The sequence below is a fragment of the Lolium perenne genome, chromosome 7 (assembly GCF_019359855.2).
Source record: "Lolium perenne isolate Kyuss_39 chromosome 7, Kyuss_2.0, whole genome shotgun sequence".
Taxonomy (NCBI): domain Eukaryota; kingdom Viridiplantae; phylum Streptophyta; class Magnoliopsida; order Poales; family Poaceae; genus Lolium; species Lolium perenne.
In genome coordinates this window covers 303,648,600-303,720,688 of record NC_067250.2, presented here as the reverse complement: position 1 = coordinate 303,720,688, position 72,089 = coordinate 303,648,600, and the positions used below count along the sequence as shown (strand labels likewise).

The window sequence follows — 72,089 nt, the reverse complement described above, 5'->3', positions numbered from 1 at the left end:
CGCCACAAGCTCCGCACGCTCCGCACCGACAGAGGCGGAGAATTCACCTCCCACGCCCTCGCCGCCCACTTCGCCGACACTGGAGTGAAGCGCCACCTGACGGCGCCATACTCACCGCAGCAGAATGGCGTCGTTGAGCGGCGGAACCAGACGGTGGTCGGGATGGCACGGTGCATGCTCAAAGCGAAGGGCATGCAAAGCTGTTTTTGGGGGGAGGCAGTGACCACGGCGGTGTATGTGCTCAACCGAGCGCACACGCGCAGCATCGACGGCAAAACCCCCTATGAAGCATGGTACGGGAAGAGGCTGGCGGTCGAGCATCTGCGCGTCTTCGGTTGCGTCGCCCACGTCAAGTCAGCACGTCCGTTCCTGCGCAAGCTGGACGACAGAAGCACCCCGATGGTCTTCATCGGCTATGAGCCCGGCTCCAAGGCGTACAGGGTCTACGACCTAGCGACGCGACGCATCCATGTCTCCCGCGACGTCGTCTTCGATGAAGCGGCGGCCTGGGACTGGGAGAAGGACGTACCTGCGGCAGAAAGGAGCGAGGAGCTGGTGGTTGAGTACACCACACTGGCGGTGCCGACAGCGGCTGGACGCACACCCTGTACGACACCAGGGCCCTCGGCTTCCTCGGGATTGGAGGCCGCCACACCGTTCGTCAGCGCCTCGCCAACGCCGCACGAAGCAGCGACACCTCCAACTCCGGACCAGGACGACGCACACGTCGTGCAGTTCGCCACGCCTCCCACACCACCAGATGCAGCTCTGTTCGACGAGGACGACGACCCTGACGAGCTGCACAGGTATCGGCGCGTCGCTGACCTGTACGGTTAGGACGCCGAGGCCCCAAACTTGGCCGAGCGTCTGTTCCTGTCTTCTACGGAGGAACCTGCGAGCGTGGAGGAGGCACGTAGGGAGGCGTGCTGGAACAGGGCCATGATCGAGGAGATGAACTCGATCGAAGAAAACTCCACCTGGGACCTTGTTGATCTCCCCCGTGGACACAGGCCAATCGGCCTCAAATGGGTGTACAAGGTGAAACGCGACGAGCTGGGCGCCATCGTCAAGCACAAGGCCCGGCTCGTCGCAAAAGGCTACGTCCAGCGCGCAGGAGTTGACTTCGAGGAGGTTTTCGCGCCAGTTGCGCAGCTGGATTCCGTACGCCTCATGCTCGCCATCGCCGCGCAGGAGATGTGGGAGGTACATCACCTCGACGTCAAATCGGTGTTCCTCAACGGCGAGCTGGCCGAGGAGGTCTACGTCAGGCAACCTCCTGGCTTCGTCAGGAATGGGGAGGAGAGCAAGGTGCTGCGCCTGAAGAAGGCACTGTATGGTCTCCGCCAAGCTCCCCAAGCATGGTACGCCAAACTCGACGGGAGCCTCGCCACGCTCGGCTTCGTCAAATGCACGTCAGAACATGCAGTCTACACACGCATCAAGGATGGAGCACGCCTACTGCTGGGTGTGTACGTCGATGACATGATCGTCACCGGCACCACGGCAACAGCGATCACCGCGTTCAAGCGAGAGATGATGTCGCTGTTCCAAATGAGTGACCTGGGGTTGTTGAGCTACTACCTTGGGATCGAGGTGGCCCAGAAACCTGGGCACATTGTCCTTGGACAAGCAGCGTACGCCGAGAAGCTTCTGGAACGCGAGGGCTTGTCCACCTGCAACCCCACGGCCGTGCCCATGGAACCTCGACTGAAGCTGAGCAAGCACGGAGGAGGCAACGCCGTCGACACCACGCAATACAGGAGCGTTGTCGGCGGGCTGTGGTACCTCGTACATACGAGGCTAGACATTTGCTTTGCCGTGGGCTACCTCAGCAGGTTCATGGAGGCTCCCACCAGCGAGCATTGGAATGCTGTGAAGCACCTTCTGCGGTACATCGCCGGCACGAAGGACATTGGCTGCTGCTACACACGCAAGGAGGGAGGCGCAGCACTCGTCGGATACAGCGATTCCGATCACGCTGGCGACATCGATCATCGGAAGAGCACCGGCGGCGTCCTGTTCTTCTACGGCCAAAGCCTTGTCGCATGGCAATCGACGAAGCAGAAAGTTGTTGCCCTGTCGACATGCGAATCGGAGTACATCGCCGCGACAGCAGCGGCATGCCAGGGCGTCTGGCTCCGTCGCCTCTACAGCGAACTCATGGGATGCAAGATCGGCGCCACAGAGCTACGCATCGACAACAAATCAGCGATTGCGCTGATGAAGAACCCGGTCTTTCATGATCGGAGCAAACACATCGACACTCGGTACCACTACATTCGTCGGTGCGTCGAGAACGGCAGCATCGACGCCCAGTTCGTGCGTACCGAAGATCAACTCTCTGACATCTTGATGAAGGCACTTGTTCGTGTGCGGTTCCAGGAGCTGCGACGACGGATTGTCATCATCAAGGTGAAGGACAACTAGATTAGGGGGAGTTTGTCAGTTAATCTAGCTTGTCAGTGTTTAAATTCAGTTAGCAGTGTCGATAGTTCAGTTAGTTCAGTTAGCCAGTCAACTATTCTCTAGGCTTTGGATAGGCATAGCTGACTTAGTCATAAGCACGATCGGGTGTGCTCTTACTCGATGAGTTCGGACGTGGGATGGCACGTTCACCATGAGCTCCGTGAGGATAGACACGATCGTTTTTCTTCCATGTAATAAGAGGAAGGGAATAGAACCAGAAAAGCTGCAAGGTTTTTGCACGCAGCACAAAAGCTTCCTGTTTCTGTTCATCGTTCATAGCTTCGATTGAGCGAGAGCCAGGCCACAAGGGAAACTAGCCGCTTGAGGCAATTGTTGGGCAAGCATTGGACGCATGATCATCGATCCGCATATTGCGGCCAGAGAGTCCGGGCGCATCTCCTATAGATAGGAGCAGCTTGAGACCGCCCCATATAACCATACCCATGATGACACGAGCATTACACCAGCACAGGGCTGCTGCAAACGAGGAAAGGCCTCGTTGTTTCCGTCGCCATGTCCTGCCATAGACGGGGTGGAAAAGAATTCCCATCTGATATATGCATAGACAAGTGATACGTCCAATTTGCATCACTATTTTATATCATAATTTGCTGTTATTCATTAATATATTTCATATTGGGACACAATACTTATGTTATTTCATCTATTTTGCATGTTTCATCATTATTGGAGGATCAAGCACCGGAGCCAGGATTCTGCTGGAAAAAGCACCGTCAGAACGCAATATTTCGGAAGATCAACTGTGGAAGGAAATTATACCAAAAATCCTATTTTTCAAGATGACGAAGGAAGCCAGAAGGAGGAGCCAGCTGGACCCAAGGTGGGCCCACACCATAGGGCGGCGCGGCCCATGGCCTGGCCGCGCCACCATGTGGTGTGGGGGCCCCACAGCCCCTTTCGCCTCCTTTTCTTCGCGAAACCCTTCGTCCCGAAGACCTAAACCACAGAGGGTACCTCGCGAAGAGTTACAGCCGCCTCTGCGGGGCGGAGAACACCAGAGAGAAAAGAGCTCTCCGGCGGACAGGAATCCGCCGGGGAAATTCCCTCCCGGAGGGGGAAATCGACGCCATCGTCACCGTCATCGAGCTGGACATCATCTCCATAACCATCATCATCATCTCCACCATCATCACCGCCGTCTCCACCGCTGGACACCGTCACCGCCGTAGCAATTTGGGTTTGATCTTGATTGTTTGATAGGGGAAACTCTCCCGGTATCGATCTCTACTTGTTGTTGATGCTATTGAGTGAAACCATTGAACCAAGTTTATGTTCAGATTGTTATTCATCATCATATCACCTCTGATCATGTTCCATATGATGTCTCGTGAGTAGTTCGTTTAGTTCTTGAGGACATGGGTGAAGTCTAAATGTTAGTAGTGAACTATGGTTGAGTAATATTCAATGGTATGATATTTAAGTTATGGTGTTATTCTTCTAGTGGTGTCATGTGAACATCGACTACATGACACTTCACCATTTATGGGCCTAGGGGAATGCATCTTGTACTCGTTTGCCAATTGCGGGGTTGCCGGAGTGACAGAAACCTAAACCCCCGTTGGTATATCGATGCAGAAGGGATAGCAGGATCTCAGAGTTTAAGGCTGTGGTTAGATTTATTCTTAATTACTTTCTTGTAGTTGCGGATGCTTGCAAGGGGTATAATCACAAGTATGTATTAGTCCTAGGAAGGGCGGTACATTAGCATAGGTTCACCCACACAACACTTATCATAACAATGAAGATTATTTAGCCGTATGTAGCGAAAGCACTAGACTAAAATCCCGTGTGTCCTCGAGAACGTTTGGTCATTATAAGTAAACAAACCGGCTTGTCCTTTGTGCTAAAAAGGATTGGGCCACTCGCTGCAATTGTTACTCTCGCACTTTACTTACTCGTACTTTATTCAACTGTTACATCAAAACCCCCTGAATACTTGTCTGTGAGCATTTACAGTGAATCCTTCATCGAAACTGCTTGTTAACACCTTCTGCTCCTCGTTGGGATCGACATTCTTACTTATCGGAAATACTACGATACACCCCCTATACTTGTGGGTCATCAAGACTATTTTCTGGCGCCGTTGCCGGGGAGTGAAGCGCTATTGGTAAGTGGAATTGGTAAGGAAAACCTTTACTGTTTGTGCTGATTTTATTTTTGCCTGCTGCTATAAGTTATTATGGAGAGATCTTCTCTTCAATTTTTATTTGGGAAATCTACTACTACTGCAACGGTAGTGGATGAGGCGCCAGGTGAGGAAGTGATACCATATAAAATACCTATGAAAATTATTGAACGTGTTATGGATAACCGCTATGAAGGGGATGGAACTGTCCATCCTGGTGATCATTTACTGTTTTTGCATGAATTATGCGGGTTATTCAAATGTGCAGGTATTGCTATGAATGAAGTGAGGAAGAAACTATTCTCTTTATCGCTGTCTGGTAAGGCGGCGCATTGGTATAAATTACTGGATAATGGGGAATCTCTTGAATGGAATGATATTGTGCCCCGGTTTTATTCTAAGTTCTATCCTCCAAGTGAAATTCACAAGGATCGGAATCGCATATATAATTTTTGGCCTCATGATGGAGAGAGTATTGCCCAAGCTTGGGGGAGATTGAAGTCTTTAATGCTCAAATGCCCCATTCATGAGCTTCCTGGTAATGTTATTATTGATAATTTCTATGCAAGACTTTCTTTTCAAGACAAGACCTTGCTGGATACTTCTTGTTCTGGATCATTTACACGCAACAAAGAAGAGTTTAAAAAGGACCTTCTTGATCGGATCCAAGAAAATACTGAAGGTTGGGAGAACGACAAGGACAGAGAATCAGGTATAATTTATGATTATAAATGCATTAAAGCTTTTATGGATACTGATAAATTTCGTAATATGAGTGCTACATATGGTCTTGATTCTCAAGTTGCTGCAAATCTTTATAAAGCTTTTGCCTCTCATTATGAATTGCCTAAGAAGAATTTTGATAAGTATCTTGAACCGTATAAAGATAAAATTGATTCATCTATTAATAAATGCGTTGTAGTTGAAACTGCTGATCATGTTATTCCTGAAGCTTATATTGAAAAAACTCCTTTCCCTGCTAAAATGAAGGAGTACTCTGTTATAAATAGTGCGGTTCATAAAAGTGAAAAGAAACCTGTAGAACCTGAAGAACAAATAAAAGTTGAACCTGCTGTTGCAATAGTTAAAGATCTTGTGACTGGAAATGTGGAGGATAGTCATATTATTTTCTGTGAAGATGCTTCTAATATTGTTTCACATCCTAATAAACCCAAACAAGCTAGTGTTCCTATGCTATCTATTAGAATTGGTGATCATTGCTATTATGGATTGTGTGATATTGGTGCAAGTGTTAGTGCTATTCCTTATGAGCTTTACACGGAGATTATGCACGAAATTGATTCTTGTGAACTTGAAGATATTGATGTGGTTATTCAGCTGGCTAATAGAGAAACTATTTCTCCAATTGGTATTGTTCGAGATGTGGAAGTTTTATGCGGTAAGATTAAATATCCTGCTGACTTTTTGGTACTTGGTTCTGCTGCTAGTGATTATTGTCCTATTATTTTTGGTAGACCTTTTCTAAATACTTGTGGAGCTATTATAGATTGCAAGAAAGAGAAAATTTTGACTAAATTTGCTGGTGAATCTTATGAGTTTAACTTCTCTAAATTTACCAAAACTCCTTATAAAGCTGATTTGCCTAGTGATGATTTTAAAATGGAGCAGTGTGCATCTATTGTTCTTGTTCCTAATAATCCTTTGCAGCAACATTTGGAGGATAGCGAGAGTGAAGTTTTTAGGAAAGAAAGAGATGAGCTTGAGGAAATTTTTCTTCGCCAACCTATTCTCAAGCATGATTTACCGGTGGAAGATTTGGGTACAACACCGCCACCAAAGGAAGATCCTGTTTTTGAATTAAAACCTTTGCCTGATAATCTTAAATATGCTCATATTGATGATAAGAAAATATATCCTGTTATTATTAGTTCTAAGCTTTCAGAGATTGAGGAAGAAAGGTTATTGGAAATATTGAAGAAGCACCGAGGAGCTATTGGCTATACTCTTGATGATTTGAAGGGGATTTCTCCTTCTATTTGCCAACATGCTATTAATATGGAAGAAGATGCAAAGCCTGTTGTTGAACATCAGCGTCGTCTAATTCCGAAGATGAAGGAAGTGGTAAGGAATGAGGTATTAAGACTTCTTGAAGCTGGTATTATATATCCTATTGCTGATAGTAGATGGGTTAGTCCTGTGCATTGCGTTCCCAAGAAAGGAGGAATGACTGTTGTGCCTAATGATAATGATGAGTTCATCCCTCAAAGAGTAGTTGTAGGGTATAGAATGTGCATTGATTTTCGAAAAGTTAATAAAGTTACTAAGAAAGATCATTACCCTTTACCATTTATTGATCAAATGCTAGAAAGGTTGTCTAAAAATACTCATTTTTGCTTTCTTGATGGTTATTCTGGATTTTCACAAATTGCTGTTAAAGCTAAAGATCAAGAGAAAACCACTTTTACTTGTTCCTATGGAACTTATGCTTATAGACGCATGCCTTTTGGTTTATGTAATGCTCCTGCTACTTTTCAAAGATGCATGTCTGCTATTTTTCATGGTTTTTGCGAGAGTATTGTAGAGGTATTCATGGATGATTTTTCTGTCTATGGGAATTCTTTTGATAGTTGCTTGCGAAACCTTGATAAAGTTTTGCAGAGATGTGAAGAAACTAACCTTGTTCTTAATTGGGAGAAATGCCACTTTATGGTTAATGAAGGAATTGTATTGGGACATAAAATTTTCGAGAGAGGTATTGAAATTGATAGAGCTAAAGTTGAAGCAATTGAGAAGATGCCCTATCCGAGGTATGTTAAAGGTATTCGTAGTGTTCTTGGTCATGCTGGGTTTTATAGGAGATTTATTAAAGATTTCTCCAAGATTTCAAAGCCTCTTACTAATCTTCTTCAAAAAGATGTACCTTTTGTTTTTGATGACGATTGTAAGGAAGCTTTTGAAACTCTTAAGAAAGCCTTAACAACTGCTCCTATAGTTGAACCTCCTGATTGGAATTTACCATTTGAAATTATGTGTGATGCTAGTGATTTTGCTGTAGGCGCTGTTCTTGGACAGCGAGTAGATAAAAAACTGAATCTAATTCATTATGCTAGTAAAACTCTTGATGCTGCTCAAAGAAATTATGCTACAACTGAAAAAGAATTATTAGCTGTAGTCTTTGCTTGTGATAAATTTAGATCTTATATTGTTGATTCAAAAGTTACTATTCATACTGATCATGCTGCAATTAGATACCTTATGACAAAGAAAGATGCTAAGCCGAGGCTTATTAGATGGGTGCTTCTTTTGCAAGAATTTGATTTACATATTGTAGATAGGAAAGGTGCTGATAATCCTGTTGCTGATAATTTGTCTAGATTGGAAAATATTGCTTATGATCCTGTTCCTGTTAATGATAGTTTTCCAAATGAACAATTGGCTGTAATAAAGGTGAGCTCGCGAGATAGTCCTTGGTATGCTGATTATGCTAACTTTATTGTTTCCAAGTACTTGCCTCCAACCTTTTCAGCTCAGCAAAGGAGGAAATTCTTTTATGACTTAAGGCATTATTTCTGGGATGACCCACACTTATATAAAGAAGGAGTGGATGGTATTATGCGAAGATGTGTTCCCGAATATGAACAACAGGAGATATTGAGTAAATGTCATGGTAGTGCTTATGGAGGACATCACGCCGGAGAAAGAACCGCGCAAAAGGTTCTACAATCAGGTTTTTATTGGCCAACTCTCTTCAAAGATGCGAGAAAGTTTATTTTATCTTGTGATGAATGCCAAAGGGTTGGTAATATCTCCAGACGTAATGAAATGCCTATGAATTATACTCTTGTTATTGAACCGTTTGATTGTTGGGGATTTGACTTCATGGGACCTTTTCCCTCTTCAGAAGGTAACACTCATATACTTGTTGCTGTTGATTATGTTACTAAATGGGTGGAAGCCATACCTACAAAAAGTGCTGATGGTGAAACCTCTTTAAGAATGCTTTTAGACATTATTTTTCCTAGATTTGGAGTGCCTAGATATATTATGACTGATGGAGGTTCTCATTTTATTCATGGAGGTTTTAGAAAAACTCTTGCTAGGTATGGTATTAATCATAGAATTGCTTCCGCTTATCATCCTCAAACTAGTGGTCAAGTAGAATTATCAAATAGAGAGATTAAATCTATTTTGGGAAAGACTGTTAATAAAACTAGAAAGAATTGGGCTAGTAAATTGAAGGATGCACTATGGGCTTATAGAACTGCTTATAAAAATCCCATGGGAATGTCACCTTACAAAATGGCTTATGGGAAAGCTTGTCATTTACCTTTAGAACTAGAGCACAAAGCTTATTGGGCTGTTAGAGAATTAAATAAAGATCCTAAACTTGCCGGTGATAAGAGGTTGTTGCAATTGAGTTCTCTAGATGAATGGAGAAGTGAGGCTTATGAAAATGCTAAACTCTTTAAAGAGAAAGTTAAAAAATGGCATGATAGAAGGATTATCAAAAGAGAATTTAATATTGGGGATAAAGTCCTATTGTATCGGTCTCGTCTCAGATTCCTTGCAGGGAAATTACTCTCGAAATGGGAAGGACCATATGTTGTCGAGGAGGTGTATCGTTCAGGAGCAATCAAAATTAGCTCTCTCCAAGGCAATGCTACGCAAGTGGTGAATGGACAAAGACTCAAGCATTATATCTCGGGTGATTCTTATAATGTTGATGTTGATATTATTCAAGTGGAAACACCGGAGGCTTTCATCAAAGGGCAAATTGACGATCCGCGAACTCGACTTTGAATAGGTATGATCGGTAATGAAAAGTACGCAATTTACTTTCCGAACAATATTTTTGCTGTTTTTGGAAAATATGAAAAATTACGAGTTCGAAACGGAGTGGAAAGGACGCACGAGGGCGTGCCACCATAGGCCGGCGCGGCCTAGCCTGGGCCCGCGCCGCCCTATGGTTTGGTCGCCTCGTCGCCCCTTTCCGACTCTGGTTCGATCTGGTACTTTCCGTTTGTCGTGAAAAATTTTGCTATATAATCCCCCGGACCCCTGGAGGTCCGTATATCATTTTCTCGACGTGTTTTGTTTCGAGCTGTTTCTGCCAGGATCTGTTTTCAGTCTAGAAGCACCATGGCCTCCAACAACAAGGGCAAGGGGCTTTCGGAGGAAGAAGTGAAGAGGGTGCCATCAAGACAAGAGCAGCAAGCCGTTGGGAGCAAGCAAATCTTGGTGGGATCTGTTGACACTCGACGTTCTTTTTCTCATAACTTGCAGGGACCTTTACCACCCGCTCTTAGCCTCAACTCCTTCCCTGTGTTGGAAGAAGTTCTACGAACTACCGATGAGTTTTGTGATCAGTATCGGGCTCTAAGAAGAGAAGTGGAGATACTCCAGGAGGAGAATTGCCGCCTCCGAAGAATGCTGGAATACCACTCGATTCACATCACAAGGTCATCATCGCCAACTTCAGATAACAATGAATCTCTTCGAGTCTTAGTGCAGAATTGCCAAGCTGAGAAACTGAAGTTGAAGGAGTTCTGTAAGAAGCGCGGGAGGAGTTCATCACCATCATCGCCAAAGGAGTAATTCATCATCGGTATTGGCATCCCCTTGGTTTGTTCCAAGCTTGGGGGAGTGCCGCGGTATCACATCATCACTATCTTTTATTTTTTATTGTCAAGTAGTGTCATATCATGAGTAGGGAAGTTATCATATAAGATGGGTTGCAGTTTGGAAGTATCTCTCCTTTAGTTGGTTGTCTATGTATCCCTTGGTGTGAGTTATCGTTATGGAATATTAATGAGAAGTCTTATCATTTACATATTGCACATCTTATTTTAGTTTGCAATCTCTATTATATGATTTATCTTGTCATTAGTATTGGTATCACTTTGGGAGCATTGAATAAATCTATTTGGTTTTGGCAAACTTAGCATTGGTCAATAGCAACAACACTTTGAGGTTTAAGTAGAAAAGAGAAATACATGTAGTTGTTTCATAGTCTTTCTTTCTTGTTAGCTCACAGCTTATTATTCTGAAGTTAAAATTGTTTGTGCTTACAAGGAAGATGCATGATTGTTTCTATCACATGTATATTTGTTTGTTTCCCTCAACTCTTATGCTTGCTAATTAACCTTGCTAGCCAAAAACCTGTACTGAGAGGGAATACTTCTCGTGCATCCAAATCTTAGCCCAAACCTATGTCATTTGTGTCCACCATACCTACCTACTACATGGTATTTTCTGCCATTCCAAGTAAATACTTCATGTGCTACCTTTAAACAATTCAAAACTTAGTATCTCTTATTTGTGTCAATGTTTTATAGTTCATGGGGAAGTATGTGGTGTTTTATCTTTCAATCTTGTTGGGCAACTTTCACCAATGGACTAGTGGCTTCATCCGCTTATCCAATAATTTTGCAAAAAGAGCTGGCAATGGGATTCCCAGTCCCAAATTAACTAAACTAAATAGACACTCCTCCATGGTATGTGATTGATGGACGGCATCCGAGGATTCGGTTAGCCATGGCTTGTGTAAGCAAAGGTTGGGGGGAGTGTCATCATCATGATAAAACCAAAATAAAAAGGCACTCCTTCATGGTATGAGATTGTTGGCAGGCACCCGAGGATTCGGTTAGCCATGGTTTGTGAAAGAAAGGTTGGAAGGAGTGCCACATAAAATGAAAATAATATGGGAGCCGCTCTTAGGAGGTTGTCTGGCAAGGGGGTTAGAGTACCCGCTACCAGTCGTTGACAACAACAAACACTTCTCAAAATGTTACTTTTATTATCTCTATATGATTTCAAAACTGAAAAAGCTCTAGCACATGATTTAATCCCTTGTTCCCTCTGCGAAGGGCCTGTCTTTTACTTTATGTTGAGTCAGTAAACCTATTTCCCTCCATCTCAAGTAAGCATTTGAGTAGTTGTGATCAAACCATTATATTCTGATTTACTTCATCATGTCTTTTATTCTTCCTTGTTTAGTACAAGTCTTATCTGAATGAATATAGTTTTGCAAGTTATCAATGATCATGAGGAGACCATTATGATTGAGTATGCAAGTTGTGCCATATAAACTTTAATATGAGAGTGCTGCTCAATGAGATAAGTATAATCTGTTAATTGTTCTCTGACCAAGAACGAAGTTTGCCATCACCAACTATGATTTCTTATGCACCTTTATTTGTGATTACCTTATACTTGTTTCAAGTTGAGTTATATGAGGAAGTTTCTTACTATAATGTCTTGTGTGAATGAATATGATGCTTCTTGTCCGTATTTTATTTATCGACTCTTCACTCCATAAACATGTGGTCCTGTTTACCGAGCTCAGTTTCGCTTGGGGACAAGCGAAGTCTAAGCTTGGGGGGAGTTGATACGTCCAATTTGCATCACTATTTTATATCATAATTTGCTGTTATTCATTGATATATTTCATATTGGGACACAATACTTATGTTATTTCATCTATTTTGCATGTTTCATCATTATTGGAGGATCAAGCACCGGAGCCAGGATTCTGCTGGAAAAAGCACCGTCAGAACGCAATATTTCGGAAGATCAACTGTGGAAGGAAATTATACCAAAAATCCTATTTTTCAAGATGACGAAGGAAGCCAGAAGGAGGAGCCAGCTGGACCCAAGGTGGGCCCACACCATAGGGCGGCGCGGCCCATGGCCTGGCCGCGCCACCATGTGGTGTGGGGGCCCCACAGCCCCTTTCGCCTCCTTTTCTTCGCGAAACCCTTCGTCTCGAAGACCTAAGCCACAGAGGGTACCTCGCGAAGAGTTACAGCCGCCTCTGCGGGGCGGAGAACACCAGAGAGAAAAGAGCTCTCCGGCGGGCAGGAATCCGTCGGGGAAATTCCCTCCCGGAGGGGGAAATCGACGCCATCGTCACCGTCATCGAGCTGGACATCATCTCCATCACCATCATCATCATCTCCACCATCATCACCGCCGTCTCCACCGCTGGACACCGTCACCGCCGTAGCAATTTGGGTTTGATCTTGATTGTTTGATAGGGGAAACTCTCCCGGTATCGATCTCTACTTGTTGTTGATGCTATTGAGTGAAACCATTGAACCAAGTTTATGTTCAGATTGTTATTCATCATCATATCACCTCTGATCATGTTCCATATGATGTCTCGTGAGTAGTTCGTTTAGTTCTTGAGGACATGGGTGAAGTCTAAATGTTAGTAGTGAACTATGGTTGAGTAATATTCAATGGTATGATATTTAAGTTGTGGTGTTATTCTTCTAGTGGTGTCATGTGAACGTCGACTACATGACACTTCACCATTTATGGGCCTAGGGGAATGCATCTTGTACTCGTTTGCCAATTGCGGGGTTGCCGGTGTGACAGAAACCTAAACCCCCGTTGGTATATCGATGCAGGAGGGATAGCAGGATCTCAGAGTTTAAGGCTGTGGTTAGATTTATTCTTAATTACTTTCTTGTAGTTGCGGATGCTTGCAAGGGGTATAATCACAAGTATGTATTAGTCCTAGGAAGGGCGGTACATTAGCATAGGTTCACCCACACAACACTTATCATAACAATGAAGATTATTTAGCCGTATGTAGCGAAAGCACTAGACTAAAATCCCGTGTGTCCTCGAGAACGTTTGGTCATTATAAGTAAACAAACCGGCTTGTCCTTTGTGCTAAAAAGGATTGGGCCACTCGCTGCAATTGTTACTCTCGCACTTTACTTACTCGTACTTTATTCAACTGTTACATCAAAACCCCCTGAATACTTGTCTGTGAGCATTTACAGTGAATCCTTCATCGAAACTGCTTGTCAACACCTTCTGCTCCTCGTTGGGATCGACATTCTTACTTATCGGAAATACTACGATACACCCCCTATACTTGTGGGTCATCAAGACTATTTTCTGGCGCCGTTGCCGGGGAGTGAAGCGCTATTGGTAAGTGGAATTGGTAAGGAAAACCTTTACTGTTTGTGCTGATTTTATTTCTGCCTGTTGCTATAAGAAAAACATAAAGGTGCGGTCTCTTTTTATTAAAAAAACATGTCAACGTGAAGAAGGACCCAGTACGGGGAAAAATAGCTCAAGGACAAATCTTCAAATTGGTACAGGGTCCATCCATGGCACCATTAGAGACGCTTTCGACTAATATGATTCAGATTTACAAGTTCTTGCACTCCGGTTTCCCATTTTGCAACTTATTGTACCAATTTGCACATGAGGTGCAAGTTGTTATACCTAGGATGTAATTAGCTCCCCAATAGACGACTTCGTACAGATTGTCTCTTTAGCTATCCGTGAAAATCTGAAACTCGTAACTGCTTAGAGCTAATAATACTCTGCGATAGAACAATAAGTGGACCAGATTTCTTTTGGGGCCACCTCTAACAGACACAATCGATACAATGGGACCGCAGGCGTCGCTAAGCACCGTGTTTAGCAGAAATCGACCATCTGCAAGAATACCGATGACCTATTTATCTCTCCTCCTTCTCTTTCCTCTAACCAACCAAAAATCAGACGTGGCACATGTTATAGACTGTTGAATGGATGCTATTGTACATGCCCTAAAACGTATGGCAAAATTGGCTCCCAAACCTTGAATATAAAGTTCTCTAGCGATGGGTTCAAGATGGCTTGTAAAAAAATTACGGATCAGCCGAGTTTTATTGAATCTATTATGAACCACTTTACGACTGAAACCTTCTAATCGACTTTACCATTTTTACGAAATCTGCTAGAGATTCTCTAACCTGTACAGTCAATATGGGAAAACTCTTTTTTTAGGGACACGCTGTGGACTTTGTTTAGTATTAAAAACACTTACATCATCAATTAATAAAGATATAATAAAACTTGGTAGATCCTGAAACCAAACACCTGGTTGAGTACCGTACTCTTTAGCTAGACTATGCACACGTTACGGAATTCACTTACGGAGGGACGTGGAGAAATTCAGTTGGACTACAACCCACAAATCAAGGAAGGTGAGAGGATTAGCACCAATTGAGTAGCTGCACGTAATCCTGTAAGTCTTTTTCCGTAACCATTTGCCTGTAGGTTTAGCATTAAAAGAAGCGGCTACAACTCTAGGAAAACTCTTCTAATTGTAGCGCCACGCACGACACGAAGGAAAAAGATTCTCGCTTCCGAAAACAATGCCGTAAAACCACCCCGTAACATAAATCCCGTAGGTGTAGGATTATCGCGCGCAAAACAATTGTCCAATCTCCACGCGTTCTAGATATTATCTCGTGCGTCCGTTGCGCGATCAGTTACGCTCGTAGTATACATGCGCATGATCACGGCGCGTCTCACGCAACTCCGCGCGTATCTATCTCGTCGTCCATACGTCGTATGTTTAGGATTTCTGATAAGATCTCATTTCTGGTAGGCAGCCGCGCGCTCTCCATGGCTTCGTCACGCCGATGCCCGGTCCTCCCCGACGAGATCATCTCCGACGAGATCTTCGCGCGGCTGCCGGCCAAGTCCGTGCTCGCGTTCCGCTGCCTCTCCCGTGCCTGGGCGGCCAAGCTCTCCTCCGACGACCTCATCGACTGCTACCACGCCCACCATGGCGGGCGTCTCAAGATCTTCCGCATCCAGGACGAATCCCACGGCGACGTCGACGAAGAAGCAAAGTCGAGCGCACCGCCACCCATGGGCGTCGCTGTCACGGCCGACTGGTTCCCGCGATGCGTCACGGCGTTCTGGGACAAGACTCCGGAGCCCGGGTCCACGGACCCGAGCCTCGCCGCGACGCGCTGTCGCGGCCTCGTCCTCCTCGAGCTGATCCCCACGGGGATCCACTTCGTGTGCAACCCGTCCACAGGGCAGACGAGAGTGCTCCCGGAGGGCCGGACCACGGGCTGCCGGAGTCCCAACGAGCTTTGGCATAAGTACGCGAGCCTAGGGCTCGGCTACGACGCGCCCACCAGGAGACACAAGGTCGTGCGCATCTACTACCGCGGCAGCGACAGCGAGGGGCGCCCCGCTTCCATGGGATGCGAGGTCTACGTGGTGAACGCCCGCGATGAGGAAGACTCCGCCGTCGGTTCGTGGCGTCCGGTGACTTCCAGGCCAGCGGGTTGGGTGGAACCGTACAGACCGAGCGTGTTTGCGCAAGGGCACGTATACTGGCTAGGTTACCGGAAACGCGACCCCCGCAGAGGCTACGGCAGACGTGAGGAGAAGATCATGATCGTCTCGTTCTCCATGAGCCAAGAGACCTTCGGGACCGTGTTGCCGCCGCCGGGCATTGACGACAAGGCTCTACGGAAGAGATGTCTGACAGAGCTTGGCGGCGAGCTGTGCTTCTTCTCAGGGGGCTCTCCCGGGCACGAGCATCGTTACGATGTCTGGTTGCTGCATAGGACCACCTGGGATCTGTACTGCCGAATCGAGGCAAGCATGGCATCGCCGGAGGTCAATATGGTCATGAGAAGCCAGCGCAACATTTACGACATCAACACCCTTCCACTCGCTATTACCGACAATGGCCGTCGCATCCTCCTGGCGCGAAATGCCTTTCCAGAGGATATATGGGCGTACACCCCATTAACTGGGGACATTGAGAAGCTCCTCGACTTGAACCGCGTGGTCGACAGGAGGAATCGGCTATTAGAGGTTGCGGTGTACGAGGAAAATATTGCCAGTCCTGGAAGACAACTACCAAGGGACATAGTCTTGACGTCCTCCCTGTCTACGCAAGCCTTGTCCTTGGTGCTAAGACTCTTGCCGGAACGCACACTCAGAAGGCTTATGTGTGTTTGCCGGAGCTGGTGCACCATGATAGCAATTCACCTATGGTTAGTACGCTGACCGCCTCTCGCATTCAGGGGTGTGGCTAGAATGATGCAAAAAACCAAGTGTAGAGAGGCGTTTATCCAAATGAAAATCTTACTCGATCTGTATTTATTTGAAGTCACCGAATTGTGATATTACTATTTTACTATTTTGTTATTTGATGTCACCATTGAGAATTATTACCTATATTAAACCTGCAGCTCTTGCTGAAACTATAACTATGCCACATAGAGAGCAATGATTCAAATTCTTGAAACATAAAGAAACTCATTGATGTTGTTTTGCACGAATCTTAGAGCACTAGACTACATGGAATGAATGGAGGGGATGTGCACGGCACCTCCCGTGTGCACGGTATCAAGGCATTTCACATGCCACATATGCATTTTTCACTGTACATCCACCTTTTTCTGGCCGTTTATTTCAGTTTATCGCCCATTTCCCGGTTCCTCCTTCTTATCTATACGGTCCCTCCAAGCCGTACCATTTGGCTTCTTTCCTAGTGGTCGCATATGATGAGCTCCTGGCACCCAATTGTCATGCCAAACCAATACCGACACTACTAGGGAAAGTCTTATAGGCCCAGAACTATCACCGGCGCACCAAAAAAGCAGTTCCCAGCGCTAAATTACCGCCGGCCCAACTCTATTTTATGGGCGCGTGTGGTGCCCAAGTACCGCCGGCGCAGCGAAGACTTGACGCGCCGGGGATAAGGGTCGACCCTTACCACCGGCGCAAGGGAAAAAAGCGGAGCCTCCCTAACCATCGTCGCAAAATCATGGTGGTGCTCCGGCGGTAAGGTAGACTTCGATTTTTTCCTCCACCCCAACCCCACACCTGTGGACCGCCTTTTCAGTTTTCGAAAAACAGAAGCAAATGATAGAATTTTTTTTAAAAAAATATCTCGAGTTGCCCATATGTTATGTCATCTGGTTTTAAGAAAAATTAAAAACATAAATTTCGATATATTATGCAAAATGGTGTCATGTTTCACTAAATCTGCTTTTTTTGATTGCATACGACCTCCAATGAAAATGTTTTTTATATCAAAATATTACATCCGATTTCAACTGCCTATGGCCGTTTAGAAATATTTTAGATTCTTCAAAATCAAAAAGCAAAATAGGAGTTTTCGGAGATTACCCCCGGCGCAACCATATTTGGTGTGTCAGTGATGACGTTAGGAATCCAAGTGCAGAGGGTTGTGTCAGCAAAGTATTTTCCCCACAAGGGTGATTTGAGGGTTTATATCGAACTCTTGGGAAATTGGGAAAGACTCCACTCCTTTCCTCTTCTTCTAGCAATCCTGGAAAGTAAGGTAATGTCTTCTGTCCCCAACTCCACCGTGTGGTTATCAAGCACAATATTTTGTATTAGTAATAGTAAATAAAAGGTATAACACAAGTAAAATAAACTAGAGAAATAAAGTAAACTAAGTAAAAATGGTAAATGGATAGTTATTTTGGGGTTTTGTGCGTAATTAAGTGAATTAAATATTTTTATATTTTCGGATTAAAATAGTGCTGCAAATAGAAAGTATGATAAATGCAATGGAAATATGTTTCTTATGATTAAAATTGGACCAAGGTTCATGGGTTCACTTTTCTACTCTCTTTTTGAAGTTGTAGCGGATGATAGCAATTCATCACTGAGATAATATTGGTGGAACTTCAATATATGTTTGATAAGAATTTTTATGGGCATCATGTCCTAACATAGAGATGATGCAACACATATCTCTTATACTCCATAAGAAAGGGAAAACTCCGTGAATTCTTGTATTAAAAATTAACATAACATAGCCATAGGTACTTTGAAATGATGTTTGAATATCAAATATGTTACCTTGAACATACAAGATCATCACTTTTGTCATGTGATGAACATAGCACATATATTCACTTTATCCCTAATGAGGCAGCAAAAGAAAAGGCGAAGCCATAATAGATCATGAATTTGTTGTCACTATCCAATCATTAAAACCATGCTACTCCATCGAACACACACAACTCTCCACACATGTTCTTGCATACAAGTTGGATCAGAACCAATACTTAAGAATAGGAAATATAATATGCATCTATCGATACATCTTAGAAATAATAGATTCCAGTCTCATATCACAATATCATTGAATAAATATCAACTACATAGTAATTACATATATGACCACAATCATGTTGGCAGCTCATTTGGTACCAAGATATATGAAGAACAAGAGAGAAATAGATCAAGTTACTGCCACAAACCCATATCTAGAGGTGGACCGCTCCCCTTGATCATTGTGTTAATGAGGAAGACGTTGGAGAAGGTGGAGATCCCTCCTGTGGAGGGTCCGATGGAGTTTCCCCCTCCGATCTTCGCTGCCGCAACCTCTGTTTTCGTGTTTCTGTGGCGCTCTGTGGCGGAAACCTTTGGGGCTCATATATAGGGGCTTTTAGGGAAAAAGAAGTCAGTTCACGAAATCCTAGCTCAATTTGACTCCGCACAGGTCTCTGAAAGTAAAAAAAATATACACAAGTTTTTCATGTTATGTAGAGTTATAACCCAAATAAAGGGTATCACTGGTAAATCCCCACAAATAAATATAAAACATGGAAGTAACATCATATATGTTGCAGATATGTGGAATATGTGTTAATAAATTACAAAGTTCATGTATGCATTTTACATGCATCAGTCGGTGGTAACCTTACTATAAGGAATCGCCGGTCGCACCTTCTCCATTCTTACTTTCCTCTCCCTCTCCTCTCCCCCCTCGATCTCTTTCCCTTCTCCTCCTCAATCCTCATCCTCCTCCTCCTCCTCTTCCACTTCCTAACTTCTCCCCCTCTTGCTTCCTCTCCCTCCCCATGATCCATGCTCTCCGACGACCAACTCATTCCTGCTCCCCAGCGACCAACTCCTCCATGCACCGACCATGGGCTCACACGAGTTACCCAGCTCCAGACCTCGCAACGGCGGCGAGATCCTTCATGCTGTAATAATTCACTATAAGGAAACAAGTGCACGATTACAGTGAGTTGTTGTGTCTTCCCCAAGGGATCCTAGGATTCATCTTATAAAGGCTCCGCATCTAGGGTTACGAGGAGTAGAGATCCTACCGGATATGGCTAAGTCTAGATTATTCCTTGTCGCATACTCCTTAGATCCGATTGACCTAAACCTTCGGCTAGATCTGATAACTTGTTTCCAGGCCGGATCCTTCCTTGTGCTTTCTCCAACAACTGGGCCGCCTGGTGGGTTGTATGCCACACCACCATCTATGGGCCACCCCGTCCGGAATTTTGACCCCGTCGTGGTTAGTTTTCATATCCCCAACATCGTGTTAATTTGATTGGAACAAAATTAAATGGGTGTTCAAGAACAAGCTAGACGGGAATGGAGTCATCACAAGAAATAAAGCAAGGATAGTGAAGGGTTTACCCAAACAGAAGGTATCGACTATGATGACACCTTTGTGCTCATCGTTTTCCTTGAAGATATTGGTCTATGCTTGCATATGCATCTTTCATAGGTGCTAGGACATTTTGACAAGGGAGGATACTCGTCTTTGCTTGCGTATGCATCATCTCTGTTCTAGGACATGTGCACTTACCCTTTCTACATGATACATTCGATCCAGATTATGGATTGTAGTATTGTAATCTTTTTCCCTAGAAGATCTAGGTTTAATATATCCTTGGGAAACACTGCTAAAAGGAATTTAAGGAAACTTCTACAAGACTTGCTATTTAGTTTTATCTTACGTTTACCGAACCTTTCCAGTTTACTTTGTTTGCTATTGTGTTCAATGGATGGAAATAGGCTAGGGTGAAGGGTTCTCCTGCAGCTATGCATACATATGGGATTAGGATAAACATAAAGCACAATAATGTATAGGAGATAAAATAGTGAGCCATCACATATGTAAATACTATTTACCTAAAAACAGAGGTGACAATAGCCTCTTGATCCAACCATTGTACCCACAACAGCGAGTTACAACCGTTACTAAGTAAAACAGACCAAATCATTAAAATTGATGGTGTGGCTGTTTATCCCAAGCGAATCACTAAGAGAATACCATTACTTTCCCTTTTTTGTCACTAGGGTTTCAAAGTAAAACATTGTGCTCCACTTATCTCACTGATAACTGCAAGAACACATATCAATTGTAGCTAGTTTCAAAATAAGAGTATCGAACCACGAGGAGCTACTGGTTAGGGTCTTAATGCCCCTTGTTACTATTATCTAGGGGTACTTGTAAGTTACTCTAACTCCAAGATAAAGTATATAAAAGTTGTTTTGTGTTGATAGCTAAAGTAAGTAAGAAAAAAGATATAAACTAATGTAACCAAGAGCTAGAGAGTGTTGAGAGTATGTTTGTGGTATGGTTGAGGGGTTCTCATGGAGTGTAGGTTCCTGATGTCTACGCACGCTTCTATTCCTGTAGACAGTGTTGGGCCTCCAAGAGCAGAGGTTTGTAGAACAGCAGCAAGTTTCCCTTAAGTGAATCACCCAAGGTTTATCGAACTTAGGGAGGTAGAGGTCAAAGATATCCCTCTCAAGCAACCCTGCAATTACGATACAAGAAGTCTCTTGTGTCCCCAACACACCTAATACACTTTTCAGATGTATAGGTGCACTAGTTCGGCGAAGAGATAGTAAGATGCAAGTGATATGGATAAATATGAGTGGTAATAACAATCTGAAATAAATATGGCAGCAAGTAAACATGCAGTAGAACAGTAAATAAACGGTGATTCGATATTTGGAAACAAGGCCTAGGGATCATACTTTCACTAGTGGACATTCTCAACAATGTTATCATAAAGGAATATAAATATAAGCACTTCATTATGCTATTCTGAATTACTCTCTGGCAAGATAACGAACACTAATTCATCATGTAGGGCTGCAAAAGCAAACCTCAAAGATGTATTCCCAAGTATTAATAAACACCCCTCGCTGTCACTGTGAGCATTCATAGGAGGTACTAACACACCACAATTTCATAGAGACATCCAACTCAAATCATAACCCAGTGAACAAGTATTCTGTGAAATATAGCCTAAGAGACCCACACAGTGCACACACTGTCACCTTTACACACGTGGGACAAGGAGTCTCTGGAGATCACATAAGTAAAATCCACTTGAATAGCATAACGACATCTAGATTACAAAGCTCATCATATGGATCTCAATCATGTAAGGCAGCTCATGAGATCATTGTATTGAAGTACATGGGAGAGAGAGAGATGAACCACATAGCTACCGGTAGAGCCCTTAGCCTCGGGGGAGAACTACTCCCTCCTCATCATAGGAGACAACAGCGGCGATGAAGATGGCAGTGGTGTCGATGGAGATACCTTCCGGGGGCAATTCCCTGTCCCGGCGGCGTGCCGGAACAGAGACTTCTTTCCCCCAAATCTTGGCTTCGCGATGGCGGCGGCTCTGGAACTTTTTCCGTATCGTGGCTTATTGTTTTACGGTTTTCGCGACGGAGGCCTTAAGTAGGCGGAAGGGCAGCCTCGGAGGGGTCCTGGGGGACCCACACACTAGGGGGCGCCCCCCTTGGCCGCGCCGCCATGTGGGGTGGGGCCCCCTTGGCTCCCCTCTGGCCCCTCTTCGGTGCTCTGGAAGCTTCCGTGAAAAATAAGATCGTGGGCCTTAATTTCGTCCAATTCCGAGAATATTTCCTTTGTAGGATTTCTGAAACCAAAAACAGCACAAAACAGGAACTGGCACTTCGGCATCTCGTTAATAGGTTAGTTCCGGAAAATGCATATAAATGATGTAAAGTGTGTATAAAACATGTGAGTATCATCATAAAAGTAGCATGGAACATAAGAAATTATAGATACGTTTGAGACGTATCAAGCATCCCCAAGCTTAGTTCCTACTCGCCCTCGAGTAGGTAAACGATAACAAGGATAATTTCTGAAGTGACATGCTACTAACATAATCTTGATCAATACTATTGTAAAGCATATGAGATGAATGAAGTGATTCAAAGCAATGGTAAAGATAATGACTAAACAACTGAATCATATAGCAAAGACTTTTCATGAATAGTACTTTCAAGACAAGCATCAATAAGTCTTGCATAAGAGTTAACCCATAAAGCAATAGATTCTTAGTAGAAAGCTTTGAAACAACACAAAAGAAGATATAAGTTTCAGCGGTTGCTTTCAACTTCAACATATATATCTCATGGATAGTTGTCATCATAAAGCAATATAACAAGTGCAATAGGTAAACATGTAAGAATCAATACACACAGTTGACACAAGTGTTTGCTTCTAAGATAGAAGATGTAGGTAAACTGACTCAACATAAAGTAAAACAAAGGCCCTTCGTAGAGGGAAGCATGGATTACTATTTTTGTGCTAGAGCTTTTATTTTGAAAACATAGAAACAATTTTGTCAACGGTAGTAATAAAACATATGTGTTATGCATAAGACATCTTATAAGTTGCAAGCCTCATGCATAGATTACCAATAGTGCTCGCACCTTGTCCTAATTAGCTTGGATTTACATGGATTATCATTGCATAACATATGTTTCAACCAAGTGTCACAAAGGGGTACATCTATGCCGCATGTACAAAGGTCCAAGGAGATAGATCGCATTTGATTTCTCGTTTTTGATAGATCTCAACTAAGAACATCCATACCGGGACAACATAGAAAACAGATAATGGACTCCTCTTTAATGCATAAGCATTCAACAACAAGTAATATTCTCATAAGAGATTGAGGATTAATGTCCAAACTGAAACTTCCACCATGATACATGGCTTTAGTTAGCGGCCCAATGTTCTTCTCTAACAATATGCATACTCAAACCATTTGATCATGGTAAATCACCCTTACTTCAGACAAGACGAACATGCATAGCAACTCACATGATATTCAACAAAGGTGTAATAGTTGATGGTGTCCCCAGAAACATGGTTACCGCTCAACAAGCAACTTATAAGAAATAGGATACATAAGTACATATTCAATACCACAATATTTTTTAAGCTATTTTCCCATGAGCTATATATTGCAAAGACAAAGAATGGAATTTTAAAGGTAGCACTCAAGTAATTTACTTTGGAATGGCGGAGAAATACCACATAGTAGGTAGGTATGGTGGACACAAATGGCATAGTTTTTGGCTCAAGGATTTGGATGCATGATACGTCTCAAACGTATCTATAATTTATGATGTTACATGCTTGTTTTATGACAATACCTACATGTTTTGTTCACACTTTATATCGTTTTGATGCATTTTCCGGAACTAACCTATTGACGAGATGCCGAAGTGCCAGTTCCTGTTTTCTGCTGTTTTTGGTTTCAGAAATCCTAGTAAGGAAATACTCTCGGAATTGGACGAAATCAACGCCCAGAACCTTATTTTTCCCGGAAACTTCCAGAGAGCCAGAGAGGGACCAGAGGGGAGCCCTGGGGGCCCCACACATGGTGGCGGCGCGACCATAGGGGGGCGCCCTTCCGACTCCGACTCTTCGCCTATATAAGCCTCCCTGACCTAAATCTTCGATACGGATTGACGAAACTCCAGAAAACCTTCTAGAGCCGTCGCCATCGCGAAACTCCAATTCGGGGGACAGAAGTCTCTGTTCCGGCACCCTGCCGGGACGGGGAATTGCCCCCGGAGTCATCTCCATCGACATCACCGCCATCTTCATCGCCATCGCTGTCTCCCATGATGTGGAGGGAGTAGTTCTCCCTCGAGGCTAAGGGCTGTACCGGTAGCTATGTGGTTCATCTCTCTCTTTGTGATCTAGTTGAATATCATCTATGTGCTACTCTAGTGATGTTATTAAAGTACTCTATTCCTCCTCCATGATGTAATGTTGACAGTGTGTGCATCATGTAGTACTTGGCATAGGTTATGATTGTGATCTCTTGTAGATTATGAAGTTAACTATTACTATGATAGTATTGATGTGATCTATTCCTCCTTTCATAGTCTGTCGGTGATGGTGTGCATGCTATGTTAGTACTCGGTATAAATGCGTTGGTCTATCATGCACTCTAAGGTTACTTAAATACGAACATCGAATGTTGTGGAGCTTGTTAACTCCGGCATTGAGGTGCTCTTGTAGCCCTACACAATGAATGTTGTTTGTCATCCAACAAGAGAGTGTAGAGTGATTTTATTATGTGATCAATGTTGAGAGTGTCCACTAGTGAAAGTATGATCCCTAGGCCTTGTTTCCAAACATCAAATCTCCATTTATTTACTGTTCTGTTGCATGTTTACTCGCTGCCATATTTATTTCAGATTGTTATTACCACTCATATTCATCCATATTACTTGTATTTCACTATCTCTTCGCCGAACTAGTGCACCTATATATCTGACAAGTGTATTAGGTGTGTTGGGGACACAAGAGACTTCTTGTATCGTGATTGCAGGGTTGCTTGAGAGGGATATCTTTGACCTCTACCTCCCTGAGTTCGATAAACCTTGGGTGATTCACTTAAGGGAAACATGCTGCTGTTCTACAAACCTCTGCTCTTGGAGGCCCAACACTGTCTACAGGAATAGAAGCGTGCGTAGACATCAAGCTATTTTCTGGCGCCATTGCCGGGGAGGAAAGGTAAAAGGCACTCACACTCCGGTCCCCGACAACTAAGCTATTTTCTGGCGCCGTTGCCGGGGAGGTAAGGTAAAAGGTATTCACATCCTCCGACTACTAAGCTATTTCCTAGCACTGTTGCCGGTGTGTGAGTGCTCGAAGCTATTCCCTTTATATCCTGCAATTGCATCTTTTTGTTTCTTGTTTATCACTAGTTGGGCATAATGGAAAATAACAGTGAGCTTTTTAAACTATTTCCTGAGTTAAGACATTGATTGTTTGATGCGAAAATTAAAAAACCTATGGAACCTTATTTGCATGCTAGTAGCAATGATATTAGTATGAACGCTTTGAACAGCATTGTTGCTAATGATATAGAAAGTTATAAGCTTGGGGAAGCTGGTTTTGATGAGCATGATATTTTTAGTCCCCCAAGCATTGAGGAGAAAATTTTCTTTGATAATACTTTGCCTCCAATTTATGATGATTATAATGATAGTGGTCTTTTGGTGCCGCCTACTATGGAGGATAAATTTAATTATGATTACAATATGCCTCCTATATTTGATGATAGCTACTTTGTTGAATTTGCTCCCACTACAATTAATAAGAATGACTATGCTTATGTTGGGAGTAGTAATAATTTTATGCATGTAGCTCATGATAAGAATGTTTCATGTGATAGTTATATTGTTGAGTTTGTTCATGATGCTACTGAAAGCTATTAAGAGAGAGGTAAACATGGTTATATGAATCTTAATAATATTAAGTTTCCCCTCTTTATGTTGAGAATCTTGAAGTTACTCATGTTTTATCTTCCTAATCTTGTCACTTTGCTCCTCATAAATTTATTTGTGTACAAGATTCCTTTTCATAGGAAGTGGGTTAGGCTTAAATTTGTTTTGAATTTTCCTTTTGATGCTCTCTTTTGCTTCAACTCTCATCCTTTTATGAGAGCATCATCATTAAAATTGCTGAGCCCATCTTAATAGCTATAAAGAAAGCACTTCTTGGGAGATAACCCATGCTTTTTATTTTACTACTGTTTTTTTGTGTCTTGGAAGTTGTTACTACTGTAGCAACCTCTCCTTATCTTTATTTTATTGCATTGTTGTGCCAAGTGAAGTCTCTAATAGAAGGTTGATACTAGATTTGGATTTCTGCGCAGAAATAGATTTCTTGCTGTCACGAATTTGGGCAGGATTCTCTGTAGGTAACTCAGAAAAATCTGCCAATTTACGTGAGTGATCCTCAGATATGTATGCAACTTTCATTAGTTTTGAGTTTTCTCATCTGAGCAAGTTAAGTGCCCCAGAAAAATTCGTCTTTACGGACTGTTCTGTTTTGACAGATTCTGCCTTTTATTTCGCATTGCCTGTTTTGCTATGTTTGATGGATTTCTTTGTTCCATTAACTTCCAGTAGCTTTGTGCAATGTCCAGAAGTGTTAAGAATGATTATGTCACCTCTGAACATGTGAATTTTTGATTACGCACTAACCCTCTAATGAGTTTGTTTCGAGTTTGGTGTGGAGGAAGTTTTCAAGGGTCAAGAGAGGAGGATGATACAATATGATCAAGGAGAGTGAAAGCTCTAAGCTTGGGGATGCCCCCATGGTTCATCCCTGCATATTTCAAGAAGACTCAAGCGTCTAAGCTTGGGGATGCCCAAGGCATCCCCTTCTTCATCGGCAAAATTATCAGGTCACCTCTAGTGAAACTATATTTTTATTCCATCACATCTTATGTGCTTTGCTTGGAGCGTCTTTATGTTCTTGTTTTTGTTTTGTTTGAATAAAATTGGATCCTAGCATTCATTGTGTGGGAGAGAGACACGCTCCGCTGTTGCATATGAACATATATGTTCTTAGCTTTATTCTTAATGTTCATGTCGAAGGTTGAAACTGCTTCGTTAATTGTTATATGGTTGGAAACGGAAAATGCTACATGTGGTAAATGGTATAATGTCTTGAATAATTTGATACTTGGCAATTGTTGTGCTCATATAGATCATGTTTAAGCTCTTGCATCATATACTTTGCACCTATTAATGAAGAACTACATAGAGCTTGTTAAAATTTGGTTTGCATGATTGGTCTCTCTAGAGTCTAGATACTTTCTGGTGAGGTGTTTGAACAACAAGGAAGACAGTGTAGAGTCTTATAATGCTTGCAATATGTTCTTATGTAAGTTTTGCTGTACCGGTTCATACTTGTGTTTGCTTCAAACAACCTTGCTAGCCTAAGCCTTGTATTGAGAGGGAATACTTCTCGTGCATCCAAATCGTTGAGCCAAAAACTATGCCATTTGTGTCCACCATACCTACCTACTACATGGTATTTCTCCGCCATTCCAAAGTAAATTACTTGAGTGCTAACTTTAAAATTCTATTCTTTGTCTTTGCAATATATAGCTCATGGGAAAATAGCTTAAAAACTATTGTGGTATTGAATATGTACTTATGTATCTTATTTCTTAATAAGTTGCTTGTTGAGCGGTAACCATGTTTCTGGGGACGCCATCAACTATTAAACCTTTGTTGAATATCATGTGAGTTGCTATGCATGTTCGTCTTGTCTGAAGTAAGGGTGATTTATCATGATTCAATGGTTTGAGTATGCAAATTGTTAGAGAAGAACATTGGGCCGCTAACTAAAGCCATGAACCATGGTGGAAGTTTCAGTTTGGACACTAATCCTCAATCTCTTATGAGAATATTATTTGTTGTTGAATGCTTAATCATGAAAGAGGAGTCCACTATCTGTTGTCTATGTTGTCCCGGTATGGATGTCTAAGTTGAGAATAATCAAAAGCGAGAAATCCAATGCGAGCTTTCTCCTTAGACCTTTGTACAGGCGGCAGAGAGGTACCCCTTTGTGACACTTGGTTGAAACATATGTTATGCAATGATAATCCATGTGAATCCAAGCTAATTAGGACAAGGTGCGGGCACTATTGGTAATCTATGCATGAGGCTTGCACCTTATAGGATATCTTATACATAACACATATGCTTTATTACTACCGTTGACAAAATTGTTTCTATGTTTTCAAAATAAAAGCTCTAGCACAAATATAGTAATCCATGCTTCCCTCTGCGAAGGGCCTTTCTTCTACTTTATGTTGAGTCAGTTTACCTACTTACTTCCATCTTAGAAGCAAACACTTGTGTCAACTGTGCATTGATTCTTACATATTTGCTTATTTGCATTCATCATATTACTTTATGTTGACAATTATCCATGAGAAATGTATGTTGAAAGTTGAAAGCAACTGCTGAAACTTAAATCTTCCTTTGTGTTGCTTCAATGCCTTTACTTTGAATTTATTTCTTTATGGGTTAACTCTTATGCAAGACTTATTGATGCTTGTCTTGAAAGTACTATTTATGAAAAGTCTTTGCTATGTGATTCAGTTGTTTAATCATTATCTTTACCATTGCTTTGAATCACTTTATTCATCTCATATGCTTTACAATAGTATGATCAAGATTATGTAAGTAGCATGTCACTTCAGAAATTATCTTTGTTATCGTTTACCTACTCGAGGACAAGTAGGAACTAAGCTTGGGGATGCTGATACGTCTCAAACGTATCTATAATTTCTGATGTTCCATGCTTGTTTTATGACAATACCTACATGTTTTGTTCACACTTTATATCGTTTTGATGCATTTTCCGGAAGTAACCTATTGACGAGATGCCGAAGTGCCAGTTCCTGTTTTCTGCTGTTTTTGGTTTCAGAAATCCTAGTAAGGAAATACTCTCGAAATTGGACGAAATCAACGCCCAGAACCTTATTTTTCCCGGAAGCTTCCAGAGAGCCAGAGAGGGACCAGAGGGGAGCCCTGGGGGCCCCACACATGGTGGCGGCGCGACCATAGGGGGGGCGCCCCCCTACTGTGAGGGGGCTCCGTGGCCCTTCCGACTCCGACTCTTCGCCTATATAAGCCTCCCTGACCTAAATCTTCGATACAGATTGACGAAACTCCAAAAACTCTTCCAGAGCCGCCATCGCGAAACTCCAATTCGAGGGACAGAAGTCTCTGTTCCGGCACCCTGTCGGGACGGGGAATTGCCCCCGGAGTCATCTCCATCGACATCACCGCCATCTTCATCGCCATCGCTGTCTCCCATGATGAGGAGGGAGTAGTTCTCCCCCGAGGCTGAGGGCTCTACCGTAGCTATGTGGTTCATCTCTCTCTTTGTGATCTAGTTGAATATCATCTATGTGCTACTCTAGTGATGTTATTAAAGTAGACTATTCCTCCTCCATGATGTAATGTTGACAGTCTGTGCATCATGTAGTACTTGGCATAGGTTATGATTGTGATCTCTTGTAGATTATGAAGTTAACTATTACTATGATAGTATTGATGTGATCTATTCCCCTTTCATAGTCTGTCGGTGACGGTGTGCATGCTATGTTAGTACTCGGTATAATTGCATTGGTCTATCATGCACTCTAAGGTTACTTAAATATGAACATCGAATGTTGTGGAGCTTGTTAACTCCGGCATTGAGGTGCTCTTGTAGCCCTACACAATGAATGGTGTTTGTCATCCAACAAGAGAGTGTAGAGTGGTTTTATTATGTGATCAATGTTGAGAGTGTCCACTAGTGAAAGTATGATCCCTAGTCCTTGTTTCCAAACATCAAATCTTCGTTTATTTACTGTTCTGTTGCATGTTTACTCGCTGCCATATTTATTTCAGATTGTTATTACCACTCATATTCATCCATATTACTTGTATTTCACTATCTCTTCGCCGAACTAGTGCACCTATACATCTGACAAGTGTATTAGGTGTGTTGGGGACACAAGAGACTTCTTGTATCGTGATTGCAGGGTTGCTTGAGAGGGATATCTTTGACCTCTACCTCCCTGAGTTCGATAAACCTTGGGTAATTCACTTAAGGGAAACTTGCTGCTGTTCTACAAACTTCTGCTCTTGGAGGCCCAACACTGTCTACAGGAATAGAAGCGGGCGTAGAAAATATCTAGACTCTAGAGAGACCAATCATGCAAACCAAATTTTAACAAGCTCTATGTAGTTCTTCATTAATAGGTGCAAAGTACATGATGCAAGAGCTTAAACATGATCTATTTGAGCACAACAATTTACAAGTATCAAATTATTCAAGACATTATACCAATTACCACATGAAGAATTTTCTGTTTCCAACCATATAACAATGAACGAAGCAGTTTCAACCTTCGCCATGAACATTAAGAATAAAGCTAAGAACACCAGTGTTCATATGAACAAGCGGAGCGTGTCTCTCTCCCACACAAGCATGAATTTATTCAGAGAACTAAGATAACAAAACAAAAATAAAAGCACACAGACGCTCCAAGTAAAGCACATAAGATGTAACGGAATAAAAATATAGTTTCAATAGAAGAAACCTGATAAATTGTTGATGAAGAAGGGGATGCCTTGGGCATCCCCAAGCTTAGACGCTTGAGTCTTCTTGAAATATGCAGGGATGAACTACAGGGGCATCCCCAAGCTTAGACTTTTCACTCTTCTTAATCATATATCATCCTCCTCTCTTGACCCTTGAAAACTTCCTCCACACCAAACTCAAAACAAACTCATTAGAGGGTTAGTGCATAATCAAAAATTCACACGTTCAGAGGTGACATAATCATTCTTAACACTTCTGGACATTGCACAAAGTTACTGAAAGTTAATGGAATAAATAAATCCATCAAACATAGCAAAACAGGCAATGCGAAATAAAAGGCAGAATCTGTCAAAACAGAACAGTCCGTAAAGACGAATTTTTCTGGGGCACTTAACTTGCTCAGATGAAAATGCTCAAATTTAATGAAAGTTGCGTACATATCTGAGGATCACTCACGTAAATTGGCAGATTTTTCTAAGTTACCTACAGAGAACCCTGCCCAAATTTGTGACAGCAAGAAATCTTATTCTGCGCAGTAATCCAAATCTAGTATCATCTTTACTATCAAAGACTTTACTTGGCACAACAATGCAATAAAATAAAGATAAGGAGAGGAAGCTACAGTAGTAACAACTTCCAAGACACAACAAAACAGTAGCAAAATAAAGACACGGGTTATCTCCCAAGAAGTTCTTTCTTTATAGCCATTAAGATGGGCTCAGCAATTTTAATGATGCACTCGCAAGAAATAAGAGTTGAAGCAAAAGAGAGCATCAAGAAGCAAATTCAAAACAAATTTAAGCCTAACCCACTTCCTATGAAAAGGAATCTTGTAAATAAACAAGTCATGTAGGCATAATGCAATAAGCATAGGAAAACTAGACAAGCACAACTTCAAGATTTTCAGCATGTAGAGAGGTGTTTTAGTAACATGAAAATTTCTACAACCATATTTTCCTCTCTCATAAAGATTTTCAGTAGCATCATGAACAAACTCAACAATATAACCATCAAATGAAACATTCTTATCATGAGTCTCATGCATAAAATTATTACTACTCCCAACATAAGCATAGTCATTCTTATTAATTGTAGTGGGAGCAAATTCAACAAAGTAGCTATCATCAAATATAGGAGGCATATTGTAATCATAATTAAATTTATCCTCCATAGTAGGCGGCACCAAAAACCACTATCATTATAATCATCATAAATAGGAGGCAAAGTATCATCAAAGAAAATTTTCTCCTCAATGCTTGGGGGACTAAAAATATCATGCTCATCAAAACCTGCTTCCCCAAGCTTAGAATTTTCCATAGCATTAGCAACAATGGTGTTCAAAGCGTTCATACTAATATCATTGCTACTAGCATGCAAATAAGGTTCCATAGGTTTCTTAATTTTCGCATCAAACAATCCATGTCTTAACCCAGAAAATAGATTAAAAAGCTCACAGTTGTTTTCCATTATGCCAAACTAGTGAAAAACAAGAAATAAAAAGATGCAATTGCAGGATCTAAAGGAAATAGCTTCGAGCACTCACACACCGGCAACAGTGCTAGGAAATAGCTTAGTAGTCGGAGGATGTGAATACCTTTTACCTTACCTCCCCGGCAACGGCGCCAGAAAATAGCTTGATGTCTACGCACGCTTCTATTCATGTAGACAGTGTTGGGCCTCCAAGAGCAGAGGTTTGTAGAACAACAGCAAGTTTCCCTTAAGTGAATCACCCAAGGTTTATCGAACTCAGGGAGGTAGAGGTCAAAGATATCCCTCTCAAGCAACCCTGCAATTACGATACAAGAAGTCTCTTGTGTCCCCAACACACCTAATACACTTGTCAGATGTATAGGTGCACTAGTTGGGCGAAGAGATAGTAAGATGCAAGTGATATGGATGAATATGAGTGGTAATAACAATCTGAAATAAATATGGCAGCAAGTAAACATGCAGTAGAACAGTAAATAAACGGTGATTCGATATTTGGAAACAAGGCCTAGGGATCATACTTTCACTAGTGGACACTCTCAACAATGTTATCATAAAGGAATATAAATATAAGCACTTCACTATGCTATTCTGAATTACTCTCTGGCAATATAACGAACACTAATTCATCATGTAGGGCTGCAAAAGCAAACCTTAAAGATGTATTCCCAAGTACTAATAAACACCCCACGCTGTCACTGTGAGCATTCATAGGAGGTACTAACACACCACAATTTCATAGAGACATCCAACTCAAATCATAACCCAGTGAACAAGTATTCTGTGAAATATAGCCTAAGAGACCCACACGGTGCACACACTGTCACCTTTACACACGTGGGACAAGGAGTCTCCGGAGATCACATAAGTAAAATCCACTTGAATAGCATAACGACATCTAGATTACAAAGCTCATCATATGGATCTCAATCATGTAAGGCAGCTCATGAGATCATTGTATTGAAGTACATGGGAGAGAGAGATGAACCACATAGCTACTGGTAGAGCCCTTAGCCTCGGGTGAGAACTACTCCCTCCTCATCATAGGAGATAGCAGCGGCGATGAAGATGGCGGTGGTGTCGATGGAGATGCCTTCCGGGGGCAATTCCCCGTCCCGGCGGCGTGCCGGAACAGAGACTTCTGTCCCCCGAATCTTGGCTTCGCGATGGCGGCGGCTCTGGAACTTTTCTCGTATCGTGGCTTATTGTTTTAGGGTTTTCGCGACGGAGGCCTTAAGTAGGCGGAAGGGCAGCCTCGGAGGGGTCCTGGGGGACCCACACACTAGGGGGGCGCCCCCCCCCCCTTGGCCGCGCCGCCATGTGGGGCAGGGCCCCCTTGGCTCCCCTCTGGTCCCTCTTCGGTGCTCTGGAAGCTTCCGTGAAAAATAAGATCGTGGGCCTTGATTTCGTCCAATTTCGAGAATATTTCCTTTGTATGATTTCTGAAACCAAAAACAGCACAAAACAGGAACTGGCACTTCGGCATCTCGTTAATAGGTTAGTTCCGGAAAATGCATATAAATGATGTAAAGTGTGTATAAAACATGTGAGTATCATCATAAAAGTAGCATGGAACATAAGAAATTATAGATACGTTTGAGACGTATCAGTTCCACAACTAGTATTGCTATTATTTATGATTAGAATGGACTATATATTTGCCAAGCTATGTGTGGGAAGAGCTCCATAATAAGATGCGCCTAGAAATCCATCGGTCATCACATCTCTAAATAACCACGATAGCTATTCTTCTGCAAGCCACATATTGACTATTGCTATTAAGGGTTTTACCCCATGGTTACCGATATGATCTTAGTGAATCCCTTCTTATTCCCCTCATCCATGTGTTAGAGCGCAGATACGGTAATGTCACTTCCCGACGTTCACTCTACCACACTTCAAAGGGTAGTTCCCTCCTTGTCCATAGGGCAAATATTATGTGGTGCAGTTCACATAACATCAAGAAGAGAACTAACACACATTCATAGATCAAAGGTATAGAACATCATTATTTCACATCATAATATTACTAGGGTTTCTCCATAACTCCCCAAGAACAAAGGGACTACTCATACATGAAGGGGATCAACATCATGGCAATATGAATATGAAGGTACAATTGCATACAAGTGTAAATCCTAATAAAGTTCGGATCACAACCAAGTAGAAAAAGGAAATCGGTGATGGAGAAGGTTGATGATAATGATGGAGATCGATGTGTTGGTCTTCAAGATCCTAGCCTCCTCCTCCTCTTCTGTGTTGGTGGAGATGGTGACGGAGGTGGTGGCTATGGAGACGACGGCGGCAGAGCAGTAGGGCTCCGCCCCTAGGGCATGGATGATAAAGTGGTGCCTCTCCTTGCCTCCTTCCCTCTTATATAGGCGCTGGAGGTCGGTTTCGCGAACCGACGGAGCCTGGGGGTGAATATACCCATCAGGCATTCACAAATATTGTTCTGTTTGATGAAATGAACCCAATGGAGCCCCGTACGGGCGGACGGTACGGGCGGGGTTTGCCTGTACCGATGGTCGTTGAACTTGCATATGCTTTCGTATTTTGCTAGCCATTTCTTCATCTGGACTCCGATTGGGGTGTTCTTCGGCTCGTTGAACTCGTATCGACGAGGGGTACAACAAAATGGACTTAGAACTTAAATACAAGATGCTGCAAAAATATCACTTTTCCTACACCTTATAGGGCTAAGTCTGGTGCCTATAATTCTCCCATCTTGTACCCTTTGGTCCCTTTTGCTCCCTTTTTCATGATCACCAATAACACCTAAACACATATCAAAGACAAGGTAAACATAAAAAAATCCAACTAAACTACTAAATATGCGAAGCTCGTGTGAAAATGAACAAGAACTCGTAAGTATGCAAAATAGGCATAAGTGTATCTAACTGGAGTGTAACACCCTAACTTTTGCAACGTTGTTTTAGTGTCACGAATACAAAAATCAGGGGGAATAAAAAATAGGTTTTGCTTCTATTGTAATGTGTTTGATTAAAATGTTGTCTAACTTTGATTGTTGAGTGATGTTTCTTGAGTAGTGCTAGTGGAGTATCTCAACCCTCATCTTCAAGATGATAAAAAGCACTTAAGCTATGTCCACTCTTGTATTACCTTAACCTTCTCTCTTCAAAAGTAGTTGAACCTTTTGACAAGATACAAACCTCTTTATTTTGCTCTATGACTCAAACTTTTATTTCAAAAGATGTTGCGAAAACTCTTTTCTTTTAATTGGCTATGGTCACCTCATATCATAGTATCACAAAAAGGGTTTCTAAAGTTAATTTATTTCTACACAAAGTATTTTCCAAATGCCCTACCTTACCTTGTGTGACTTTAGAGTTTCATAAAAACTATTATATATATATGCTTTTGGTTTCCAAAAATAAAATGGAATGATCCATATTTTATTCTACTTCAACTATGGATCCTTCTACTCTTCTAAAAAACCCTCTCTCATTTTTAAATACTTCAAATGAGCTTATTTATCTATTTTGGATCAAGTAAAGGCCATAGACACCAAAGCTAAATCTAAGGACTATTTGATGTATGATCAAATATCCATGGCATTGTCTTCGCCATTAATACATCTCAGTGACCCATCTTTCAGCCTCAATACTCCATATTAGCATGCATGATCTTGGTAACATATCATTTGTCCAACAAATGATTAATCTCAATTTTTATCTTTATCTCTCCAAGGCTTCCAACTCTTCTAAAAAATTGTTCTTGTCCTAACCATCTTATGTCTTGATCACCTTCTCAAAATCATCTTGTCTAGACCCTACTCTTAGAAACTTATCCTCAAGAATTTAGGTGCGGATCCACCTACCAAAAATTTCGTATGGATCTAGCTACAAAAATATAGGTGCGGATCCGACTACCAAAAATAGGTATGGATCCGGCTATCAAAATATAGGTGCGGATCCGACTACCAAAAATAGGTATGGATCTGGCAACCAAATATATAGGTGCGGATCCGATTACCAAAAATATAGGCGTGGATCCGGCTACCAAAAATAGGTGCGGACCCGACTACCAAAACCAGGATTTGAAATTTTCAGATATAAGGCGGAGTCTTCCTTAGGAAGGTCCAGCAACTCAGATCGAATCTTTGCGGCTGCGTCCAGCTCCACGGCGGTCGTAGCTGTAGTACTTACCAGTGTGTTTCCGTCGGAATCGACGGTCTCGCCGATGAAGATGTGTATCCCGCCTATTGGGATGATGGAGAGCTTGATAGGGTTGGTCCTAGCCGGAATCCAGAAGTCGTCTGGAGGGACGATCGGAAAGTTTCCGGCGTACAAGACACGCCCCACAACGATGGATTCGTTGTAGCTTCCCATGGCAGAACCCTCCCGGTTCCAGCCTCCTGACGCCGCTGGCCCCACGGTGGGCGCCAACTGTCGTTGCCTACTTGACGGTACCTTGGAGGAGGGATCCTCACGAGGGGGAAAAGAATTAGGGGCCATAGGGAGGAGAGCTCTCAGGACGGTGGTACGCAATTTACCCAGCTTCGGAACATCTGCTCGAAGACAGGGCCTACTTCTACTTGTCTGGAATTATCTGGGCGCTTTCGCGTTGTTACAATGAGTTGTGGTTGTCTCGTTTCTAGCTCGAGATCTTCCCTAAGGGCTCCCAGGATCCGGCTTATATAAGCGTCCGGATCTAATGTTTCTATGGAGAGTCCTACCCGGAAAACAAGTTGCCTAACTACGGAATATTACATTGTCGTATACGTCAAGGATTCACCTATGCCTAACTTGTTGTCATGGATACGGCTTCCTTCATGGGCCTTCACGGATCTGACTCCTGGCATAGACCTTCAAGGATCCGGATACCTCCATGGGCCTCCATGGATCCGGCTACCTCAGTAGGTCGGTTCGGATCCGGCTACCTCAGTAGGTCAGTTCGGATCTGGCTCCTTGTTCTTGGGCTGGACACCTTCTATCTTGATCAACAACAACTGGGCCGCCCGATGGGCCATATGTCATCACCACCATTTGTGGGCCACCCGGACTTGCTGAAATTGGACCATGTTGATGGTATACCTATGAAGTATATTCACAACATGGATGTTAGAGCTTCTCTACACCGCTCTCTTACTCCTAGACACCCTCTAGAACCCACCCTCTCACGGAACCGCGCCACAGACCCCCCCTCCCCAATGAATGTCGCGCGCGTCGTCTCGGCCACGTCCACGTCGACTACCTCACGACGCACCCAGAGCTCAAAAATCGTTGCGCGGTGGACAAGGATAGAGTGCAACCCTCTCACCAACGCACGGGCAGACGCTTCACTACACGGCCTTGCCCGCACATGACATAGCCCTGCCGTTGTCATTTCCTCGAATAGGACACACACAGACGGGACACCTCGATGCATGTTGTTTTCCTCGCAGCCCCAAAACTCACCTCGCTCCAAAACGGTCTGCATGGTCTGGAGACACTCTAGCGCCACCCCTTGCCACCCCTCTTGCCCAGTCACGAGCTGCCGCACCATCCCCATGTCCCGCGTGCTCCTAGATCACCATGGACGCGTCGCAGTGGATATAAAATCCCAGACCCTCTTGAGAGCTCCCCCTTCAGCATCAGACTCCCCTCCCACTACTCAGATCACGACCTGGCGGAAAGAGGCCAGCTCTCTCCATGCTGCTCATACTCGCCGGTGAGCAAACCCCGCGGCATGGTGAAGGTTGTCGTCGCACTCGTTGCCTATTTCTCTCCCCTCTGCATCGTCCTCGCGTTGTTCTCATCGTCTCTACCACCGTCACGGTAAGTAGCCGACCTTCTGCGTCACCGGTTTTGTCCGAGCGGCCTGTCTTGATGTCGCTCTCGCTCGCGTCCGCGCCGACGCTTGAGAACTCGACGCCGGCCTCTCCTTCCATCCTCCCTTGCTGTTTAGGAGCTCCTCACCCTACGCTCTATTTTTCCCAGGGAGCTCTGCAGCAACAATTTCCAGCGACCACCAGAGATGGAACTCGACCCCACGCTCGGCCTCGATCGCGATGCTGCCTTGGATTCCTGCGAGCAAGTCTGAGCCCGACCTAGGCGCTCCGGCGAGTTTCCTCTCGACCATCGTCGTCCTTGCGTCGCCTCAGCGTCAGCGCCAAACCCTAGGGTGAGCCCGCTCTCTTTCGTCGCGAGGAACTCAGCCGCACCTCCTGTCCATCGTCGTCGCTAAAGAAACGATCGGGGGCCGATGGATCGTCATCCAAAGGCCGCATGCAGCCAAGCCATGCATGCCTGCAGGCCGGCGGGCCCCGCTCTAGGCCATTTGAAAACCAAGGACTCTCGCGCGCCGCGGCGGCATTTGGGCCGGCCCGTGGCGGATCCGCTGGATCTGGCCTAATCGGCATGTTTCCCTTCTTTTCATTTCCTATGAAATAATTCTGCTACCATATCCCCCTTAGGTTTAAATCGATTAAAAACTCATTTTAGATTCAAGCAGCATGATTCAAATTGCCACGCGTCTCTAAACAAACTAGATGATTTCCCCGCGCGTTGCTGCGGGGATCTATGCAATACAAAAGAGTGTACTAATCATCATCGGAAAACAAATTAAAGCAGTATATGAGTTATGTAAATTTTCATTTGAAAAAGGCCAATTTTGGTTTTTAAAAAGCCGAAGCCGTTGCGGCCCTGCTTTCGTTGAAGAAGGCTTGGGTAGACGGTGACACGGTCCTTGCACGGTTCAGCGAAGTGGTGCTACCTTGGTAACTGCCGGGAGCCGGTATACCTTCGCTTATGTCATGATTTTTTACTGCTTCCTTCTTGATGCTCACCTTGACGCCCTGCTGTTGGTGTTGCACCGTGGAGTACTTCCGTCTAGTGAGGATGGCACCCCACTCTTATTCCGACATCCTGTCGGCTTCGTATTTGGCAGTGTTTGTTTGTGTGGCTTGACGAAGGCACCTTTCCCCCATTCACCGCCTTCGTCGCCTTGAGAGCTTTCAGTGGCATGGCGGCGATCCAGACCGTCTTGCATTGGCAGCGACAGCGTGGGCGGGAGAAAAAAAAAGAATGGAAGAGTACAGGTATAGCATGAGAAATAAAATGAGAAGAGGGAAGTGCAAGTCAAGATAATTGGAATGTGTCAATGACAGGGGTGGCCCGCCTCTCGCTACCTGTCTTGCCGCTTATGCCCGAAGCGCCCACTACACACTGTGATCGAGAATGGGGTAAGAACGACAGACAGCATATTGAACCACACCAGGCCGAAATTCATTTGAAAAGATGGTGTATGGGCGCTAATTTCTATTAACGCTCCCAATATTCCTTTTTGAGGGGGCGCTGATTGTGGAACCCAACCAAAGTGGTATCCCAAGATTAGTACTCCCTCCATTCCAATGAATAATGCGTTATCGTTTTACGTATTTTTCCTTTGACTAAAAGTTATTCTAAATATATATAAAAAAATCTTGCTAAAAAAATATCATCATTCTATACGAGTCGAAGATACTAATTAATTATGTACAATATAATCAAGATTTGGTTAAATTTAATCAAAATTTATTTTGAAATACGCATGCGTCTCCAGAAAGCAAGTCCAGAAATTGCGAGTTGTGTATCTTGGTCAAACGGTCAATGGTACATCGCTGCCTCTGGCAAAAGAAAATCGTCGCATATCGCTAAGGGCACACAGTTTCATCTCCACCCGGCTCCAACACACAGCTGCTACCCACACACGCTCTCCTTTCCACGCACGCAATGGCCGCTGCCGCCGCTGCGGAAGAGGACCTCCGCCGCTGGGTCGCCTGCGCCGTCACGCTCGGAGTGACAGCCGCTGCGAGCCTGGGCCGTCGTAGGCACAGTTAAGGTCCAAGCGGGGTTGGTGGTGGTCGGAGGTGCTCTGGGAAAACACGACATTGGGGTTGAATCTGCCATACTCAATGCTATCGGTATAGTGGGGGAAGAACCTCGTTGCGGCCCTGCTTTTGTTGAAGAAGGCTTGGGTAGACGGTGACACGGTCCTTGCACGGTTCAGCGAAGTGGTGCTACCTTGGTAACCGCCGGGAGCCGGTATACCTTCGCTTATGTCATGGTTTTTTACTGCTTCCTTCTTGATGCTCACCTTGACGCCCTGTTGTTGGTGTTGCACCGTGGAGTAATTCCGTCTAGTGAGGATGGAACCCCACTCTTATTCCGACATTCCGCCGGCTTTGTATTTGGCAGTGTTTGTCTGTGTGGCTTGACGAAGGCACCTTTCCCCCATTCACCGCCTTCGTCGCCTTCAGAGCTTTCAGTGGCATGGAAGCGATCCAGACCATCTTGCATTGGCAGCGACAGCATGGGCGGGAGAAAAAAAAGAAGGGAAGAGTATAAGTATAGCATGAGAAATAAAATGAGAAGAGGGAAGTGCAAGTCAAGATAATTGGAATGTGTTAATGACAGAGGTGGCCTGCCTCTCGCTACCTGTCTTGCCGCTTATGCCCGAAGCGACAGACAACCTATTGAACTGCACCAGGCAGAAATTCATTTCAAAAGACGTGTATGGGCGCTAATTTCTATCGACACGCCCATCCCTTTTTGAGGGGGCGCTGATTGTGGAACGCAACCAAATTGGTATCGCAAGATTAGTACTCCCTCCATTCCAATGAACAATGCGTTGTCGTTTTATGTATTTTTCCTTTGACTAAAAGTTATTCTAAATATATATAAAAGAATCTTGCGAAAAAATTATCAGCATTAGAAAGTGTTTTTCTATACAAGTCGAAGATACTAATTAATTATGTACAATATAATCAAGATTTGGTTAAATTTAATCAAAATTTATTTTGAAATACGCATGCGTCTCCAGAAAGCAAGTCCAGAAATTGCGAGTTTTGTATCTTGGTCAAACGGTCAATGGTACTACATCCCTGCCTCTGGCAAAAGAGAATCGTCGCATATCGCTAAGGGCACACAGTTTCATCTCCACCCGGCTCCAACACACAGCTGCTACCCACACACGCTCTCCTTTCCACGCAATGGCCGCCGCCGCCGCCGCCGCGGAAGAGGACCACCGCCGCTGGGTCGCCTGCGCCGTCGCGCTCGACCGCCTGCCGGCTGTGGGCTCGGAGGTCTACTACTTCGCTCAAGGGCACGCGGAGCAGTGGCCTTCTATCGCCGCTCCGCAGGCTGCCAACCCCATGCTTCCTTGCAGGGTCACCTCCATCCAGCGCTTCACCGCCGGCGAAGAGCCCTACGCCCGCATCTCCCTCGTCCCGGCCGACCACGGCATCCATCCCGCCGCCGACCCGCGCCCCAACCCCGACTCGTTCCTCTTCTTCCCAAAACCGCTCCAGCAGGCGGACATTCAAAGATCGTACTTGGCCGTACCAAAGGTCTGCGTCAACGCCTTGTTCCCGGAGATCCAGGTCGGGAGCGACATTCAAGCGATTCAGATGTCCGGGCTGGATGGTGACACCTACCAATTCCAGCACAAGGTTCTCGGCCGGAAGAATCATCTGAAGGGCGCTTGGGACAAGTTCATCGCCAACAAGAGGCCGGACATCGGTGACACGGTGCTGTTCGTCCGGCGCAGCGACCTGAGCTTTTTGATCGAAGTACGTCGCCAGAACCCGGTCGTCGACCATGGTGTGCAGCAGCCCGTCCAGGAACTGGAGCAATCGTCGCAGTTGGCCGCCCAAAGAGATGCATTTACCGTCACCTACTACCCGGGGAGGGGTTCAGACTCGCCATTCGTGGTACCTAGAGGAGCTGTCGATGAAGCGATGGGCAAGCAGTGGGAGTCAGACATGGAGGTGCGCGTGCGGCCAAGGGACCTGGTGCTGCTCGCCGATGAACCCCACGGCGCGGCATTCCCCACGACAGGAACCATCAGGGCGGTGACTCCCGACCAAGTGTGGCGCAACCTCCAGGTTTGTCTGTATCTCTTGGTCCACGGGATGCGTTGATATTCTTGTCTGTTGTGTTTGTCTTGGTGGAATGCCGTAGCTTTCAGTCTTTCACAGCAATTTGCCTAAAAATAAAACTGTGCAGATTGATCTTGATGGGTCATCCTCGTCTTCGGCATCCGCCACCAAGAACATGTGGGAGGTCGAAGCTGTCCGTGCCCATCCACCTCTTCCAAAAAGGACCAAGACCGGTCGTGATCCACAGCTCTCGCGTGATGATCAGTCTGAAGAACCTGTGAGCAAGATCAGATTGATGGGCTTCGACATCAAAGCCAAAGACATTGGCACATCATGATGGTGAGCCCTCTTCATCATCTACACATGTTGCTGTCTATGTTTTCAATGGAGCTGCAATCTATTTAGAGACAAAAACAAAGCTACTAGGTAGTAGATAAAGAAATAATGTGCAGAACAGACTAGATGTAGTGGAATACCATTGGCAGAAAATATAAATGGAAGGCAATGAGCCTAGCATTCCTGCCCCCTGTTTACTGTAAACAGCATGGTTATTCTGACGGGCGTCCATATTTGGACCAGGCTCCCAGTCTGCATGGAAACTGATGTACATGCAACCTGCTTCATTAGCTAGAATTATTTGGTTGTACAGACTAGTAGAATGCATATCAACCTGCTTCATTAGCTAGAAATATTTTATTGTACAGACTTGACAAAATGCATATGTTATTGTCAACTTGTTTACTCATTTATCACATGCACTCTGCAGATGGTCGATTCTCCTCCTTCAGGCACTTGGTTCTGTTTTTTTGGCTGTAATGGAAGGATTGCGACATCATGGAGAGTTTGGGTGTTTAAGCCCGGAAATGCTATTTGGCTCCCGGGTCTATTTGCTCTCGGGTCTTGGACCAACCAGCTTCCACCAGTTGGAAACCCATGCGTGTATACTGACATGTATTGTTCTCTGTATCTGGGTTATTGAACAGTCTCGCATGGCCCACTAGCCACCACATTCAGCCGTTTCCGTACCAACGGTACAGATGGTGGGCCGACAACTTGGACCAACACCGATCTCTGCAACTGAACTTCACACCCAGGATTTTATTTTTATGACTGGACTTTACACCCAGGATTTTAGTTACAGCAAATCCATCAGGCACATTATCATATCTGACTGTACCGGAAACGTAAACCTAATGGTGCCGGAGTCTAACCTTAGACAACATAAACACATAAACTGATTGTCTTGGTTTCCCGCAAACCTGCTCGTCAGCTAGCTTCACAGCCCGGGGTCGGAGACGATGGGTAGTAGAACGCGCCAACACATAGCATCGTGGCTGCATTGAAGCTGCTCCTTACGGTAATCCCTCTCGGCTTCTCCACGGTAGCAGCGGACACCGCACCGGCCGCCTGCCAGTGCGCCAACAGCCAGTTTGATGTCGCCAGCATCGAGCGAATGCCGCCAGCACACACGGCTGCCTCCTCATTGCTTGCATTCGAAGCATCACGGTCGGCGACACCACCTGACAAGCTCAAAGACGAAACTGGTTAGCTATATTTGATACCATCAAGCGCATCCAACACCATCTGAACAAAGATGTGCATCAATGGCAACAACATACAGATGCAAACTAAGAGATTCACGAACAAAAACTCACGCGGTAGCTAGCAGATTCAAGGCTCCGCCTCCAGATCCGGCCAGGTTTGTGTAACTCCTTCCGCTTGCCTCCCTTAGCGAATCGAAAGTTGTACCAAGGCAAGGATCCAAGCTTCTCTACATACCCATGTATGTAGTTCTCAAGGGCACTCGGTCTCGAAGGACGTGGTGCCATGTCAGGCGGTGCTTGAGCCACCCTTACCCTGAATCAGTTCACAACAAGTGCCAAGTTTTAATTCTGGCTTGTTATTCTTCAAAGGGAGGGACTGCAATAACTCTTTCATCATTTTAACTATTGCAGCGGACTCTAATATATCATAGTGTTTTCAATAAGCTAGCCAGCAATGGAAATTCATACCCACATGTTTTGTGTGCATTGGTCATAATCCTTGCTCATATTTTCTGCAACAAGTTTACCAAATAACTGAATATTTCGGTCTTTATACATGAATACATGATTCGGCGGATCACAACCTGTCTGGCAGTCCAGCAATTCAACACACCATGAATGAATTACAAGGACTATCCTTTTTTTGGCCACTAACTTGACAGGCACGCATCATTTATACAAATAATTTTTGATCTACAAAGCATGATCATGGGTTTCACTAACTCCCTAGGTCTGCAAGCTGCAACTAATTTCTGCTTCCCCAGTTTTCCCATGTGCCGGTAATATCAGGCCTATCAAATTCAGATCACAGCATAGCTCTATATTAGGGATGTTACTTTCGTAGCTGTCGCAATGCAAATTTGTACCACATCAATTGGGCAGCACGTTTACCTCTTGGTCCAGTCCGTGTTTAAACTCTGAACTTCTGATTCGCAGTACACTTTGCGGAATCAGCCTGCTTGTCACCATCTCCGTTGCCGGCACCAGCTACTGCTTGTAGGATGCCCGCCACGGAGGGATCCGCCTCCACTGACCCGACATGGTTGCACACATGTCTTCCACCGCTACATCACCATTTGCGGCAGCACCAGCTCGCCCTCATAGATTGCCAGGCTGCAATGCCAGACAGAAATCCTCCCACTCATAATCCGAGACAAAATTGCCAACCACAGTTTAGAATCGGGCAAAATAGCACCTGCTTACCTTCTTGCTGGTTCCAAAGGGAACACCATGGCCGTCGCCGATGAAGTTGCAGTTTACCGTCGCCGACGTAATTGCCGCTAACTCGCACCTAGCCGCCTGAATTGCTCCCGCGCCGCCTTCCGTGCGCAGCCGCCAGCAAGTCCGCGGAATCAACAAATTGGAGAACAATCGACATGATTCTAGAGTGCAATGGCCTCACCCTGCCCTTTCAACCAGCAGATCCCTAATTCAAGTGCCAGCAGATGCCTATCAGTTTTTTTGTACCACGGTCCAGGTAACCCACATCGACTTGTTCTGCGGGTCCAGGTCGTCATTATCCGCCAGTCTAGGCTGTCTCGCCGTTGCCCGCTCATTAATGTGTTGTAGGCCACGGGTACGACGTATGCTGGTCCAGCAAAGTATCCCTGATTTCTTGCTGCCTGTATGCCAGAGTATTGATCCTGGGACGTGAATCTTCAAGCTCAATTCAACATTCCAGATATCAGGATCAGATGCACCCGGGAGCCAAATCTCCACTCCCTGTTTAAGCCCCATTGCCTAGTATACTTCAGTACTAATCTGGCCAACAACTGGTCTTAACTGTTTGGCCAGGTTATTCTTGTCAGCATAACCTGTTAATGAGATGGACGTCGGTGGTGCTTCTGAACACCTACTGCTGCAAAGATTTTTGATAATGCTTTTTGATTTCGTGGCACTATATGATTGGTGTGTGACAACCTTTTGCATGCTGTTCTGGCTTGAGACCGCTACAAAAGATACCTAGAGAATAATAATAGCTATTAATGCGGTGTACTATTTATTTCTGTCAAAACTCTTTCCCGAAACAGAACAGAGGAATGCTATCATTTTTTTTTCCCGGGAAGAGTACTATCATTCTAGATTACTACCAGATTACACCTCGGCACATATAGAACTAGTGGATTAAAAAAACTACATTCAATTGCTGCATAGTTTATTTTTTGCATATGCAAGTATTTTAACATATCCCTCATCTAGTTTTTTTATGTCAACAAAATTACTGAATGCACAAGTACAAAGAAGATAAACTGGTGTGCATATAATCCTAAAAACCGTTTAATATATATGTGTCATTTGTTAGAATACGGATTAAGCTCTTTATTACTCTCATCTAATAAGATAAACTAATATGTTTCAAAAAATAAATTAATTTGAGGTTTCATTATTCTCTTAGATATCTATGCAGCAGCCTTTCACTCGCTTTAAACACTGCTCTCAGACCGTCCTGCTGATGGGGAAAAAAATGGCATGGACTTAAATATCTATGTCTCAAGTAAGCTGATGCTACTTGTTGTTATGTCAACTAGTATTAGCTAGTTAAAAATGACGTGGTGTTTGTTACTGTATTGTGTGTGTATCTGTTTTACTCTCTCTTGATAACTTGAGACATGATATTTTCTCTTAAGTATATGATCTGGTGTTTGTTTATTCTGTACTTGTCTCCATCACCATTTTTTCTCCATTTTTCGATAAAGGGCACTTTATTACTCAAATAAATTAAGCATTACATCCAGTCTCTGCATAACTAGGATGCACACAACCGTTCAAAGATCCAAAAAGTTCGACAACGTAAATCCTATTAGAAAGATAAAAACAGGTGACGATCTCAGCTCAGCTGGAGACTAGTTCAAGAGGGCGGGAATATGACCGTTGAGGGGCAGTCTGGCGACGTTGGGGGCGATCACGCTGCCGGCGGCGATCTCACCTCCCTCACGGCGCCGAAGACACCGGTTCCTTCGCCGACACCGTCGTGGAAACCATGGGCGGCTCAGGTAAGTTCGCCGGAGTTCACCGGGAGCCGTTTCTGGGCATTGCAGGCGGTCGATGCGGAGGACTCTGATCTCGAAGATGGGGTAGAGGAAGAAGGGGGTGATGAGGTCTCGGCTGCAGGAAGTGAAGACAGGTCGGCGATCTATCTGTGCCACACTCCGGCGCAGGTAAGGGACGCGGATCTCGTCGAAACTTCGTCTGAGCTGAACCGGCGTCAGGCGAAACGGCTTAGGAGGAGAAATGGGCAGCGCCTGGCGACTCGATCGGCGTTCTTCTTCTCCGATCGCGTAGGTATGAACACGTCTTTCTCGTTGCCTTTGGGCAGTTTGAAGAAATCGGCGGTTGCCATGAATCCGATACTGGAACCTACTGTTTTTGTGGATGAAAGCATGCATGGTTGGACAGTAGTTCGTCGGCGACGTTGGTCGCCGGCGTCCAACGACAACATACGGGATCCGAATATGATGCATAATTCAAACGTTCGTGATGCGGGCCAAGCTGGGTTGCGGGCTTTGGTCGACAGCACGGTTCGTTCGTCTGGCCCAAATCTTTTTCGACAAGGAAACTCTGTCGATCAGTCGAGGATTTTGCGGAGTCCAAGGATTGCAAAAGTCGGAAACAATAATGCGGGATTTGCTTTTCGGAAATTTCTAGGGCTAGCCTGGAAGAAGGTCGAGGCGGCGGCACCGGTTGTCAGACGGCGCCGTGTCGAGGTGGTGATGAACGGGGATGGAGGCCGGGGTGGCTTCAATCCAGGCCGCGGCGGTTTCAACCGCGGGAGAGGAGGATTCGGTGGTGGCCGCGGGGATGTTGGCACTAGCGGTGGCCGAGGTGCCTACGGCAATGGTGGCGGCCGGGCTGGTGGACACGGTGGCTTTGGCGCTGATAGGGGTGGCTATGGTGCTGATCGTGGCGGTTATGGTCATCCTCGTGGCGGCTTTGCACAGCGGGGTCGCCACCAAGGTCCTGGTCGTGGAAATTCTGGGTATAGCGCTGGCAGGGGATATCAGAACAACTTCGGTGGTTTTGGTGGAAACAGGAACTTCGTCCAGGGGGAATCGAGTAATTCTGCTAGGTCAGATTTCAATGGGAATTGGGGAAATACTAGTGGTGTAAATCAGAGGGGAGGAAACTTTGTTAGCAGCAACAATGCCTTTGGAGGTAATCATCAGCGATGGAATTCAGGCCGGGGTGGGTCTTATGTCAATCGGAATAGGGGACTTGAGTCCGAGGGTGCTATGCGGAACGGCATCGATGCGGACCTCTTACAACAAATGGTGCAGGCAGTGGTGGCGGCTGTTACAGCGGCTACTAAGGTTTCTGAAGCACCGGTGGCTCCTGTCCCCGTGGCTGTTGCTGGGCATGCTCCAGTACCGGCCTCCATTGATGGTCAGAGTGGGGAGGTACCGGCTGCGGTGCCAAATCCCACGGCTGCACGGCATGAGGGGGTTGCCCAGAGTCTACCAGATGGGTCTGAGATGATAGCAACTGACAAGGAGAATGAAGTTCAGGGAGCTTCGAAGAAGAAGAAGGAAGATAAAGCTGGTTGTTTTAGGTGTAAGAAGCCTGGGCACTATATTGATGATTGCCCCACACCGTACTGTGATATCTGTGAGTCCATCCATCACGTCACATCCGCTTGTCATCTGCTTAATGCCCCAAAACCAACTGCTATTCTTCATGGTTACGCTAATGAGGCACTGATGTTTTTTGAGCTTGCATGTGGTGTGTTTAACCCCAAGGCAGAAAATCCCAAATTGGCGAAGGTGACAGTTGAGGGGGATATTCTGACTATACCTGAGATCATTGATCAACTCAAGAAGATTGTACCATCAGAGAAATTTATTTGGGAGGTCTTTCATCTCAAAGAGAATATCTATAGAGTCAAACTCCCTAGTAAGTTAGAGGTCCAGCGTTTGAAGAACTTTGGCACATATATCTGTATTGACAGGGAGTCTCGTTTGACTTTTGATGCCTGGTCTTCTGTGGAGGAGCCTCTTTATAGGTTGCAGGAGGTATGGGTTCGTGTGTCTGGTTTGCCATCAGATGTTAGATCAGATTACCTGGCCTTATGGGGAGTTGGAACTTTATTTGGGAAGACGTTGGAGGTGGATATGGCGTATACGCGAAAACATAAAGTGCTCCGGACAAAGATTGGTTGTCTAGATCACAGGCTCATTCCAGCAGATAGTGATATGTTTATCAGAAGGGGGTTTTATAAACTGCGTTTTGAGGTAGAACTTGAGGATAAGTTGCAAGAGGTCAATATGGTAGATGCAGGAAATGATTTTGATGGAGATAATGGGGCTAACCAAGAGGAGGGGAAGAAGTGAAATGATCCTGATATAGATATGGAGAACAAAGAAAATGATTTGACGGAGAGCTCCAAAAATATTGTTAATGATGGTTCAAGTAAGAATAATGGGGTGGATGGTATGCAAGAGCATTGTGCTCTTCTAGAGGCTATTCAGTTTGGATCGATGGATGTAAAACTAGCCTCTCCAGGTAACCTTTATGCTGCAAAAAATTTGGACCAAAATGACTTTGTTTTCTCTCCCATATCTCATGTTCAGATTCCTCCAATAGATGACAATTTTTTCACGGATTCTCATGCAGATTCGGCTCACAGAGGAGCAGCCTCGGGATCGGTGGGCAGCAGTAGGGGCAGCACTGGGCGGCGGCCTGTCATTGGACAGCAGTCACCTGATGCTATGCTAGCACAACATTCAGCCAATGAGCAGCTGCATGCTGGCCGACAGGCCCCGCCTGCGCCTCTGCTGTCGCTGAATGCAGGCTGTCTGACCCCGCCTGCACCTGCTGTTTCTGGCCCTGCTTCGATGCCACGCGCTGCTGGGCAGAATGCAGCAGCCAGTCAGATGCTGGTGCAAGTGGAGGAGCGCGCTGGCGAGGCCGGATCTTCTGTGCAGCGGAAGGTCTCCCTGCCGCGGGTGACGGAGCAGTCTGAGCCGCAGAAGATCAAGACGCCTGTCGCTGGACAGGCAGACTCGCATGCGCCTATGATTTGCAAGATGCCACTGCTGCAGGCCGGATCGGATGTGGAGGGGAATGGTGAGGCTGGAGGTGTGTTTTCTTTTGATTATGATGCTAATTTTGATTATGTTACTCATTTGGGGAATTCTCAGCAAGATGGCTTAATTTCCCTTTCTCAAACTGATGATGAGTATGATAATGCAGGGGTGGGTTTGGAGGCATATGTGTCTATTTCTGGTGGTTTGTCGAATGGTAGCATTTCAAATAAGGTGGTGCTATCTACAAGAGGGGATGTTCCTCACATGGGTATTCAGGATGCGGTGAGGGCTGCCCCATCGCCTATATCTATTGGTATGACCTTAGGTAACTCATGTACCCCTATTTTGGCTGCAAAGAACAAAGTGGGTTTATCCTTAATAGAAGTTTCTTCTGAAAATTTGGCAGTTCGGCCTACTATGGACGAGGTGATTGCCTTTGGCGGCATCCCAAAGCCCTCCTTAACTGCGAGGACTAGTGCTAGACTGGGTGGCCGGCCTGGTGAGGATGTGCCTATTATGGAGAAGGCTATGATGAATGCACAGATGAGAGATGTTTCTTCTAGTGCAGGTAAGTCGTTGCCCTTTAAATTTTCTATTGTCAATATTCCTGATTCCGAGATTAGTAATAAAGCTGGACGGTTGGGTATTTCTTTAGGACAATCTGAAGGTGAGGTAGTGAAATCTATTAGGGGTATTAAAATGCTTGAAGAAGAACGGATTTTAACTATTTTACAAAAAAATGTGGATGAGTATGTGAATAAGGAGGAAGATCCCTCCACCCTTGTCATGTCTAAAGTCTCCACCCTATGTGAGGATTTGGTTGAGGATGATTGCATCCCACTGGATTTTGATGATCATTTGGAACATCTGAACCCGGTAGTTAAGGTAAAGAAGACTAGGGTGAGGAAAATATATGATACTAATAATATTCGTAAAAGTACTAGGAGAAGAATTAAAAAACAATTTTCATGATGCAGAATCTAAAAGGTATGAATTGGAATCCGGGTGGTTTTGGGGATACCGCTAAGCACTTGTTTGTAAAAGAGGCAATTAGGGAACACAAATTAGATTTTGTAGCCTTATTGGAGACTGGAAGATCTAATTTCTCTATTCCTTTTTTAAATCAATTAGCAGCGGGATATAGCTTTTCCTGGTTTTGTTTACCGCCTCATGGTCGATCAGGAGGCATTTTGGTTGGTATAAATTCGGACACACTCGAAGTGCTCAAAGTGAGCACTGGAGATTTTTGTGTCAAGCTTCATATTAAATGTAAAAGGGATGGTTTTGAATGGATTCTTGTGCCAGTTTATGGGGCTGCCCAAGACGCACATAAAGCGGAATTCTTAGCAGAATTAGTCAGAATATGTGAGACTGAAACATTACCTATGTTGGTAGGTGGTGATTTCAATATCATTCGAAAGCGTGAAGAAAAAAATAATGATAATTTTAGAGCTCGTTGGCCTTTTGTTTTTAATGCCATTATTGAACATTTGAATTTGCGTGAAATTGCTCTATCTGGGAGACAATTTACGTGGGCAAGTCGTAGGGACATTCCAACTTATGAGAAGCTAGATCGAGTGTTAGCCTCCATTTCTTGGGAGCAAAAGTTTCCTTTGGTCACTGTGCGTGCATTGACAAGGGCGGATTCTGACCATACACCGATTCTTATCGATTCAGGGGTGAAAGCACATTTGGGTAATAAGCCAAAGTTTTCCTTTGAGTTGCATTGGTTGCGACAAGAAGGTTTTTTTGATATGATTGAAAAGGAATGGAATTCAGTGTTAGTGGGTTTGAATCCGATGGATGTGTGGTTGAATAAATTAAGGCATATCAGACAATTTCTTAAAGGTTGGGCAAAAAATCAAAGTGGGCAATACAAGATAGAAAAGGATAGGTTATTGGGTATTATTGAAAGGTTAGATGTGAAAGCTGAAACAACTAGCTTGTCGGCATCGGAGAGAGAAATGCTTAAAAATGCTAGTGATAAGCTAAATAAATTAAGAAGAGAGGAGGAATCGAAATGGGCGCAACGAGCTAAAGTTAAGCATATCCAAGAAGGGGGAAGTAACACAAGATACTTCCATTTGATTGCAAATGGGAAACATAGAAGAAAGAAAATATTTCAATTAGAACAACAAGAAGGAACTATTGTTGGGGAAGACAATTTGAAAGTCTACATTACTGAGTTCTATAAAAAACTATTTGGGGCACCAGTATCAAATAACATCTCTTTGATGGAGGAGGTGGTACAAGATATTCCCCAGATATCGACTATTGAGAATGAGATCTTGACATCTCCTTTTTCTGAGGAGGAAGTCCATGATGCTCTTTTTCAGATGGAGCGTAATAAGGCGCCGGGGCCTGATGGTTTCCCGGCCGAGTTTTTCCAAAAAATTTGGGTGGTAATAAAAGATGACTTGATGGCGCTATTTAATCAGTTCAGTACTGGGGAATTGCCTCTATACAAATTGAATTTTGGCGTCATTACATTATTACCAAAGAAAGAGGATGTGGTGCAAATACAACAATATAGACCAATTTGTTTACTAAATGTGTGTTTTAAAATATTTACCAAGGCCGGTACAAATCGCATAACAGGGATTGCCCCAAGAGTTATAAAGCCAACACAATCAGCCTTTATGCCCGGAAGGAATATTTTAGAAGGGGTGGTCATTCTTCATGAAACTATTCATGAGTTACATAATAAGAAGATGGATGGGGTTTTATTTAAGATAGATTTTGAAAAGGCATATGATAAAGTGAAATGGCCATTCTTACAACAGACTTTGCGAATGAAGGGGTTTGCTCCTGAATGGTGCAGGATGATCCAACAATATGTCCAAGGGGGAAGTGTTGGTGTCAAGGTAAATGATGACATTGGTCATTATTTCCAAACAAAAAAAGGATTGAGACAAGGTGATCCGTTGTCTCCGATTCTTTTTAATATCGTGGTGGATATGCTTGCCATCATAATTGAGAGAGCAAAAAATGATGGTCAAGTAGGGGGACTTATTCCTCATCTTGTTGAGGGAGGAATCTCTATTTTACAATATGCAGACGATACTATCCTTTTCTTGGAACATGACCTTGAGAAAGCTGTGAATATGAAGCTAATTCTATGTCTTTTTGAAGAACTATCAGGGCTTAAAATTAATTTCCACAAGAGTGAGATTTTTTGTTTTGGTAAGGCAAATGATGAGGTGGACCTATATAAACAGATTTTTGGATGTGATGCGGGTTCTTTACCGTTTAAATATTTAGGCATTCCTATTCATTTTAGAAAGCTTCGAAATTCTGATTGGTACCCAGTGGAGACCCGATTTGAAAGCAAATTGGGATGCTGGAAAGGAAAATTATTGTCCTATGGGGATAGACTTGTTCTTATCAATTCAGTTTTAACAAGCCTACTGATACGTCTCCGACGTATCGATAATTTCTTATGTTCCATGCCACATTATTGATGTTATCTACATGTTTTATGCACACTTTATGTCATATTCGTGCATTTTCTGGAACTAACTTATTAACAAGATGCCGAAGTGCCAGTTGCTGTTTTCTGCTGTTTTTGGTTTCAGAAATCCTAGTAAGGAAATATTCTCGGAATTGGACGAAATCAAAGCCCAGGGGCCTATTTTCTCACGAAGCTTCCAGAAGTCCGAAGGAGAGACGAAGAGGGGCCACGGAGGGGCCACACCATAGGGCGGCGCGGCCCCCCCCCTTGGCCGCGCTGGCCTGTAGTGTGGGGCCCCCGTGCCGCCTCTTGACCTGCCCTTCCACCTATAAAAAGTCTCCGTGACGAAACCCCCAGTACCGAGAGCCACGATACGGAAAACCTTCCGAGACGCCGCCGCCGCCGATCCCATCTCGGGGATCCAGAGATCGCCTCCGGCACTCGCCGGAGAGGGGAATCATCTCCCGGGGACTCTACGCCGCCATGGTCGCCTCCGGTGTGATGTGTGAGTAGTCTACCCCTGGACTATGGGTCCATAGCAGTAGCTAGATGGTTGTCTTCTCCCCATTGTGCTATCATTGTCGGATCTTGTGAGCTGCCTAACATGATCAAGATCGTCTATCTGTAATTCTATATGTTGCGTTTGTTGGGATCCGATGAATAGAGAATACTTGTTATGTTGATTATCAAAGTTATGCTATGTGTTGTTTATGATCTTGCATGCTCTCCGTTACTAGTAGATGCTCTGGCCAAGTAGATGCTTGTAACTCCAAGAGGGAGTACTTATGCTCGATAGTGGGTTCATGCCTGCATTGACACAGGGACGATGTGAGAGAAAGTTCTAAGGTTGTGTTGTGCTGTTGCCAGTAGGGATAAAACATTAGTGCTATGTTCAAGGATGTAGTCACTAGTTACATTACGCACCATACTTAATGCAATTGTCTGTTGTTTGCAACTTAATACGGGAGGGGGTTCGGATGATAACCTGAAGGTGGACTTTTTAGGCATAGATGCAGTTGGATGACGGTCTATGTACTTTGTCGTAATGCCCAATTAAATCTCACTATACTCATCATGATATGTATGTGCATGGTCATGCTCTCTTTATTTGTCAATTGCCCAACTGTAATTTGTTCACCCAACATGCTGTTCGTCTTATGGGAGAGACACCTCTAGTGAACTGTGGACCCCGGTCCAATTCTCTTTACTGAAATACAATCTACTGCAATACTTGTTCTACTGTTTTCTGCAAACAATCATCTTCCACACAATACGGTTAACTCTTTGTTACAGCAAGCCGGTGAGATTGACAACCTCACTGTTTCGTTGGGGCAAAGTACTTTGGTTGTGTTGTGCAGGTTCCACGTTGGCGCCGGAATCCCTGGTGTTGCGCCGCACTACATCCCGCCGCCATCAACCTTCAACGTGCTTCTTGGCTCCTCCTGGTTCGATAAACCTTGGTTTCTTTCTGAGGGAAAACTTGCTGCTGTGCGCATCATACCTTCCTCTTGGGGTTGCCCAACGAACGTGTGAAATACACGCCATCAAGCTAAATTTCTAGCGCCGTTGCCGGGGAGATCAAGACACGCTGCAAGGGGAGTCTCCACTTCTCAATCTCTTTACTCTGTTTTTGTCTTGCTTAGTTTTATTTACAACTTTGTTTGCTGCACTAAATCAAAATACAAAAAAAAATTAGTTGCTAGTTTTACTTTATTTGCTATCTTGTTTGCTATATCGAAAACACAAAAAATTTAGTTTACTTGCATTTACTTTATCTAGTTTGCTTTATTTACTACTACTAAAATGAGTAATCCTGAAGTTGAAGTTCGCACGTTTAAGCAACGAGGGGGAGAATGTTTGAGAGATGCTTGGTATAGAATTGACGATGCTCATAATAGATGCACTAAGAAGCACTCCACCATTATTTTACTCAGGAATTTTTATGTTGGTATCTCTAGCTGGAATAGATATGTTCTTGATAGTCTCGCAAAAGGTGACTTCCTAAGTACTCCTGCATTAGAAGCTAGTTGCATTATTGAGAGCTTATTTGGAATACCACCTGTTGATAAAGTTAAAACTGAAATCTCTCTTGAAGATGTTATGAAAAAATTGGAAACCATAGAGAAAAATTTTCCAAGTATTGAAGCTAAATTGGAAATATTACTTGATAAAACTGATGAACTTGATAAATCCTTAGGAGGAATTGATGAAAGAATTAGTGTCCTAGGAACTAATGCTGTCCATGATGATCAAATCAATAGGATTGACGAACTTGAAAAAGCTATGGGAACCTTGGGTTCAACATTTTCTTCTCTTAAATATAAGGAGAAAGCTTATGTGGGTAAGGAGCAAAAGTTTATGTATGTCTCTAAAGTGCCTAGACCAAAGAAGTATTATTATAGGCCTAAAATTGACAAAGCCCTTAGTACCACTATGGATGGGGGAGCTCATGATAACAATGCACCATCTCTTGATAATACTTGATACACACTTTCTGCGCCTAGCTGAAAGGCGTTAAAGAAAAGCGCTTATGGGAGACAACCCATGTTTTACCTACAGTACTTTGTTTTATATTTATGTCTTGGAAGTTGTTTACTACTGTAGCAACCTCTCCTTATCTTAGTTTTGTGTTTTGTTGTGCCAAGTTAAGCCGTTGATAGAAAAGTAAGTACTAGATTTGGATTACTGCACAGTTCCAGATTTCTTTGCTGTCACGAATCTGAGTCCACCTCCCTGTAGGTAGCTCAGAAAATTAAGCCAATTTACGTGCATGATCCTCAGATATGTACGCAACTTTCATTCAATTTGAGCATTTTAATTTGAGCAAGTCTGGTGCCATTTTAAAATTCGTCAATACGAACTGTTCTGTTTTGACAGATTCTGCCTTTTATTTCGCATTGCCTCTTTCGCTATGTTGGATGAATTTCTTTGATCCACTAATGTCCAGTAGCATTATGCAATGTCCAGAAGTGTTAAGAATGATTGTGTCACCTCTGAATATGTTAATTTATATTGTGCACTAACCCTCTAATGAGTTGTTTCGAGTTTGGTGTGGAGGAAGTTTTCAAGGATCAAGAGAGGAGTATGATGCAACATGATCAAGGAGAGTGAAAGCTCTAAGCTTGGGGATGCACCCGGTGGTTCACCCCTGCATATATCAAGAAGACTCAAGCGTCTAAGCTTGGGGATGCCCAAGGCATCCCCTTCTTCATCGACAACATTATCAGGTTCCTCCCCTGAAACTATATTTTTATTCCATCACATCTTATGTGCTTTTTCTTGGAGCGTCGGTTTGTTTTTGTTTTTTGTTTTGTTTGAATAAAATGGATCCTAGCATTCACTTTATGGGAGAGAAACACGCTCCGCTGTAGCATATGGACAAGTATGTCCTTGGTTTCTACTCATAGTATTCATGGCGAAGTTTCTCCTTCGTTAAATTGTTATATGGTTGGAATTGGAAAATGATACATGTAGTAATTGCTATAAATGTCTTGGGTAATGTGATACTTGGCAATTGTTGTGCTCATGATTAAGCTCTTGCATCATATGCTTTGCACCCATTAATGAAGAAATACATAGAGCATGCTAAAATTTGGTTTGCATATTTGGTTTCTCTAAGGTCTAGATAATTTCTAGTATTGAGTTTAAACAACAAGGAAGACGGTGTAGAGTCTTATAATGTTTTCAATATGTCTTTTATGTGAGTTTTGCTGCACCGGTTCATCCTTGTGTTTGTTTCAAATAAGCCTTGCTAGCCTAAACCTTGTATCGAGAGGGAATACTTCTCATGCATCCAAAATACTTGAGCCAATCACTATGCCATTTGTGTCCACCATACCTACCTACTACATGGTATTTTCCGCCATTCCAAAGTAAATTGCTTGAGTGCTACCTTTAAAATTCCATCATTCACCTTTGCAATATATAGCTCATGGGACAAATAGCTTAAAAACTATTGTGGTATTGAATATGTAATTATGCACTTTATCTCTTATTAAGTTGCTTGTTGTGCGATAACCATGTTCACTGGGACGCCATCAACTATTCATTGTTGAATTTCATGTGAGTTGCTATGCATGTCCGTCTTGTCTGAAGTAAGAGAGATCTACCACCTTATGGTTAAGCATGCATATGTTAGAGAAGAACATTGGGCCGCTAACTAAAGCCATGCTCCATGGTGGAAGTTTCGATTTTGGACAACAATCCTCAAATCTCAAATGAGAAAATTATTAATTGTTGTTATATGCTTATGCATAAAAGAGGAGTCCATCATCTGTTGTCTATGTTGTCCCGGTATGGATGTCTAAGTTGAAGAATAATCAATAGCGAGAAATCCAATGCGAGCTTTCTCCTTAGACCTTTGTACAAAGGCGGCATAGAGGTACCCCTTTGTGACACTTGGTAAAAACAATGCATTGTGATGACCCGGTAGTCCAAGCTAATTAGGACAAGGTGCGGGCACTATTAGTACGCTATGCATGAGGCTTGCAACTTATAAGATATAATTTACATGATGCATATGCTTTATTACTACCGTTGACAAAATTGTTTCATGTTTTCAAAATCAAAGCTCTAGCACAAATATAGCAATCGATGCTTTTCCTCTATGGAGGACTATTCTTTTACTTTCAATGTTGAGTCAGTTCACCTATCTCTCTCCACCTCAAGAAGCAAACACTTGTGTGAACTGTGCATTGATTCCTACATACTTGCTTATTGCACTTATTATATTACTCTATGTTGACAATATCCATGAGATATACATGTTACAAGTTGAAAGCAACCGCTGAAACTTAATCTTCTTTTGTGTTGCTTCAATATCTCTACTTTGAATTGTTGCTTTATGAGTTAACTCTTATGCAAGACTTATTGATGCTTGTCTTGAAGTGCTATTCATGAAAAGTCTTTGCTATATGATTCACTTGTTTACTCATGTCATATACATTGTTTCGATCGCTGCATTCACTACATATGCTTTACAAATAGTATGATCAAGATTATGATGGCATGTCACTCCAGAAATTATCTGTGTTATCGTTTTACCTGCTCGGGACGAGCAGAACTAAGCTTGGGGATGCTGATACGTCTCCGACGTATCGATAATTTCTTATGTTCCATGCCACATTATTGATGTTATCTACATGTTTTATGCACACTTTATGTCATATTCGTGCATTTTCTGGAACTAACCTATTAACAAGATGCCGAAGTGCCGATTCTGTTTTCGCTGTTTTTGGTTTCAGAAATCCTAGTAAGGAAATATTCTCGGAATTGGACGAAATCAAAGCCCAGGGGCCTATTTTCTCACGAAGCTTCCAGAAGTCCGAAGGAGAGACGAAGAGGGGCCACGGAGGGGCCACACCATAGGGCGGCGCGGCCCCCCCTTGGCCGCGCCGGCCTGTAGTGTGGGGCCCCCGTGCCGCCTCTTGACCTGCCCTTCCGCCTATAAAAAGTCTCCGTGACGAAACCCCCGCACCGAGAGCCACGATACGGAAAACCTTCCCGGAGACGCCGCCGCCGCCGATCCCATCTCGGGGATCCAGGAGATCGCCTCCGGCACCCTGCCGGAGAGGGGAATCATCTCCCGGGGACTCTACGCCGCCATGGTCGCCTCCGGTGTGATGTGTGAGTAGTCTACCCTGGACTATGGGTCCATAGCAGTAGCTAGATGGTTGTCTTCTCCCCATTGTGCTATCATTGTCGGATCTTGTGAGCTGCCTAACATGATCAAGATCGTCTATCTGTAATTCTATATGTTGCGTTTGTTGGGATCCGATGAATAGAGAATACTTGTTATGTTGATTATCAAAGTTATGCTATGTGTTGTTTATGATCTTGCATGCTCTCCGTTACTAGTAGATGCTCTGGCCAAGTAGATGCTTGTAACTCCAAGAGGGAGTACTTATGCTCGATAGTGGGTTCATGCCTGCATTGACACAGGACAAAGGATGAAAGTTCTAAGGTTGTGTTGTCTTGTTGCCACTAGGGATAAAACATTAGTGCTATGTTCAAGGATGTAGTCACTAGTTACATTACGCACCATACTTAATGCAATTGTCTGTTGTTTGCAACTTAATACTGGAGGGGGTTCGGATGATAACCTGAAGGTGGACTTTTTAGGCATAGATGCAGTTGGATGACGGTCTATGTACTTTGTCGTAATGCCCAATTAAATCTCACTATACTCATCATGATATGTATGTGCATGGTCATGCTCTCTTTATTTGTCAATTGCCCAACTGTAATTTGTTCACCCAACATGCTGTTCGTCTTATGGGAGAGACACCTCTAGTGAACTGTGGACCCCGGTCCAATTCTCTTTACTGAAATACAATCTACTGCAATACTTGTTCTACTGTTTTCTGCAAACAATCATCTTCCACACAATACAGTTAACTCTTTGTTACAGCAAGCCGGTGAGATTGATAACCTCACTGTTTCGTTGGGGCAAAGTACTTTGGTTGTGTTGTGCAGGTTCCACGTTGGCGCCGGAATCCCTGGTGTTGCGCCGCACTACATCCCGCCGCCATCAACCTTCAACGTGCTTCTTGGCTCCTCCTGGTTCGATAAACCTTGGTTTCTTTCTGAGGGAAAACTTGCTGCTGTGCGCATCATACCTTCCTCTTGGGGTTGCCCAACGAACGTGTGAAATACACGCCATCACCTACCCATGTTTATGCTAGCTTTTCTAGAGATACCTGTTGGGGTAAGGAAAAGATTGGATTTTTATAGATCTAGATTTTTTTGGCAATCTGAGGAAAATAAAAAGAAATATAGACTTACCAAATGGAATATCGTTTGCAGACCCAAGGATCAAGGGGGTCTTGGTATTGAGGTCCTTGAAATAAAAAATAGATGTTTATTAAGTAAGTGGCTTTTTAAACTTCTTAACGAACAAGGGGTGTGGCAGGAGTTGCTGCAGAACAAATACCTAAGACAAAAAACCCTATCCGAGGTACAAGCTAAACCAACAGACTCTCCCTTTTGGAAGGGATTGATGAGGGTTAAGGACGATTTTTTTAGTAGAGGATTTTTCCAGGTGGGAAATGGAGCAAGTACCCGGTTTTGGGAAGATACTTGGTTAAGTAAGATACCTTTAGCCCAACAATATCCTTCTTTATACAATATTGTGAATCACAAGAATGTAACAGTAGCTCATGTGTTATCTCAAACGCCTATAAATATCAGTTTCAGAAGACTGTTGGTGGGGAACAAATGGACTCTCTGGTTACAATTATGCCGAAAGCTTATGAGGTTTAATTTATCTGATGAAAATGATCGGTTTGTTTGGAATTTGTCAACAAACGGTCTGTTTACAGTAAAATCGATGTATGAGGATCTTTTGAATGACCATACCCCCTTTTTGCGAAAATATCTTTGGAAAGTTAAAGTTCCCCTAAAAATAAAAATATTTATGTGGTTCTTGAGCAATAAGGTGTTGCTTACTAAGGACAATCTTGTTAAAAGAAGATGGCAGGGATGTACGAAGTGTGTTTTTTGTGGTGAACAAGAGACTATTGAGCATTTGTTCATCACCTGTCCGTTAGCTAAGATACTTTGGCGTACGATTAATTTTACTTTTGCTCTCCAACCTCCAACCAATATTACTAATATGTTTGGTAATTGGCTAAATGGAGTTGATAGACAATCTAAGACATTCATCCGTATTGGGGTTTCTGCCTTATGTTGGTCTATATGGAGGGTGAGGAATGATATTATTTTTAACAAAAAACTTTCTTTCCATTTTTTGCAGGTTATCCATATGGTGGCACATTGGGTCCAGTTGTGGGCTCTCCTGTCACCAGTGGGACAGCGGGATGCTATGGCTACTGGATGCACACGGCTCCAGATGGTCGCTCAGGATATCTTGTGCTAGGCTGGTTGGCGACACGATAGACGGATACTATGATGTGTGCTCTTTCTTTTTTTGTTTTATTTCGCTGGTTGATTTTTGTATCAACTCTGGGCGATGCCTGAGATGTTATAACTTTGTACTTTTAACCGTTTAATAAAAGGCCGTGTGCATCATCATGATGCAGAAGCCGGGGTTTTCACTCCCCATTTCGAAAAAATCTCAGCTCAGCTTCATTTGCTTCAATTTGCCTATTATGCTGCCACCCATGTTGGGAAATAAACTCCTTCGCCATGTTTTCCAATCGTGTAGACACCTCCGTAAAGAGGTCACGATCCTCCAAGCGTTGGAGTGGCGATCATTTTTTTCTCTATTATGTTCAGAGTTCAGAGGATTAAGTGACTTTTGTCAGTGCATGTCGCTTTGCAATTCATGTTCCTACCTAAGTTTTCCTCCAGCTGTTATATATCTCTATTATTTTGCCTGTAAATAGATCTGCTTGCATGGTCTCATGATTGAACAGGGTTAGGTAGCATGGCATGGTAATGGTTTTTGTATATTTTTGTCATATCACCCGATGATGCACTCTTCTTGGCCTGTAGATACAACCTAAAATTATGCGTTTGATGTTCTGTGTATAGGGCTTCCCTGATCTTTGATTGATAAATTGGAATCCACAGTGCCAACATCTCATCATGTTATGCATAATCTGGATGTCAATAATCTGTCAAAGCTTGTTTTACAAACAAGTTTATTTTTGGTTTCATAATTTTCAGTAGCACGAGACTGCAGAAATGTTAAAGTTAAACTATATTTCAGTGGGTGTTGTTCTTTTAGTTCTAGCAGTCCTGATGGATTGGCTGTGTCAGATTATATTATTTGTATAGTGCTTGTATGATTTTTGGTTGATAAATTAGAATCCACAAGGCCAACTTCTCATGCATACGCTGCTTGTCAATCATTTTTCAAGGTTGGGTTGCCAAACTTACTGCGCTATTAATTTTTGGTATACCATTTCTGTTTTATGAGCGAATATGGTGTGATTTATAGAATGCAAAGCATTGCATGAAAAGAAAATGAATGAGCAGCTATTCCTTTGCTTTTCAATCATGTAATGGTATCGCTCATTACATTAAGCAGTCTGTTCGAGTACGGAAAGTGAAGTAGGAATATTTTGTGTGTGTTCATTGTCCTGATTTTGTGAACTCTACTATTACAGACATTGGCATGTATACATGAACTCGTCTAAATATTACTCACCATGAAAAGAGAATAATGTTTTGTTTTGCCCTCATGAATGGTCATGGGTTCTTCTCAGAATTTCAGTTTGATGACATCAACATAGAGCTGTTAGGAATTTTGGACCTATCAGAAATTGTCACATGAAGACCTGTATCAAATTACATGATCTTTTAACCTCCATGTGGACGTTAATTAGATATATTATTTATGGTATTATAAGTCAAATTTGTATGGATTATGATGTTCCAAGTAAAAAAAAAAACGTATCAGGTTATAGTTTCTTCACACCAAGGACTCACAAAATGCATTTTTAGGAGCATCATATTCTATTGCTGTTCAGGTCATTTTGAAAACTGTCTTTTGCACACATTGGCAAAAAATATTTGCATATTTGAGATGATAAGCTTTGCATTCAGAATTTCAAATATCTTCGCTGTCACTTGTGCTGGTGGAGGAATAGTGATAACTTCCAGTACTATCACTTTCAGTTTTTTTTTCTTTTTGAACAAGGGAGGGCGCTGGAGGCGCCAAATTTTCATTCAGCTCATAAACAGTTTACATCATGCCATACAATACCCTGAGGTTGAAAGATAGAAAGAGAGGAAGCTACGGGACAAGTATCACTTTCAGTTTGATTACAACATGTATTATGCCTAGAACCCCCTCCCAGGCCACAGTTTCCGACGCCAAAAAACCCCTCCCAAGCCGATCGCGCGGGCGGTTTCGGATGGCACCTCCCCCAGGCCAAAAACCCTAGATCCTCGAGCTCCCCTCGCGGCTGCCGCCACCGGCGCCCGGCTGCGAAAGGCGGAGGGCAGGTGGGCGGGCTCCTCCCGTCTCCTCTTCGCGCGGACAGATGGCGGTGCGGAGGTTCGCGGTGGTGCAGTGGGCCTCGGCGATGGAGGCGGCTAGCCGGGAGTTGGCGCGGTGGGAGTTTGCACTGCAGCGGGGGGGGGGGGGGGGGCGTCGCCGAGCCGGTCTACGGGGGGCGGCTATGGCTGGCGGCGCACGGGCTGCTTGGGCCCGATCTGGGCCAGGAGGGCCGCAGCTGCTCCTTCTCGCCTCGGCAAGGACGACGGCGGTTGCAGCCGGCGATTACACGGGTGGCGCTGCTGCCGTGTGTTTCCTTTGTAGGTCTGCCTCTACCCGCTGCTCGTTGCCCCGCAACCGTTGCCGGATTCCGTGCTTGTTCGTCTTCTCCGCGGCCGGCTAGTGGCGTGGGGGCTGCTGGTCAGGCATGAATAAAGGTGGCGGTCCTAGGGTCCTTCTTGTGCGAAGATGGAGACCTTCCTGAGGCCAGTCCCTCTTGATCTAGCCGGAGTGGTGTGTTTCAGAAGTATCTGCCGGCGAATGTAACAACGCTTTTTATGCCTGGAGTTTGCTGGACCGGTTATTCGGTCGGGTGCACCCATGCTTTTATTCCGGTCGTTTGGTTCTGGAGGGAGTGCCGCGAAGCTTCTTTATTGACATATGGAAACATTTGGTCCATGGAGATTTAGAGGCGGAGAATACCATGAAGGCCGGATTAGAGGACTAGCAAAGGAGGTTCAAGTTTTTTACGTTGTTGAGAGACTTGCTTGGTATTCTGGGTTTCACAGCAGCAGTATTCAAGAGGCGGCGGCAATACAGGTGAAATTCAAAGTCTTACCTTTCAGGATGCAAATTCAAGGTCTGGCTTAATTGGTTGTGCCTGGCAATGACCTTGTTGGAGGCATTGTTTTGATAGCGAAGACTATCTTCAGGGTGAAAACGTAAAATCCTTTGATCGGACGAAGACGGTGCTTGTGCACTGTTACCTTCTTGGACGCGTCACTTTTAGAGATTCTAAAATTTAGGTATTGTCTTGGTGGTGGATGTACTGCTACGGCTAGGGCTGGAATACCGTATCGGGACTTTTCTTTTTATGTAATTATTCTTTCTTTTTTGTTGTGTGCATCCATAATACCATAAGAATATTGCGTTGTTGTAAAGGCTGAATGTATTTGGTATCTTTTGATATTAATATATACTCCTTATCAAAAATATACCTAGAATCCTGGCGTCCAGTTTCTACAAATTGTATTTGTAACCAGCAAAGCCATTTTGAGTTTTTTTTAAGAAACACAGTACAAACGCAGACGCTCACATACACGCGTATACACTCACCCATATGAACGCACACAAGCACACCCTACCCCTATGAGCACCTCCAGAAGACTGAGTCGGCAGATTGGATCTTGAAATTGACGAAGTCACCACAGGCGCCTCGCTGTCGACGGGAGCGTCGCCTCCCACTGAATAAATACTCCGCCTTTATAAGACACACAGATATCAAACCTAGGGTTTGAACTCTAGTGGACTGGGGATACAACCATCCTCCTAACCACCCAACCTCAGGTTGATTCTCAAAGGCATTTTGAGTTTTGATCTCTATGTTACCGATAGTTCTAGTATGACTTCATGTGACCTTGTATCTTGTGTAATTCTAGTTCAATATTTCCCCTTTTTTCTTGTCAACGAAGGCAATTCATTGTGTCAGCAATGAAAATTTGACTTATGCCTGTGTGCACTCGAAGTGGTTTTGGTTTGTCCGTCGATGCAGTAGCTGCAGTTCTATGAGAGCAACTCCAGAAGACCCCATCTAGTCCGAAACCGGAAAATAACGGCTAGTATGCGGCAACGGATGTAAACCGCGGCCCCACAGCCCCAGGAGATACCGGAAAAATGGGGGATGACAAATTTTTTTCCTGCAGCAATACCCATCGCGGCGCGTGATGCTCCATATAAGAGGATTTTGGGCCGCGCATTCCAATTCGCTGCATCGCATTGATAGGGTCGGCGCGCGGACATTTTAGCTTCCCCACTTTGAAGACCACGTCCCGCTGCTGCCACCGGTCTGCACGCCCCGGCCGGATTAGCCGTTCCCGCGCCCTATGCCGGCCGTGATGAACTCCGACGTGACCCCGAAGCCCACCGGACCCGCCGCGCAGCACCAATTGTTGCAGCCGTTTGTCCCCCCCGGCCCCGCCGTGCCCGCCATCGACCATGTCTCTGTTGCCGTGGCGGCTCCGGTTAAGCGGAAGTGGAAGAGCCCGCCTGCTGCACAAGGAGACCCCGGCGATGCCTCCTCCACGCCACCGGCCAAGGCGGTTGGCCGGGTGCGGCGAAAATCGAAAGCAGGAGGCCCCGCCGTCGCGGCAAAGCAGAAGCGGAAAAAATCAATCACCCGCGGCCACCCTCCTCCACGACGAGCAGGTACTGGCGAAGAGGGAGAAGGTTCGCCAACATCAACAGCTGTTGTTGCCGCTCGGCTGTGGCATTGGCTTCCTCCTCCATGAACAACTACACCATCATCTTGTCATCGCTATCCATCGCGGCAATATGCCGAACACCTCGTGGGCAGTGGGCGCCGGAGTAGGAGTCGGGGGAGACGGTTGGTTCGGCAACCTGGTAGTGCGGGATGGCGGATGTGTCAGCGTTGGCTACGGTGACGGTTTCGCAGGGTGGGGGGCAAAGGTCAGGCATGGGGGAGGAGGCGGCGATGGCAGCGATGGCGATTCGGAGGGGTGGGAGGCGGATCGGGAGGGGGCAGAGCAGATGGAGAATGACGGTTTTGGCTGACAAAAGAGTCCCACGGGGCGTAATCCTACGTCGACAATTGCTCATGGAGGCAAAAATATGAAGGCACAGCGAGGCAAAACAGAGAAAGGATAGACAATAACAGAAAAATTAAGGACTTACATCATCCAAAAGAGGACTAGAGGAGCTACCCAACTGGAGGGCAGGCTCCGTGATTGTTTCAACTCTTGTCCTTTTTGGTGAAGGGACAAGAGGGCTTGAAGGAGGAGTAGGAGCGTCAAGATTTTGTTGAGAAGGCGAAGATTCTTCTCCTTCAACTGGCGTCTCAGACACAACTAGAGTATGCGACGTACTCGTTCGAGCAGCCACATCAAAAGCTGGTATTTCTTCCTCATCACCACTGCGATTAAATGTCGGCAGCATAAAAAGCAAGTTAGACAAAAAAAATCGAGTACAAAAATAAAGGGAAATAAAAAGTGACTTACGAGCTGATGAGGGCCTCAAGGTATGGATCATAAGCTGCCTTCTGACGTGAAGGAGCAGTTTCTTCGGCTTTGGAGGTGCCGGAATCTTCGACATCAGCCCTTTTCCTTTTGTTCCTTGGAGAAACAGCAGGAGCAGGAGACTGTGCCGATGTAGTAGCTTCAGAGGCAGCCTCCTTTTCAGAAGATCCCGCAGATTTTTGAGATTTTGCGGGTTCATTCTCAAGAGAAGGGGCACCTTGGTTGTCGTCAGTGACAACAGCCCGTTCGTCGACTTCTCCACCTTCAGGAAGGGGAGGAAGCGAGACAAGATTTGGATGGTTCTATACAAAAAACAGGGGGAGGTGTCAATAAAAGAGTTACGAAAAAGATGGCAAGGCAGTAGCAAATCAATTGGCAAAGGTTACCTTGGGAAGCGCATTGGTGGCGCTGTATGGTTTTACGCGGCAAGAAGAAGGGTCAGGATCTTTTTTGCTGAGGGAGGAGATTTTTCAGACAAGTTTCTCTAAGTCCTTGACCTCTAAATCCGCCGACAACCGATCTGCGTCCTTGTCGCCAGCATACTTCCAGAGAGGGTATTTGCGAGTCTGAAGAGGCTGCACTCTGGTTCTAAGAAAGTAAGAGAGGGTGCTGGCGCGCCCGTTTGGCACTCTAGTTCATCTTTCCCATTCCAAATTGACGAAATGTGCTATTTTGAGTGGATGGATGAGTATATTGAGAAGATTTGACTAGAGGGTGCAATGATTTGAAGGAATCCGGGGAGCTCAATTTTCCATCGCCGATGGAAAATATTAGGGTGTGACATTGTTGCTCCCATGGGGATGAGAAAGTGAAGGCAGAATTGAAGAAGCTGAACAAGAACTTAAAGAAAATTATCGATCTGAAGAAGTAGGCAACTGTTATGGCTGCAGTTTTGTATGTTTGTGTAATTGCTATCGGGTTTGTATGTTTGATAATCATTAGTCGTTAGACATTATAAGTTGTGTTTGTGTCCCCAAGCTTTGTAGTAACAATAATGACATGGATGATCGTTTTGGTTTGTTTTTTAGTTTGTCAGTGTTAAGTAAGTACAAAACAGTGGTTGTTGTTGGGCCCAAATAGAAATAGCGTGTGTAATAAAAGGCCAAATTATAAATAAAGCCCTCTTTAGCTGCTGCAATCGTATGCTGCGCAAATTGCTACGCATACCTCCCATTTTCAGCTGAGCGCTCACAAGACCCATTGTTCCTTGTAATAGAAAAAATGTGCACACGATGGATCGATGGAGAAGGAAACCCAAGGCGGTGTCAATGAAATGATTTGTGAGCCTGTTTCTTTTCTTGTCCAATGTTTCCTTTCTCTTCTAAAAATAATACCTTATGTTTTTTTCACTATTTTTGAGCTTTGTTTATTTCCTTGTGTAGTATCTTTTTGCCTATATGTACGGAGTGGGATTTGAATGAACGGTTTTGAACGGTTTGGAATCTTTTGCGATACTTGTGTAATTTTGATCTTGTGAAAGTTACACTTGTGTAATTCAACACTGAGAGACTACTTTGGGTGGGGGGGGGGGGGGGGGGAGGTCTTTCTTGATGCACATTTTTGTGTAGTTTCCATTTGCCTATGTGACATGTAGTGTTAATATGGGACAGATAACATTTTGCAAGAACAACCACATAGATAAGTTAGATAAGCACCATTAGATGAATATCACCCTTAGATAATATAGACAATAGTTCACGACATGGCACGGCAGAGTTAAAAATGATGAAAAACTAATAAAAATGACACCATCTTCACTACTCCTCCTCCTCGTTGGCGTTGCTTTACCACCATCTTCTCGGGCACCACCATATTCAGTTTATCACTACCACTCCTCCTCTGCATCGACGTTGTTGGGGTAGGTAAGGGTATGCATGCGTTTTTGGGAGGGGAAGATGCATTCCAAGTCCGTGAAGATGTTGTAGGCGGTGAACGCGACGAACTCCAAGCTGCGCACCATTAGACTTGCTCGAGGAGGTGGAAGGCGTCGAAAGGGTTGGTGAAGTGAAACATGAGGGCGATGAAGAACTCGGTACGTTCATAGACCTCCTGGTAGTGGTACATCACATGCGTTCCCCGTGGGAGGTGGCAAAACCAGCTCGAAGGAACCAGCGGGTGAGCTCGCTCGCACCCATCAACTTCGAGTTTTCCTAGACCCATAGGGTGTTATCGACTAGTACACCGTGGGGATAGAGAGCCTCCAGCCTGGTGGGCGATCGATGGAATGTCGGGCTAGTGTACTCCATCTTGCGTTGAAAAAGCTTGGAAATATACCTGGTTGGGTGGTTTTGGTGAAGAAGGAAGGGGCCGGATAGAACTGGATGTGGTGCTTCGAGTAGAGAGGAAGATCACGTTTAAATAGATGGGATACGACCCTTGATCTGGATTTGGTGCGAATATCATGCCAACATTTCAGCTAGTCAAGTTTTGATGGACCTCGTGGGTTTCACACTGCATCTTTGTTTAAATAACACGTCATCATCTTTTACACGGTAAATATGACTCGAGGGTGCCTTAAATTGCCTTGGTGTGATAACTCTGAATGCCTCGGAAACAATACTACCACGTTGGGGTGAGCTTGCATGGCATCTCTTCGCGGCGGCGCATGCATGCATCGCAGACCTGAGGCAAAGCAATTTATTTAATATTATCGAAGCCCGTCACAATGGCTAAAACCAGGACGGCCCAATGGTCTGCAAACCACCTACGTCCAAAAACTGACTCTAGCCAATCAGAGTGCAGAGTGAGCCTCTAGCGGATTTCCTTGTGCACAACCGATCACCAACCGTCCTAGCTATCCAACGGCTCAGAGCTATCTGCTCACAGCTACAACCAACGATCCAATGGCTGCCATTGGGCTCTAGGTTTAGATCCAACGGTCAACATCTCGTGTTGGGGGATAGGAGTGGGTCTAAGGGGTTATACCGCGGTTTTGAGGGATTTTGAGGCTGTCAACGGGGTTATTCAAGGTTTGACCAACATTCCTCTGACCACTACTACTTCAAAAAAATCAGAAAAAATACAAAACCTATGCACATCATGTTCTTATGGGACTAAGTTACGCAAAATAAAAAACATGGTTTTTGGATATCTTCACGAAAGAGCCTTCACACAAGTGAGCTATCTCGATCGAGGCTGCGTGGATTTCATGGGAGATGAACTAGGGTTTAGGGTTTTGATAATTAAATGTGTCAAAAACTTGACCCAAGCTTCATTTTGGAGTGACAAAGAAGGATCTTAACCTATGCTATCTTTTTCAAAAATTTGAACCTATTTTTAGTGGTATTTTATTTAACCATGCGTATTCAAATAATATAAATAATAATAATAAGATTAATTCAATAAATAGTGAGACTTTGAATTGACACTATATAGGTAGAAAAAATATTAAGGAAAAATATTTTGCTCATTTAGAAAAGGTTGGAAAAAACTTGCTTAGAAATGTGGTTTTTTACCCTAGGCTATGGAGGCATTTGGAGCACATTTCTTGTGACTATGAGTTTTACTGCAAAGGACAAGGTTAATCAAATCACATGTATAATATTTGAGAAAACATTGGAACATCAAACTACGGACAAAATTACAAATATCAAGTAGTAAGTGGCATTTGAAGTTTGGATCATATTTGGCACCAAATTATAAGTTGCATTATTGCACCTCACAAGTTTTGACAAATCAAAGTACAAATAACATTACACCATCACACAAATTTTGACTTCTTCTTCTTCTTACCACTCGATTTATTCCTCGTCATCTTACAATTGCTTGTTTTTTATTCTACACAAAGAATATCAGTCATGCGTTTGGTTCTCTTCGCTTCACTCATTAGGCCTTGCAAGAGCACATCCCAGAATAACTCCAGTTTGCACATCCTCATCCAAAACATCTCCAGTTTGCACAACTTCATCCAGTTTGCACAACTTTATCCACCACTGCTTCAGGTGGCACCTCAATACCTTCAGTTTACAGAAAAACATCCAAAACTAGTTCAGCTTGTACTGTAACATCCGGTGCATCCTCTTTTTTTTCGAGGTTGACGGGGGGGCAAAAACCCCACCGCTTGTTGCATTCCATCGAAAGTAGCCTGGCAGGCCCATGATCTTACAATCAGATTAGAGATATTACAGGGGGATACAAGAGAGAAGAAGACAATTAAAAGACAGAAAAGGAAAACAACTAGAAACAGGGAAAACACAAAGGGAAGGGGAGGTTAGCATTCGAAGCCAACCGAACCCCCCGGATGACAGCATCTCAAGGAGCGACCACCACGACTTGGCAAGGCGAGCGACGGGCGAGGACCTGCAAAACCGAGACCAGCACAGTCGAAGGGCGTCGGATAGCCGAGACTGGGGCGACGACACCGGTGTGCCGACCCCGTGGTCGAAGGGCGATGCAGAAACGAGTCCACCACCACAAGGCACGACCAAAAGCAAAGTCGCAACCAGAACACCACCTTGAGTACCTCAAGACGACAGCCGAGGAGGATCTCCGGTGAGAACCTCAACACCAAAGGCAAGTAGCCCCAGGAATAGGTAGTGGAATACGTGGAGACCGGACAAGAGCACACCAAGAATTGTCATCGGCACGATCGAAGGGCGTCGGATAGCCGAGTCCGTGCGACGACACCGGTGTGCCGTCGGCGAAGCCGAGGGGCGTTGCGCCGCCGAGACCAAACACAGTGGAAGGGCATCGGATAGCCGAGACTGGGGCGACGACACCGGTGTGCCGCCCCCGTAGTCGAAGGGCAGCGCAAGCCGAGGCCACCCCGGGACGTCTAGGCAGCACCGCCTGAGCCACCATGACCACAGCTTCATCCTGCAAGGAAACGAACCGAGGGCCGGCGAGAAGACAAGAGGCGATGCCGCCCGACACAGGTCAGGCTCCAAGACGAAGCTCCAAACAACGCCATCGCCTGACCCAGAGAAGTCCAGGTCTGGGATTTCTCCCGGAGCACTGACATGAGGAGCACAGATGGTGCTTCCCACTCCGCATCGGAACAGGCCGTCCTCACCACCTCAACATCACCAAAGTCGCGAAGTAGAGGGCCCTTCCCGAGGCTGAAGGGCAGCCGGCCGGCCCAATCCCGCAAGACGCCCCCGGGGCCAGATCTTCCGCGCGAGATCTTCCGCAGCCGGAGGAGTCCGACAAGGACAAGGAGCCAACCGTCAGCGCACCGGCCAGGGCGAGGAGCAGCGGCCACCGGCGCCGAAGCGACCAGCCGTCGCGAGGAAGAGGCGCCGCACGGGAGCGGAGCTCGAGACGCAGGGGAGGAGGTCGGCGAGGACGAACCGAGGGGCGAGAGCGCCGAGCCGCCGCCGACGATTCACGGACGCGAGGAGCAACCCGGCCGCCAAAGCAGAACAAGGGACGGGAGGTCTCGTTTTTGGATTGTTTGGGGGAAACAGAGAGATGCTCCCCGCCGCCGCCGTCCGCCGTGGGGCGGCCTCCTCCGGCGGTGGCGGGGGCTGCGGGCGAGGTAGGTGGGGGAGGCTGTGGCGGCGGCGCGGGGGGTCGCCTCAGAATCGCCCAGGGGCGACCCGGAGGCGGGTTAGGGTTTTTCGCGAAAGCATTTTCCGGTGCATCCTCTTTTGACAGCACAACATCCAGAACTGGATCAATTTCCACTACAACATCCTGAACTGCTTTAGTTTCCTCGGAAACATTCAAAATTGTCTCTTTTTGCACTGTTTCGTCACTACTCCAACAGATCTATACACTACCCTTTTTTCTACATCCACCAAGTCTTGACTTTCTTCGTTGGCCAGCAATCTTCAACAAACAAGGGGCCGATGAACTGCACATTTTCTCCAAACAAAGCATGTTTAGTTAGTAAGTGGAAAATTTAACAACAAAACTCATTAACAATACAAACATGGTCTTACTTTGGCCTTTTAGGAGCTTTTTAGGGACATTTGTGAGATCCCACTCGATGTCCAAGTTACTGGCAAAGCTTGCATCTGTTTTTTCCTTTTGGGGATGACGTGGGCATAACCCTTCGAGTACTTGACATTGCTATACCCGGTGAAGATTATCAAGATGGACCAGCACAAGGACTCGACAAGCTGGGCCTGCAAGTGTTAACAACTTGGACTACAAGGAAAGAAAGCTCCAATATGAATCCTACTAGGACTCTTGTAAACCCTAACTTGACTGATATATAAAGCCAGGTAGGGGCACCCCTTAAGGACACGCATA

At 44.4% G+C, this 72,089-nt stretch overlaps 2 protein-coding genes and 1 long non-coding RNA gene across 3 annotated transcripts; 2 read left to right on the top strand and 1 right to left on the bottom strand.

Moving 5' to 3' along the window:
- The first annotated feature begins 14,989 nt into the window (after nucleotides 1-14,989).
- On the top strand, nucleotides 14,990-37,907 carry LOC139834006 (putative F-box/LRR-repeat/kelch-repeat protein At1g11620). The gene is made up of 2 exons (XM_071824387.1): nucleotides 14,990-16,284; nucleotides 37,805-37,907. Exons 1-2 carry the CDS (start codon nucleotides 14,990-14,992, stop codon nucleotides 37,905-37,907), a joined length of 1,398 nt encoding a protein of 465 aa, XP_071680488.1.
- Nucleotides 37,908-40,765: 2,858 nt separating this feature from the next.
- On the top strand, nucleotides 40,766-45,196 carry LOC127311957 (auxin response factor 13). The gene is made up of 4 exons (XM_051342439.2): nucleotides 40,766-41,730; nucleotides 41,852-42,063; nucleotides 42,491-42,583; nucleotides 45,003-45,196. The coding sequence occupies exons 1-2, from the start codon at nucleotides 40,837-40,839 to the stop codon at nucleotides 42,059-42,061; spliced, it is 1,104 nt and encodes a 367-aa protein (XP_051198399.1). The 5' UTR covers nucleotides 40,766-40,836; the 3' UTR covers nucleotides 42,062-42,063; nucleotides 42,491-42,583; nucleotides 45,003-45,196.
- On the bottom strand, nucleotides 42,797-44,744 carry LOC127311959 (uncharacterized). The gene is made up of 4 exons (XR_007858064.2): nucleotides 44,472-44,744; nucleotides 44,160-44,381; nucleotides 43,380-43,581; nucleotides 42,797-43,244 (listed from the first exon to the last, which is right to left on the bottom strand). It is a non-coding gene; the product is annotated as an uncharacterized lncRNA (long non-coding RNA).
- Nucleotides 45,197-72,089: the final 26,893 nt, after the last annotated feature.

What these genes read in the sequence shown, in the direction of transcription:
- LOC139834006 (XM_071824387.1), top strand. Translation starts at nt 14,990, where the DNA reads ATGGCTTCGTCACGCCGATGCCCGGTCCTCCCCGACGAGATCATCTCC. An exon ending in TTGACGTCCTCCCTGTCTAC is followed by an intron (nt 16,285 to 37,804) that starts GCAAGCCTTGTC and finishes TATTTTTCCCAG; the next exon opens with GGAGCTCTGCAGCAACAATT.
- LOC127311957 (XM_051342439.2), top strand. Translation starts at nt 40,837, where the DNA reads ATGGCCGCCGCCGCCGCCGCCGCGGAAGAGGACCACCGCCGCTGGGTC. An exon ending in AAGTGTGGCGCAACCTCCAG is followed by an intron (nt 41,731 to 41,851) that starts GTTTGTCTGTAT and finishes AAAACTGTGCAG; the next exon opens with ATTGATCTTGATGGGTCATC.